This window comes from Microtus oregoni, unplaced genomic scaffold (genome assembly GCF_018167655.1).
Source record: "Microtus oregoni isolate MIOR12 unplaced genomic scaffold, Mior012 000000F_ref0000247, whole genome shotgun sequence".
In the NCBI taxonomy this organism is placed as follows: Eukaryota; Metazoa; Chordata; class Mammalia; order Rodentia; family Cricetidae; genus Microtus; species Microtus oregoni.
In genome coordinates this window covers 63652519-63724607 of record NW_024543059.1, presented here as the reverse complement: position 1 = coordinate 63724607, position 72089 = coordinate 63652519, and the positions used below count along the sequence as shown (strand labels likewise).

The 72089-nt window shown below is 40.2% G+C and overlaps 3 protein-coding genes and 1 pseudogene across 3 annotated transcripts in view; 2 read left to right on the top strand and 2 right to left on the bottom strand.

Annotated features, from left to right (window-relative positions):
* LOC121445993 (guanylate-binding protein 2-like) overlaps positions 1–701 on the top strand; it is a 16981-nt gene extending 16280 nt beyond the window's left edge. Inside the window, exon 12 of the mRNA XM_041648237.1 lies at positions 1–701. This exon is cut by the window's left edge and continues 37 nt beyond it. Within this exon, the coding sequence (XP_041504171.1) occupies positions 1–74 (74 nt within the window). The 3' untranslated portion in view covers positions 75–701.
* A 13277-nt stretch (positions 702–13978) lies between these two features.
* LOC121465711 (guanylate-binding protein 4-like) lies at positions 13979–28468 on the top strand. The gene is made up of 10 exons (XM_041679102.1): positions 13979–14156; positions 14811–14938; positions 15993–16102; positions 16339–16538; positions 16886–17128; positions 18943–19223; positions 20868–21080; positions 26897–26999; positions 27290–27471; positions 28283–28468. The coding sequence occupies exons 1-10, from the start codon at positions 13979–13981 to the stop codon at positions 28466–28468; spliced, it is 1824 nt and encodes a 607-aa protein (XP_041535036.1).
* On the bottom strand, positions 23703–25016 carry LOC121446873 (annotated as a pseudogene).
* Positions 28469–36708: 8240 nt separating the features above from the next.
* Positions 36709–64845, bottom strand: LOC121448948. The gene is given in 23 exon segments (XM_041653217.1): positions 36709–37365; positions 37368–37554; positions 38374–38567; positions 38854–38956; positions 40977–41189; positions 42920–43200; positions 44237–44482; positions 44828–45024; positions 45214–45323; positions 47977–48104; positions 49316–49508; positions 50966–51108; positions 52123–52216; positions 54375–54568; positions 54824–54926; positions 55692–55904; positions 56514–56794; positions 57351–57593; positions 57932–58128; positions 58852–58961; positions 59368–59495; positions 61763–61971; positions 64811–64845. Coding segments are annotated over 22 exon segments (3840 nt in total). The 5' UTR covers positions 61953–61971; positions 64811–64845; the 3' UTR covers positions 36709–37273.
* Between the last annotated feature and the right edge of the window lie 7244 nt (positions 64846–72089).

Genomic DNA, 72089 nt, shown 5'->3' with positions numbered 1-72089 from the left:
AGAGCAGGAAACTTCATCAAGAGATGGAGAGCCTCAAGAATAGCAAACCATCTGGGGGCTGCACCATACTCTGAAGATCTGAGTTTCGAACTGCTCTGCCAAGCAATCCTTTATAAAGGAGTACATTGACTGAGAATCCGCAGCATTTGAAACAACTGCTATTAAACTCAACTCACGTCAACTCAAAATCACCTGTAACTCCAGGCTATGGTCCCTGTATGACCCCTGGGCAATGTCAGAGGAAGTCTCCCTCTGTGCAGAATGCCTGTATGAACAGAGGCTCTGCCTTCTGTCTTTTAGAGGTCTTCTTGACCTGCACCATCCCAAGGTCACACATGTTTCTCCTTTACAATCTTATCTTTTCTTCTTTCCTACAGTATAGCATTTACAATCACAGAGCAGGCAACTTTTAATTAACTCTCAAAATGAAGTCCTTTTCAATTCTCTGAGGACTCTGATTTTTTTTCCTACAGTCCTTCAAGAACTAAACCCTACCTCTATTTCCCCTTTTATTTCCCTGCTGTGGCATCATGTCTTGAAGTTTCTCAGGATAAATGTCCTATAAAAGTTAATAAAAAGTATTAGCCCACTGTAATTGTTTCAGAATATGTATTTAATTTGTACTTTTTTGTAAGAAGGCTGATAGTTAATTCCTGGCTGCTCAGACCCAAAATAATCACCCAGAAACCATATTATTTGCAATACTGTTTGGTCAATAGCTTAACCGTATTTCTGGCTAACTCTTATATCTTAATTTAACTCATTTCTAGAAATCTGTGTATTGCCATGTGGCTGTGGCTTACCAGGTAAAGTTCTGTCTGGCTTCAGCTGGGCTACATGGCTTCTCTCTGACTCTGTCTCCTTTCTCCCAGTATTCACCAGCACATGCTAGTTATTTGTTCTGTAATGTTGATTCTAACTGGAAAGAGATAGAATTACATTATAGTATTAGTTGCATCTGTTCTGATGGCTAAATCAAGATTTTTTCATTTTTTTTTTTTTTTTTTTTTTTTTTTTTTTTTTTTTTTTTTACAGCTAACAGGTGGGCAATGCCTTTTGGGTAGCAGAACAGGAGAGTTTACTGTTTGACACTGGAAATCACATCTGGGTAATGAAATGTTCAGCTAATTAGAGTTCATAGGTTGACTCATACACCAAAACTTTCCTTTATTCAAAGTGTGTATTATAGTGCTGGTGATGTAGCTCAGTCGGTATAGTGCCTAATAAGCATGCACATGAGGATGAAAGCTATGAGCAGAAGCAATCTAAGCTTCTTGTCCATCATTCTGCAAGAGTAGCAGAACCAGTAGGCTCAGCTGCAGCTTGCTAAAATTCCTTTCAAAGCAGAGTAAGAAAGAATACAGGATGTATTCGGAATGTTTAAAATTTTTTACTGATAGTGATGAAGGGCATTGTGAGCCATGTATTCAGGCTAGAGTCTGAACTCAGAAATGTATCAAGCACTGAAGCTTAGGTCCATGGCGCCTCCCAGGAGGGAGTAATGGAACCAGGAGTTTCATGCTTGGGATGATATTGTCTTACCATACATCACATCCTGGACAAACTGAGCAGTAAGACAAGGTATTAGCAACTGCTTACAGACCAGGATGTATGGCAACAGAGTGCTAATTGCCTCAGTGGGACTTCTGAGGAAACTGCAACTAACTGAGGTCATACAGAGAAGAACAGGGGTGCTGGTTTGTTCAGAGATTCTGATAGGGAGGGATTGGCCACCACTGGGATCTCGTAGAGACTTAGAGGCAGGCAGAGGAATTAAAAAACCACACAGTGAAAGGAAACTTCATGTATTTTTCTTGTTAAAGGCTGCTGCTATGGAAATGCTGAGAGTGGGTTAACCATCAGCACAGCACCTAAGGCATTTGGCTAGTGAATATATGTGTCTGGTTCTAGTGGGCAGTGAGTTGAGAGGAAGTTTTCAGTTATTGATGACAATGATTTTCCATAATTTCCATAGACTGCCGTCAACTTTGTCTCTGCCTGGATATAATGGTTAGTATTGTTTGTCAACTTGGCAAAGTCTAGAATCCCCTGGGAGGCAAACCTCTGGGCACATCTGTGAAAGGATTTCAAGACTGGCTAATTGAGTTTCGAGCACTCACACTGAATGTGGGCAGTGTCATTACATTGGCGGGGATCTCAGAATGAATATGGGGGGAGGCTGGGCAGGACTCCAGCATCTGTCTCTGCTTCCTGGCTGCTGATGCAAGGTGCCAGGAGCCTCAGACTCCTGCCACCATGACATCTTCTCCGTGGTGGACTGTATCCTGTAATCAAGAGCCAAAGTAAACCTTCTATTCTCCAAGTTCCCTTTGTTAAATATTTTGTTGCAGCAGAAAGAAAAATAACTAATACAGAACATTGGTACCCACAGGGGCACCATTGCTGGGGTCCATCTGACCATGTGGTTTTTAGAGCATACCAATTATTTCGTGGCCTTTCACGGCATTCAGCTGCAGACTAAATTACACATCCATGAAAGACTGTGATAAGCAACATTAAGCCAGTGTGCAGTTATTCTGTCATTTCATACAGAGTAACAGGAAGTGTATATGCTCTGATAAAAACCTGAAAGGCATGTCTCAGGCCATCAGTTACTTCTCTCTGTTGTAGTTTTCTAGAACTAAACACAAGGATGTCAGTCCTTTGAAAATGTAAACAGAGAATGTGACCATTTTAGAGAAGCATTTGGGGCTTGCTCCAATCCATTTCCACATGTTAGTTTTGTCAAGGTTACCATAAACATAAAATAACATAACATAAAATATATCATTTAAAAAGTCTTAGCGATAAAATCTCTGGGCATGAAATACTGTATGATGTCACAGCCCTTTAGTTTTAATTTTTCCAACATTCTAAATAGAAATAAAGTAGAATAAGTTAGGAAAACCAATTAGTAGTTTATATTGCTCATTTCCGTGCATGACTTCTGTTGCTTCCTGGAACAGAACAACCTGGAGAAATTGTTGAAACAACAGGTCATTGGCCTTGGCACCCTGACCCATGCCTTTTAAGACAAAAGACTGACTGACACATGGGCTCCTGTGAAGTCGCACTAGCTTTCCTGCCTTACCTTGTCGTTTTAGAGTTACCGTGAGAATTCAAACCAGACCTGGCACAGAAGTCTTTCAGGAGTTTCCTGGATTCATCAGGGACATGTCCCTGTCCACTACTCCCAATGGTGTTGCCATGCTTACTAAAGAAATTTTTTTAAAGATTTTTGTACATTATTTTCTATTTATTTATTTATTTATTTATTTATTTATTTATTTATTTAAGATTTCTGCCTCCTCCCCGCCACCGCCTCCCATTTCCCTCCCCCTTCCCTAGTCAAGTCCCCCTCCCTCATCAGTCCAAAGAGCTATCAGGGTTCCCTGCCCTGTGGGAAGTGCAAGGACCACCCACCTCCATTTAGGTCTAGTAAGGTGAGCATTCAAACTGCCTAGGCTCCCCCAATGCCAGTATGTGCAGTAGGATCAAGAACCTATTGCCATTGTTCTTGAGTCCCTATACACTAAGGATAAGGAAGCAGAGAGGGAAATCAGAGAAGCATCACCTTTCACAATAGCCACAAATAGCATAAAATATCTTAGGGTAACTCTGACCAAGGAAGTGAAAGATCTATTTGACAAGAACTTTAAGTCTTTGAAGAAAGAAATTGAAGAGGACACCAGAAAATGGAAGGATCTCCCTTACTCTAGGATTGGGAGGATCAACATAGTAAAAATGGCAACTCTACCAAAAGCAATCTATAGATTCAATGCAATCCCCATCAAAATTCTTCACAGATCTGGAGAAGACAATAATTAACTTTATATTGAAAAACAAAAAACCCAGGATAGCCAAAACAATCCTATACAATAAAGGATCATCTGGAGGCATTACCATCCCTGACTTCAAACTCTATTACAGAGCTACAGTATTGAAAACAGCTTGGTATTGGCATAAAAACAGAGAAGTCGACCAATGGAATCGAAGACCGGACTTTAACCCACAAACCTATGAACACCTGATTTTCGATAAAGAAGCTAAAAGTATACAATGGAAAAAAGAGAGCATCTTCAACAAATTGTGCTGGCAAAACTGGATTTCAATCTGTAGAAGAATGAAAATAGATCCATATCTATCACCATGCACAAAACTCAAGTCCAAATGGATTAAACACCTCAATATTAGTCTGAACACACTGAACCTGATAGAAGAGAAAGTGGGAAGTACTCTACAACACATGGGCACAGGAGACCACTTCCTACGTATAACCCCAGCAGCACAGACATTAAGGATTTCTTTGTGATGCCATTTTCAGTTATACTCACTTTTTAAAAATGGTTTAATTTTTATTTTTTTTTTATTTTATTTTTATTTTATTTTTTTTTAATTTTTATTTTTAATTTTGTGTGTGTGTGTGTGTGTGTCTACATGTGGGCATGTGTTTGTGAATGCTGTTTGCAAATTATTTCTTTTTACCATTTATGAATAAAGAAATCTTGTGCACAAATATTAAAGGAAAAAGAAAACTTGAGGTGAATCACAGGTGATTTTGCACACTAGCCACAAATCTCTTGCAGGCTTGAAAAAGGGTGCCCTAGCGGAGTCAAGCATAGTTGTGACCTGCCTGCATGGGTGCTGAGAACAAAACAGGGTCTTCTCACTGCTGATCCCCCACTCCAACCCTCTCAGTTATCTTCATATTGTTTCTCTATGCATGCCATAGGCATCCTGCTTTATCAAAATTTACTTCATATCTGTACCAAGTTAATTTCAGTAATCAATAAAGGATACCAATGCTATTTTTCTTCCACTTTGTGATGCTATTTTATCAGATCAGAATCTGTAAGAGTCACAATGCAAGATTATAATTGTTTTTGAATCATATGATGTCTCAAAGCTTCAGAAACACATATATAAATAATAGTATACTGAATGAACAGGTTATATCTAGAAATATATGTATAAATATATACATAAATATATCTATCTACCTACATATCTATCTATCTATCTATCTATCTATTTTCATGTAACAACAGTCATTAAAAAAGAGGACTTGAATTTAAAAAAAGATCAAAAAGGAGTATATAGGAAGGTTTGGAGATAGGAAAGGGAAGAAATAAATAACATGATTTTATAATATTCTCCAGAATTAAAGGATGTTGTAAGGGCCTTATTTGTTGGTTGTTGAGGAGGAATAGCAAGAGTAAAGAATAATTGTTAGAGTCTAAGTCAACCTGTGAACCCCACCTGGCCAAGGACAAAGTAACTTCCTGGAATGCCGTGAGCTGTAGTTCTTGGGAAATAACAAGCCACATGTTTTCAATCACCTAAACAAGTTTATTTTAACCAACTACACCGGATGTGCTTCATCACATGTAGGCAGGAGATATGTCAGGACATATGCTTCTCCCTGATTTGACCTGATGAGAAATGCAATGAATTATGGATTTTGCTTTTTTAAACCCCCACAAACTATGACTCACGGCCATTCCCTGAAAACCCAGGGATGGTGGGCCTGTTCAGAGTCCATCTACCTGGCCAGTATTAATTAAATCTTGTTTCAAGTTTACCTCAAAATTATGGAACTGGCTTTTCTCTCATGGATTTGGGGATTAACAAAACATAAGAAAAAGTTCAAGGACTAAAACTAGAAGGAAAAGACCAAGAGAGCTAAAGAGTAAGGGATCAAAACATGTGCTTTTGATTCATGCACACTTTCATATTTTCCCCTTTTCTTCCTGCTTTTAAATTTGAAGAATAAAGAGAATGAGGAAAAGGAAGAGTTAGAGAATAAATAGAACAGAAACAGGAAGAGGGGAAGAGAGAAGGAAGGGAAGAGGAGAGACAGGTAGAGAAGGAAGGGAATTGAAAGGAAGGGGGAAAGAGAGGAAAGGAGGGGAGGAGATGAGGGGAGGGAGAGGAGAAGAAAGAAGTGGGGAAGAGGAGAGGAGAGGAGTGTAGACTTACTTGTCAGAGAACTGAGTGCCTAAAAATGATTTCCTGATTCAAAGAGAATGTATTTTTTTTCTTTCAGTGCTTGAGTTTCTGTGAAGAAATATTTGTTATGCATATGTTATGCAATCCATGTGATGCAGCCAGCATTAATCTGGAACATCTATATTCTACTAGGGGATTCTGCTAAGAAAATAGGAACGTAAGTGCCAGGTGCTGGGTTAGATGCTGTGTGTATAAAATGCCCTTTGGACATGCCTGCTGCATGTCTTATGGAATCACCCAAACAACTTAAGTGTATCTATTTTAACAATTCATAAAAATTATGGATTATGTCCATTTCTTGCTTTCTTAAACTACCCCAAATCTTCACTTTGTGGGGTCCCTCCCCAGACTAGAACTTTTGAGCCAAGATACCATGGCTGGATACTTAGTCTTCTGGCAATATTTTCTGAAATCTTTTTATAGCTATTAGATCAGGTGTTGCTCTCATAGTTTTGGTTTCACAGAGAGAAAACAGTGTTTCGTGTTTCCTTCTGTCATTTGGGTGTCTGAAGGGCATCAGAATCAAAGGAAGAGCAGGCAGAGACAGACGGTAGTGGAAATCCTACCTTTCAGTGGTGGACAAAAGCAGGTAAGAATTTTTCTTCTTTTGCTAATACTGGGTACCAGAGTCAGAAGAGAAGCTCATATTCCTGCAGGTAGGAATCACAGCACCAAGCAAAATTCACTCCTAAAGTCACATCCTGTGCTGACTTCTGATTCTTTGCTTGTTGATGACTGTAATTAGCCATTCCTCCCACTCTGTGATGGCCGGGCATGTGTGTTTCCTGATGTGAGAGTATGTATGATTATGGTTCTCATGTTTTAATACAAGCAAATATGTCAACCTTTTCTGGTGTGTTTTTTTCCCCTATGAAACAGAGAAACCCCATCCTGAAAGTGAATAAATACTTATTTATTTAATAAAACAAAAGAAATAATAAGTAGAGAAATCTACTTTCTCACCAAAGCAACTCTCTCTCCCACTCCAAAGAAACCTGTACTTTGAGAGGGAGGGAGGGTGATGAGATCTATGGAGGGAGTCACAAGGCTCAGTTCATTTCTTTGTTTTTTTTTTTTTTTTTTTTTTTCGAGACAGGGTTTCTCATTTCTTTAAAAAATGATAGAAACCATTGGAGACTGTGTGGGGAAAGGAGTTCCGAGCATACTGCAACATTTTCTGGCAGCAGCATGTCCCCAGAGTCTGGGTTTGTACCAAACTTCACTCTGACAGGTGTTCGGCTAAGCTAAAAGTCTGAAATGTCTCTGGATTGTCTTTTCTTAGAGCTTTCAGTGTTTTCAGAGACATGGATTTCATTGTCATTGTCATTGTCATTGAGGGAATGTGCTGAGGTCAGTCAAACTGCAGATAAGAAACTGAAAGGAACATGGATATATTCTTTTAAGGAGAAGAAAAAAATAGTAAGTTAGAAGCAGGATAAACAGTCCCCTGACTGAGAAAAGGAAAGTGAAACTCAGAGACAGGAGAGAGGGGTCAGGTGTCAGGTCCAAAAGAAACTAGGACAAAGGGCTAACTGAAGTAGCAATTAGCATAGCAAAGTGTCTGCTTTCCTCCTTTCTCACTCTGATTCCCTACCCTAAACTTCTCCAGCTCATGGGCTTCCCTTTCCCCAGTCTCTCCTTCCTACAGAACCCTGCCACTTCAGTCAAGAGCCCTTTGGGCTCCCTCTCTCTTGGCCTTGTCATTCTTGGTCCTATTTTCTTCCTCTCTCCTGATCTTCTCTCAGGAGAGAGGATTGGCAACCTCTCTCTTGGCCCATTCTCACTGTTCTCTGTCTCTCTTCTCTTCCTCTCTCACTCTGCCCAACCCCAAACCCTGGCATGGCCTGGTTCAGTCTACTGCACGTTTACTCTACTTTTCTCTCCCTTCTCTGGACACTTCCAGATGTCTCTGGCTGTTATTTTTGCCATCGCTACAAAAAAACCTTCCCCTCAACTGTGCCTTGGAGGCAGTCATGTTCTCATTTTCTACTCTGATGTCAAAATCCATTGAGTAGGGCATAAATGAGCCCCTTTCATTGGGCCCAGCCTCTTGACCAAACCAAGTTGCTGCTCTGGCCCTCCTAAGGTATTTATTCATCATTGGTTTCTGCTGGCTTCTGCTACCCATAATATTCTGCTCCAGATTCTAGAATCTAGCTCTTCTTCCCCTCTATCTGCTATGCTTCTCCACTGTGATTCAGGGCATCTGTTAGTCTCTCTGGCTCCTGGAATCTTCTACTGCGTCTTGTGCTCTCACCATGTGGGCATCTTTCTGATAAAAGCCACTGCCCTCTCCCTCTATGGAAACCCTCCATTCAGTGGCATTCTCTCTCTGGTCCTTTTCCTTTCCTTCTCAGACTCAAAAGATTTTATAAAGACCTGCTATCTTACTGCAAGCTGCTTGGCCTCAGTACAGTTCAATGAATGACCAAAAGTTGGTACACTTGATTTTCAAATTCTCTCATATTGTAACCACTCTGCCGCTACACAAACAAATGATCCCCAAATCTTTTATGTCTAAACTTTCTCTTCTCTTCATTTCCAAAATTCTATAATCTCTAAGCTTTTTGTACTTTTCACACTTGAAAACATTCACATCTATGATTTTTTTCCTCTGTGTTCTGAAAGAAATCTTTTAAGACTATGGTATAAACTCATTTACCCCAAGATTTTTTAAGTTCTTTGGGTATGTTTTAAAATCTGTGAAATCTATAATAAAAAGTTAACTTACAACTTATACCTTAAGACTGATAGTTTAAAAATCTATGCATATGCAATCTTAATTTATTACAGTATTATTATAATAAGTAACTTGGATTCAACTCTTGTTTGGAAAACCAAATCTGCTACAGCTTGGATTAGATCTATGGTTTATTTGCTTGGATTCAATTCTTGTTATGATTGAATAGATGTTTTAAAATAGCAACTATGTGACTTTCCTTCATCTTAGCTGATGACCTTTTCAGGACAGAAGCAACCATGTGACTGGTTAGTCAGCTGCAGGGTAAACAGGCCCCTGAGAGAGAAATGGAAAGTGAAACTTAGGGACAGGAGAGAGGTGTTAGGTATCAGATCCAAAAGAAACTGGGACAGATAGCTAACTGTGATAGTAATTAGCATAGCAAAGTGTCTGCTGGCCTTTACCTCACTCAATATCTGTGGCTCCAACCATATTCCAAGGTGTGGTTGAGGGGAAGGTTTTATTGTAGATATGATGGAGAGAACAGTCAGGGGCATCTGGAAGATCCATGGCTGGGAGAGGAAGTAGTAGACATTCAGTCCCAGAGACTGAACCAGGCCATGCCAGGAGTTTGGGGGAGGGGAAAGTAAGAGATGAAGAGAAGAGAAGAGAAGAGAAGAGAAGAGAAGGGAAGAGAGAGAGGGAGAGAAGGGAGAGAGCGAGTATAAAGTAAGTCACATGGTTGGATAAGCAATTTATTAGTAAAGCAACAATATTTACTAAGGTTAAAAAGAGTACTTGCCATGTAACTTCATCACCGACTTGATTGAGATGACCAACTACTATAAACCAACTAAGACAACACTCGTAAAACTTCTTAGTCCTACTGAGCCCTCAAATTATTGTTGTATATTCCTTTTAAACTAAGAAGGCAACAGCAAGTACCCAAAATATTTTGGATTAGGATGGAATCTTGGAGTTACTATTGTGGTGACAAAACACCATCAGCTTTTTTTTTTCAAATATTGCAGTTTTCAATATTTGCTTCCACATCCTCTCTGGTTTAGTTCATTTAGTTTATGTTTCAGGGTGCAACTCTTTTTATTTTAAATTTTCTTTCATTTTACATACCAACCACAGTTCCCCGTTCCTCCGCTCATCCTGCTCTGCCCACATCCCTTCATCCCACCCCATCCACTCCTCAGAGAGGGTAAGACCTCCCAAGGGGAGTCAACAAACCCTGGCAAATCTAGTTGAGGCAGGACCAAACTCCTCCCTACTGCATCAAGGCTGAGCAAGGTAATCTCCCCAAAGCCAGCTCTTGAACCAGGGATAAATCCTAGTCCCACTGCCAGGGGCTCAACAAACAGACCAAACAACACAAATGTCATCCACTTTCAGAGGGCCTAGTTTGAGCCAATGTAGGCTTCTCAGCTGTCAGTCCAGAGTTCATGAGCTACTCGCTTGGGTCAGCTCTCTCTGTGGGTTTCACCTTCATGATCTTGATCCCCACTTGCTCATATAATCCCTTCTCCTCCTCATTGATTGGACTCCAGGAGCTCAGTCCAGTTCTTGGCTGTGGATCTCTGCATCTGCTTCTGTCAGTTACTTGTTGAAGATTCTGTGATCCCCTCTGGTTTAAGTTCATTTAGTATATAGCTAATAAAGCTTATGTTTCATGGTGCAAAGTTTTTATTTTAAAGTATGTATCCTGACCTCAGTTTCCCCTTTATCCACTCCTCCTAGCCCCTATCCCCCACATCCCCAATCTCCCAGATCCACTCCTCTTCTGTTTCCCTTCAGATATCAACCCAAACATGGGTATCAACCAAACATGGCATAACAAATTACAATAAGACTAGACACACCCCTTCATATCAAGACTGGGCAAGGAAACTTAGTAGGAGGAAAAGGGCCCAAAGAGAGGCAAAAGAGTCAGAGACACCTCCTACTTCTACTGTTAGGAGTCCAGCAAGAACATCAAGCTACCCAACCATAATGTATATGTAGAGGACCTAGCTCAGATCCATAGAAGCTCCTTGATGTGGCTTCAGTTTCTGTGAGTCCCTCTGAGCCCTGCTTACTTGATATTTTGGGAGATGTTCTTGTAGTGTCTTTGACCACTCTGTGTCCTACAATCTTTCCTCCCCTCTTCCATGGCGTTTCTCCATTTGCTTCCATCAGTTACTGGATGAGTGGTCACAAGTTGCATGTTTTTCTTACAGGCCCACAAGTAGTTACACATTTTCCTTTGCATTAATTTTCTCACCATAACATCTTCACCCCCAAAGCAAGGATTATTTTATTATTGATTAACAAAGTTTTAACCAAGCCAAGTATATTTCAGCCGGTTCTTCTGTACTGGAAAACAACTGTTTTCAGTTTCAGCATAGCAAATTTCTTAAATAACTTAAATTTAAATTTCTTAAAACCTCAAATAAGTGGTCTAGTTAACCATCTAATTTTCTTTTTTTCTTTACACACAGTAGGATCATTCAATTTCCTTTCACAAACCTTGTTTTTCAAGGTACCTGTGATTAATTCTGTATGCTACATGACCAAAGACCTCAGACCTAACAATGGGTATAGGTCCATAATTTTTTTGATCATCATCCTGTTTTTCAACAGGCAGAATTCATGGGTCTGTAATGCACGAAAGTCCCTTGTTATTGTTTTCTATCCTCAGCAAGTCTCACATTTAGTAAATTGGAATGTGATGTTTTTGCCCCCCCCCCCTTTTTGGTATCTTTTATTGAAGCAATTGGCAGAGTAACCTAAACCATTTCCTGAATCATCTTTACTAACTGTCCTAACCACCAGTATCTTTAATCATTGATCCAACTAAGCATTTTTTTAAATAATAAAAAAGATAAAAAAATCATCTTCATTATTATCTGCAAATAAATTGTCCAATAAAGAGTAGGATTTTCCCATGAAACAATCACATTATACTAAGCACAGTGGGATTCTTTCACATAGTAATAACCCCATGCCAAATACTGTAAGAACATGACAGCGACAAACAGGAGACGGTACAGAAGTGAGGAGTATTTTGGAAACAACCGCTATGGGACTTTGCTTCTCTGGGGTGCACTCATCATAGCTGTGCTATCTGGTGGGTTGTGCTTCATAAGCTCCACTGCAGACTGCAGCTCCTCTGACATGGCCTTGCTACCTAAAGTCTCCAAAGAAGACAATGGGGGCACAGACAACTCCACCTGGATTGTGGAACTACCCAATGCTGTACCCTCTACCAGGGTCCTGCCCAAACTCTTGACACAGTTCTGTTGACTTCCCTACTCTTCCTTGCTAAGGTTTTCTTAAGCTTTTCCTCCATGGAAAAAAATCTCTCAGACCTTCTTAGTTTGGTAGCTGTAGGTTAATGCTGTCACAAGTGACAGCTGAAGACCAACAAACTTTCCCCTCAAAAGATTACAACAGGTAAGTCTGGGGTAACCAAAGAAGTATGTCTGTCATTTTAATTGATACAGAGGACATTTGGATTATACTTCCTTTTAATTTATCCTTCTCAGATCTCTGATGATGTTGATGGCTAACAGCATCTTTATCAATTTTATAGCAGCAAGCACCCAACTCCTCCCACAAGGCTTCAGCTTCCTGGTCAGATCATTTCATAAGGAAAAATCTGGCAGAGAGTTACCTTGCTGGTAGAGTTCCCTCTAAAAGAGATAAACTCACAAAATAAGTTTCAGCATAACTTAACTATTCCTTTATTTGAAGGAATTTGCTTTACAATGGCTGTTCTCATAATCAATTACTTGTGTCTAATGGTAAATGATTGAATGGAAAAGGAAAATGGTTGAAGTTTATGCAAGTTGTAAGGCTTGAAGAAAGTAATTCATGGTATGTGAATACAAGTTATAAATGTTTGAAGAAGTGGTTTATGGTAAATAAAACTTGAGAAAAGTTTCGAATTTCTTTTTCTCTCACTATGTTATTATTGCATTAATACTTCAAAAGTTCAGTTACAATATTATCAATTCTAATGTGCCAATTACTAATATCATATCACAAGTTCAAAAATTTGAATTTCCTTTGGTTGTCTTCTAAGTATAGATGTAAAAGTGCTTCTCTAAATAAGTATTTCTGTCATTAACAACCTAAGCTTCCCTGCCTAGTGTCTATTCTTGAGGATGGGGTCTCTCTCTCTTTCCCTCCCTCCCTCCCTCCCTCCCTCCCTCCCTCCTTCCCTTCCTCTCTTTTCTTCCCATAGTCACAGGCCTCGAAGTTTCAAGTATTCACTCAAGATAAAAATGTTTTCTTCTGGTGACCTTCCTTTACTTTACCCTCTATCCATAGTCTATACTTATCCTGGCAAATTTCAAGCCAATTGAAGGCTGCAAACTTTTGTAAATCAGAACCAGTGAGCCTTGGACTTACTGGAAGTACTAGATGCTTCTGAGGGAATTTTCAACCAGTCTGTACCCGTGCATCCCATACTGCTCCAAAGCACCCTGCACTTTTCTAGCCTCAGGCTGTACTGCAGATCCTGGGTAGAGAGCTAGCAAACAGCAAACTAGATGTTTCTTGTCATTGCCTGACTCCCTCCTTTCCTGGTCTTTGACTGGTGTTCCAGACTCCTGGGCCCTGACAATGACATCCTAATTTCAGTAGGAAGCAGTTACAGAAGGGATACACTTCCCCTTTTCAGAAGGAATTGTAGAAATACTACTAGTGTCTGCTGGCATCAGGCAACCAAGTGGTATACAGGCAAACATTCAGGAAAAACACTCAAACATTCAGAATTAAAATTAAAAACAAAAAAATTAGTTAAATGAATACAGAAACATATATATCTTATATATATATACATACATATATATAATAGATGATAGATGGAGAGATAATACATAGAAGATAGAAGATAGATTATAGATAGATAGATAGATAGATAGATAGATGATGAGGATTTCACTAAAAGATATTCTACTTTCTGCTTATAACTTAAACTGTTCAACGAGAAAACTCAAAGAAAAATTTTATTTGTTTTACTGTAAGATGCCTAAATATGTTTGGTCATCAGAATTCTTTAATGCAGACAAAATATTTCCATTAAATTATTTAGCTTTTGACTACTTTTGAAGAAGTATACTATGACATTATGAAATTATACAAGTATTCATTTCATTTCTTTCCCTGGTGCACAGCTTGGAGTATGGTGAATCTTAACATTCTGAAGGCAGACAAACTGGTGCTCTCTCAGCTGAAAACCTAGAATTCTCATTAATCCCTCGTCTTTTCCTCTGCAGTCAAGAAACCCCAGTGAACATGGCATCAGAAGCACCTGTGTGTCTCATTGAAAATGCGGAAGGACAACTGAGGCCAAATCAGCAGGCCCTTGAAATCCTATCGGCCATCACACAGCCTGTGGTGGTGGTGGCCATCGTGGGTTTCTACCGCACAGGGAAATCCTACCTGATGAACAAGCTGGCTGGGAGGAACACAGGTGAGTGCCTCCAACACAGCTGTGCTGGGGCCCCTGGGTCTACCCACACTGTCTTATTGCAGCATAGGGTATTAGAACAGAAAGTTCAAGGCAAAGATAAATACTGAAAGGTAATTGTTAATCCATAGGGGAGGCAAGCGAGAAATTATGCTTAAGATTAATTTATCTTAAAGAGCTTTATGTGCTGGCTATATCTGAAAATCCAGATCAGTTTTGTGCACTTTACTATAATCAGAAAAAGAAGAGTCAGGTGTTGTTTCCTCAATTTATCTTAATTTCGTGTTTAAAAAGTGTAATGTTCTTGCTGCTTAGTAGAATAAGCCAGTAGATAATACAGACTATTACTATACATGCATTTCAATGTCACAAAAATAGTAAGATATTCATGTGTCAACAGTAAGCAATCACCATCTGTGGAGGAAACACAAAAACTTTCAATGTAAATGGAATATTCCATTTTCACTTTTTCTTAACTTTTTTTCTTTTTAGTGATTAATATTTTTATGCATTTTTTTTACAACTTTACCTGTTTACACCAACTCTGGCCATGATGTCACTTTTTTTTAAAACCTTGATTGACATTAACTCTTGTTTCTATTTCCAGAAGCACCAGCTAGGAAATCTCTACCCTTGTCCCTCCTTTGCCCTTTGCAGGCTTCTCTATGGGCTCCACGATACAGTCTCACACCAAGGGGATCTGGATGTGGTGTGTGCCTCATCCCCAGAAGCCAGGCCACACCTTAGTTCTGCTTGACACAGAAGGCCTGGGAGATGTGGAAAAAGTAAGGAAGAGGAACAGTAAATTGGATTAAGCTCCTTAACTCTCATTGGCCTCTGGAGTACCTAGATTTTCCTTATATGAGAACTCCCTCTTAATCACAATGTATCTTTTCATTCTGTTTACTGGTGAGAAGTTTGATAACTAATGTGGAAGAAGATATTCAGATGTGGGACAGGACTGTCATCATTAAGGGAGCTAATCCAGTTAATGCAGATATGTAAAGATGCTGTGAGTGTTTCCCCACAGAGAATGCTGGTTAAGGATAACTGAGGTTCTGAAGTACCAAGACTTTATTTTCAGCAAATAGTTTGCCCCTTACAAATTCTGTGGTTTCAGCCATGCGTATGAGTTATGTATACCTTCCACTTTTGAGTAAAATGATTGTGATAGGTCTCTATCACAATTACAGCACTGTTCATTTAGTAAGACTAGCAATATTTAGTAATATAGTGAAGTCGGTAGTAAGGTTGCCATGCACTGCTAAATAACCCTGTAGGTTATTATATAGGATTACAAATGAGCCTAATTAAGCAGTGAAAAACACACATTCATGTACCCCATCAAATAAAGAGGGCTAATCAGGAAGAGGAAGGTTGGTGAGATAGGGACAAGAGAGGGTAAGGGGGACAAGTAGGTTCCAAACCTATTTGTGGATGAAAAAATGAGTTAAATTTAAAGGCTTAAATATGTAATAATTTCTCAGAACTTTAAGATTATTACTCTTACATGGGGCAGTTAAACCTTATGTGAAGGGAAGCTTTTAAGATTCTGTGAGATTTTGAAATCCTCACCACTCTGGACTGTTAATCAAAACTATTCACTATGGACAGAAAAGGCCTATTAAGCTGGCAAAATATGAGTGAGTTCTACCAGTGACCCTGAGTAGAAACGACACATCCTCTGAGTTCTACTAACAGGAACATAGCTTCATAGTTTGCTTTTTTCTTACAGTTCATAGCACTAGTTCACTCTAAAAAAAAAATCAAACAAACAAAAACAAGAATCAAAAAACATTTTGGATCACTTCATCTAGAAAGGAATGTTCTGACTTACAGGGCGACAACCAGAATGACTGCTGGATCTTTGCCCTGGCTGTACTTCTAAGCAGCACCTTTGTGTACAACAGCATGGGAGCCATCAACCAGCAGGCTATGGACCAGCTGCAGTATCCTTTCTGTGATGGAGAACATCCCAGCCTGGGAATGCTGTAAAGCCAGTGTTGACAGATAGGAGACAGAATAATCCTAGCACAAGCGGAAATCTCATATACCAACTAATGAGTTCACGCTTGAGTCAGAATATGGTATATGGCAAAAGCATGCGTGGGGATGGATGAGACCAGTGTGAGGTAAGAAGACTGGGGACCCTGCTCATTCATCACTTCTCCTTAGCCACCCCCAGCTATGTGACTGAGCTGACAGATAGGATCAGATCAAGGGCCTCACCTGACCAGGAGGATGAGGTGGAAGACTCAGCTGAGTTTGTGAGCTTCTTCCCTGACTTCATGTGGGTTCTGAGGGATATGACCCTAAGACTTGAGGCAGATGGACAAAGCCTCACAGCAGATGAGTACCTGGAGAATTCCCTGAAGCTCAAGCAAGGTACAGAGAACGGTGATTGGAGAACAGAGGGGAAAAGTTCCGTGAATTTGCATTTTATGCAGGTTCTTAGATTTGACTTTCTCTTGGATTTTTAGGCTGTTTGTGAAGTGATTTGATTCCTGTTTAGTATCTGTCTCAATATGTCAACTTTGATTGAAATGTTCCCTAGTAATGGAGACACATTCACCCTGTACTGTGATTGGAATGTTTTAATCTCCCTTTTAGGTTCTGTAGAGATGTACACCGCCAAAAACATAGAGCAGAGAGAACATCTATTAGGAAATATTCATAAGTTACACATTTACACCCTGCTAGCTGTGTGACTATATTTTCTTTACTTTCTCCAGGAACCAGCGAAGAAGATAAAAATTACTACCTGCCCCGATTCTGTATTCGAAAGTTCTTCCCCAGGAGGAAATGCTTTGTTTTCTGTCCACCCACTGATTGGAGGAGGCTTTCTGAGCTTGAGAGCCTACACAATGATGAGCTGGATTCTGACTTTGTGCAGCAGGTGGCAGAGTTCTGTTCCTTCGTCTTCAGCTCTTCCAAGGCTAAAGCTCTCCCAGGAGGCGCTGAGGTCAATGGAGCTCGTGAGTCTCCTGTCAGTCCTTCTTGATAGCTTTAGAGAGTACACATTTGGGAAATGATATAACATCTACCTAACTCGAGTTTTAACAATTTTTTTTTCAAATTCCAGATGATCTCAGAGTGTACTTAATGCCTTTGTAAGTTAGATCTCTGGCTGGAACATTTATACTGATAGGGAAAGAGAGATTTTTACCTTCAATATTTCTATGCTTACTTGTAGTAAGTATTGGGTGTTTAAACTATCCAATTGGATATCAAAAGACATGCATGTCTACTTAGCTTAAATTTCATTTAATTAAAATAGATTTAAAAATTCAGATCATGTGCCCACTTTGAATGTTCAGTAACTATCTAAGACTGTGCCAATAATAAAGGGAATCCTAGACATAAAATAGATTCTCCAATCCCAGGCTCTGTTTGACAATGCTGAGCTTAATCAAACCAAATAACACCCTTCATTTGACTCAGATTGCAACAGCTCACACAATGACTGAACCCTACCAGAAACAATGTTCAAAAAAAAATGAATGATACACACATTAATGATGAGAGAATGATCTTCTTTTAAGGGTCCTAAGTCTAACTGGATATATATTCAATAAACCCAGGCATATTTTATATTAAGGAGGGATTTTGGCCATTTTGGGGTCACAAATCACCTGAGTAGCTTGATAAAGGGAAGGTTCTGAGGCAGAGCAGTTGCTTAGATTTGACAAGAACCTGATTCAACACCCAGAAACACAGACACCAAATAATTAACAAGAAAAATAATGAAATTAGCAGATAAATACAAAACAGAGCTAGGGTGCATTTCAATTGATGATCACTTGCCTCGCATGCATGTGAGAACCTGGTGTTGGTCACCGGTAACACAGTCAATACAGATATTTTGCATCAGTCAGAAATTAGACAGCAGGCCATGAGTGCCCCGCAAATTCAGTTCATGTTTGAGAGTCAAATTAGAGTCACTCTTCTGTGCAGTGTTGGCTTTGCAGGCATTACACCCTGTGGAATCACAGTGACTATAGTGAAGTTGGTCTTGATAGAGTGCCTCGGTGATAGAACAGGATTCCTATGAAATTGCTGGTGGCCTTGCCCAGTATTAGTGGTTAGCACAGAAAGGAATGTTGGTAGATACAACCCGTCTCCCAAGACATTCCACCTCACCTTGGGAAAATAATTAATTTCAGGAAGGAGACTGAAGTAGAGAAATATAGGCTATGGGTGCAATAATTTCCTCACTCCCAAGCCCTCCACTGCACCCCTATAAAGGGTCCTAGGAAGCTCTTTCCCCTGGAAGACTCCTTAGTTTCCCCTGAGAGAGAAAAGTTACCTTACTATGTATGGTAATAACAATAATGCTGTATGTAGTAGGTTAGATTATGGTCTCTGTCTGCCCTCTGTCACTTTATGCTGCCTCATGACGCTAACAAGCTCATTGTACATTCACTATTGTCTCATTGCCTTGTAATTAAAGACATTTTTGACAGGGGCTTGACTTCGAAAGAGGGTTCACAAATTAAAGTATTTAATAAGCCACATCATTTAGTTTCTGTGGTAAAATGTTCTTCCAAAAGACATCTTTACATAATGTTTGAATCATTAATTTAACTTTATAATGTAATGAATTAAAGAACAATATAATACACAATGAACAAGAAAATGGTTATGATATTTCATAAAAGATGATTCATAGAATGACATGGGTTCAAAGAGGAAGAAAAACGAAAAAGGTATCTTTAGTATAATGTACCATTTAAGCATGTAGACCATAAAACAAAACACAAATGGGAATTTACCTGTCATGTCTCATCAGAACTGGGGATTCTAGTGCAGACCTACTTAGATTCCATCAACAGTGGGACTCTGCCTTGTTTGGAGAATGCAGTGATGATCTTGGCTAAGCATAAGAACCAAGAAGCTGTCCAGAAGGCAACTGAATGCTACACTGTGAAGATAGCCCAGAAACTCAGGCTTCCAACAGACACACTCCAGGAGCTGCTGGATGTGCATGCAGCCTGTGAGAAGGAAGCCATCGCCGTCTTCATGAAGCACTCCCTCAAGGATGACAAACGGGAGTTCCAGGAGAAACTTGTGGTAATAGACCTAAACATTTCTCCTTGCTGTTGCCTGCCCTTCTTCAATGTGAAGACCTTTGACCCTGCATTAAAAAATTAATAATTAATTTTTTCCAGTCCTATCACATTTTCCTCTCCCTCCTTTGTCTCCTCTTAGTCCCTCCCTTGACCTCTCTCTCACCACTCCTCCTCCTTTTTCTTCAGAGGTCAGTCTTCCCATGTGTAACAGCCACTCATGCTATATCAAGTGGAAACTCCTTACTAGACTAACACTACTGCTTACTAGACTAAGCACCTCCTCTCCTGCTAAGACTGAATGGGGGATGAGACAAACCAGTAGGAAGAAGGGGTGCCAAAAGCAGGTAACAGAGTTGGAGACAGCCCCTGCTCCCACTGTTAGGAGTCCCACAAGAAGATCAAGCTACACAACTGTAACATGTGTAGAGGAAAAGGTTAAGTGGCTAAGGAGTTAAAATGTGACACTTAATTTTCATCAGCAGCTGGAAACAATGCGCATCTATTGGGTCATGCTGTTGAGATACAGCACAGGGCATTGCTGTACACCAAGCTAAAGCAAGGGACAAAAGGGGCTTTCACCTAGAGCCTCTAAGAACTCCTTCAATATTCAAAATAGAAAAATGTATTCTACCTTCCCCTGTTTCTTATCCCTCTGAATTCCCTTGTCTACAGTCAGGTATAGACAACTGATTTTCGAGAACTAATATAATTAAATAAGCTCTTTGTCTTCAGATCACCCAAAGTTTATAAAACAATGAGTATCATTTATGTTAGTGCTTCTCAATCTGTAGACTGCAAACCCTTTTGGGTTGAATAATGTATTCACAGGGGGTCACATATCAGATATCCTGTATAACAGTTATTTACATTACCATTCATAAGAGTAGCAAAATCAGTTATGAAGTAGCAACCAAAAACAAATTTACGTTTCGGGCTCACAACAACCTGAGGAGTGGTACAAAAAGACTGCAGCATTAGTAAGGTTGAGAATCACTGTTTATGGCATGTTATGATAAAGACACCAAGGAAAGGAAAAGAACTCCAAGACTTCCTCTTAATTTTAATGACCAGAGACACTGCCACACACAGTTTGTCTTTCAGTCTTTATTTGAATATCTTACAAGTAACAAAAATATATTAATTCATCCTGAAGAAGAGAGTCTAATTGCAGTTTATAAGGATCCACTTTAGCATCTTCATTCTTTACCTTCATCCCTTTCACTCTCCCTGAAGGAAGGTGTGAAGCACTCACTACTCTGTTCAGAATGAACCTACTCACAACTGACAGGTGGATTTGCTATGCAGATATTTTCACCCACACCAAAGCACATTCTCCGAAGAAGCTGTGTCTCCTCCTGGTTGAACTTTGTGTTCGTTATTGGTGTGTGGAAACCTCTTCTTCTGAAGGACACAGAGTTCATGACCACCCAGCTCACTCTCATAGCTCTTGAGCTTGAGGCCAAGGAAATTAGGAAGGTCTCTGGAAGTCACTTAGAGCTGACCAAACCAGGAATAAAGCAAGTCTCACAATCTTCCTTCTGTCCAAGTCTGCTTTGGGACTATCACATTCCTTCATCCAGAAATATCACAGTGGTATTTTTCTTCTAAAAGGTTCTTTGTTTTTTCTTTTCTACTTTACTGGCAGGCCACCATAGAAGAATATAAGGAAAATTTCATGCAACAGAATGAAGCAGCATCTCGCAGTTATTGCCTGGCTACACTGGAGAAGCTTGCAGAGCCCCTGAGGGAGAGCATCTCACGTAGAGATTTCTCTGTTCCTGATGGGCACAGACTCTACTTAGAGGCCAGAAAGAAAGTTGAACAGGACTATGAGCAAGTGTCCAGGAAGGGAGTGAAGGTGAGGAATGAGGGCAGGTATGATCACACAGCATGAGTACCACAAGAGCAGTAGCTGCTGCTCCTGGAATCTAAGAACATTCTCTGGAAAGAAATCAGAATAACTTTTATCTTGGCCATTATAGTCTTTACAGCCACAAAATACTGCATGAATTAATAAATATTCATTTTCTCAGAAGAGATTTATAACATAAATCCAAATGAAAAAGAAAATTAATTATGAATGATTGAGAAGCAGCCTCCAGCCAGTACCCAGGATATAAAAAAGCATCCACAAATCTGGTAAGGACTCAGGAAAAATTCTTACCTATCTGAGGGCTAGACTTCTTCTATCTGAGGAGAAAAAAATAAGGAAACACATACGCTTTCTGATGGTAGGTTTCTCTTTTATTTCATCTTAAAAAATGCTCCCTGAGAATCTCTCTGTCTTTACACAGCTATTCTTTACATATGGGTATATATCTCTCTTTACATATATACATCTGCTTCTTCTTCATCTCTCACTCAGCACACACATGCACACACAACACACACACACACACTTCACTCACGTTCTGCACAGCTTTTTCCAGCTATTCTCTATATAGCTCAACATGACTTCCTTTGTACACTGCCAATGCTCCTCTCACAGCCAAACTCTGGACAAGCATATTTTACATTTTCAGGGCCTGACCTATTCTCATAACACAAGATATGTCACAGTTTTTCTTAGGCTAGGGATGTCACATTGACTGGCCAGTGAGTAACACTTGGTCATGCACATAACCTAAAAAATTAGGGCTCCCAGACAGAAAAAGACATTGAAGTTCAAGACTTAATATCAGTAAGCTAAAGGAACCTTGAGTGTAGGGAATATGTGCATAAAAAGTGCATTACTTCGTGAGGTTTATGTCTACCAAAGTTACTTGGTTTCTGACCTTGTTTCAGTAATAAGCAACACCTGGGAGTTTGTCCTTGCGTATTTCTCTCCAGGGGCAACCACTTTATTGTGAGTATGTTCTGAAGTCCAAAATTAGATGTCTTTGTGACTGAGGAAACTATTACTTTTCTATGTCAGTCTGAATAATGAAAAATATCCTAGTATTATTTCTACTCATCAAAATTATACAGATTAAGCAGAAATCATCTTCTGTCTGTTCACAGTTATATGTATGCCCAAAAGATAGAATATTTACTTGAGACAAACAGACAAGCAATGAGCAAAATGCCCATAGCAGTTCTTGGGGAAGAAATAAAGTGGCACACAAGAGAAATAAAGACAGGAGTAGCTGGTCATTTACAGTCAGTAACCTCATGGCCTTTCAGGTAGGGCTCCCCACCGGAGAGCCGTTCGTCTGGTAAGTCAACCTGTGAACACTAAATGTCATCTGCTGTACACCCCTTACAGTCTTCTATAATTAACTCATTTTATAATGTGATATTTGTTTCTTGGTTTTGAGTTTTTAATTACCTTTTATTTAAAACTGTTCTGAATGATAAATGTCTTCCTTTATGATAAACAAACACAGAAATGGTAACCTACTATAAAACAAAATGCACTTCTGATAGTCATTATTTTTCTGCTTTGGACAGCTTATTGTTTTTCTTTTGTCACAAAAAAATGGAAATGTACCTATAGAAAGGCTCAATATAAGCTATCTTTAGAAACAAAAAGGCATTGATTCACAAAAGTCTATGAATAGAACATGTAACGAGCCCATAAAAATATAATAGATTTGTTAAAAATATTCACAACTAATAGAACATCTGAAGTGTTCTTGTACGAAATATCACATGAGGAAAAGGAGTCATCAATGTCTAAAAAAGTGGGTTTGTTCATAGTCAATCTGATAAGTTACAATTAGAAGTGACTGCTGAGATGTAAGAAACTTCGACATTATTCTTCTACAACCCCTTTAGTTCAAGTCTTTCACTCAATAACAGAGCTGAGGATCTGAAACAAAGTATATTTGAGTACAAAGCACTTGAGAAGCGATACTTCTTTTCTTTTTGTTCTTCCTTTCCCTTCTTTGTTTCGGTTTGTGTCATCAGGTTTGTGTCATCATCAGAGGGTTTTCCTGAACTTACAAACAACTTGCCTGCTCAGCAGTGAACAGGAATTTCTAAGTGCAGGAGCTTTTACTTCTTCAGACCTGTGTGTGTGGATATCTGCATAGGCAACTAATGTATTCTCATCTTTTCAGAATTTAATCTTCCTTTTAGCAAAAGGGGATACCAACTACTGTATGCCAAAGAGATTATTAGTCTTGGTGTGAATTCCCTTTCAATTTTTTAAAAGTTTTGATATTCTGAGCTTTTAATATAATATTCTAGAGTAGGTTACTCAGGACATGCTGTGGCCAAGGGACTGTTAAATAGAAAGCTCAATTTATTCTTTGTGACTTGATGCATAGATGAAATATTTAACATGCAATAACAAAAACTGATCATTTATAAATTACATCCTAGTCTTTTCACACTTTTGGATGCAGACACCATCTTCAGTTTTCTAGCGTTAACCCTGCAACATCCATGATGTCCAGGATCAGTTTAAAAGATCATCAAATTCCTTTTGTTAGTTCTTCCATTTTCTACTGTCTCTTGCTCCAAGTTTATCTGAATAATTACTTTCTAGTATTCTTTGCTATTGCTCTTTAGGACATTCTTGATTGTCTCTGTGTTTTATGGGCTAGTTGGGAGAGGGCTTGAGAAGGGTGTAATACTGTGAGAAGGTTGTGAGTCACCGGGATGCCTCTAGGAATGATCCCTTCCATGGCTGCAGGAAGCCCTCCTGAACTAAACCTGGTATGTCTGGTAATACCTACATGTGACACCTTGGAGTTTGGGATGAGTTGCTTGCTGATTAATGACTGACCAAGGAGCTGAAGTAATGAAGATTTATTTATTGACACAGTAAGCTTTCTGGGATGCAACCTGCACTGTTCAGTGGATCTCAGTGGCAGCTGTCTCCCTCATTTCTAGTGATGCTTGTTCACTATACCAGGCCTTGTGTGGTGTGATGATACTTGGTGCATTTACCATGGACCCTAAGAGAAGCTAGAGGGCTCACTCATACACACTGAGGGATGCTTCTCATACCCTTCCCTCTTTGACAGCCTGAGGTAAGGCTTTCTCATCTACCAGGCCACTTGAGCTGCATTCACGAGGAGTGAGCCTTGCCTCATCTGCTGATAGTGAAGTCATTGGTGACGTGTTGGTTATGCTAGTCCAGACACCTTACAGGGAGGTGTAGTTTCTCTGATAGAGCAAGTCCTGTAGGGTGTAGACCTTTGACACTCACAGAAATCACCTTATCACATCTTGTAAGTAGTGATCAAAAAATAAGATTCTGAATCCAAAGCCTTGGTTTTAACACCAAACACCTTCCCTAAGCAACTAAAGCCAAAGAGGGCCAGGGTCTCCCCCTGGATCCTCGCCACTCCTGAGGCAACCGGGAATCTGCTTTATGCTCTATGGCCATGTGCCCTCTCCTAAAGTGTAGTACAGACACATGTTAAACTGATAAGGATTGGTGATGTGGCTAACAGCAAAATCACTGTCTTTCCCACTGTGACAGATGGATGTTGCACATGTGACCCCAAGTTCAACAGCAGCCTTGATGTCCCTGTCATAGCCAATGCCAATTTTCATTATCACTCTCAGAGCCTCGAAATTCTCCAGATCTTCTCTTGTGAGGGTGATAGCGGGATATATTATGGCATCCATGAGGGCCTCATTCAACACCTTCTCATGAATTTCCTGAGTGGACTGTGAATTGTATAAGCCTACAATGGCCAAGTTCTTCAGGATGGGCATTTTCACAGTGCAGTCTTTGCTGGTGCCCCAGTACTACCAAGGAGCTGAAGTACAAGGGGTCATTCATGATCTGGGGGCAAATACCTTCACAAATTCTGTCCAGTCTCTGTTGCTTGCATTTATACTCATCCATAAGAGCCATTTTTTTTATTTTTTGCAGAGGTTTAATTTCATGAGTCTTTTTTTAAAAAAATATTTATTTATTTATTATGTATACAATATTCTGTCTGTGTGTATGCTTGCAGTCCAGAAGAGGGCACTAGACCTCATTACAGATGGTTTGTGAGCCACCATGTGGTTGCTGGGAATTGAACTCAGGACATTTGGAAGAGCAGACAATGCTCTTAACTGCTAAGCCAACTCTATAGCCCCTCACAAGAGTCATTCTTTATGTAACTTTGCAACTCTCTGATTAAAAAAGCAAATCAGTCCACTAAGAACTTAGAAGAAATCTCAAGAAGGTATACATTTTGTGCCACTTTGAACTCAATGTGAATGTGTTCACAAACTCTACAGTTAATGGAATGGGTTGGCTGTCTTTACCAGTTAACAAACATTTACTGTGATGAAACGCTCATCCTCAGCAGCTAGAGTCCATGAAGAAGGGATCCCAGCCAGCAGGCAGCAGCAGTAGATCCAGCTCCCACTTCTCCCATCATTCTCTGCGGCAGCTAGATATGCTGATATGCTTCACCTCAGGGTAACGAGGCTCCCAACTTGGTCTCTCAATAATGTGATTTTTTTTTTGTTCAGAGTATAGATGTTATTACAGAAAGAACTTTTATTCTCAAGAAGTTTATGGTTTTAGCTGACATGGACAAATAGAATTTGTTTGATAAGTTGGGAATACCTATCATATTTAAATGACCTTAACGAACCTAGACGTATCAGTAGAGATGAAGATTATAATAACATATTGAGTATTTGTTTTCTAAATTGAGTTAGTGTTATTTTTCTCATTGAAATATCAGTTTAATACTCAGGCCAGAAGGATTTAGGTTTAAACAGTATCTCCATTGTACTGTTGAGGGGTATGCTAAACAGAGAAACTCCCACAGACTTGCAAAGAAGCAGAACAACTTCATTCAGAGTGAAGATCATACAGATAAAAGAGGAGTCATAAAAGTGAGGATATACAAATGACCCAAGTTCCACTCTTTGGTGTACACAGTACACAAAGGGCCACTTTGAATGGATTGAAAAGAAGGCAGAAGCAGTTACTATGGTCATAGTTTGAGTTGTTCTCTATATTGGAGGATATGTTGGGCCATACATTCAATTTCCCCATGCACATACCTTTTCTCTCAAACAGTGCATTTGATTTTAATCATGTGAGTGCTCAGTTGTGCATAGGCATGAAATGCTAAGTATAAATATTCTTTGTAAAATTTTACTTGAAGGACAAAATTTGCTTATTGCACTGTGCATGCACTTAAAGCAACTTGAGACCAGATCTATTCTATAGGATGTATATTTGAATAAAACCTGTCTTGACTCGATTTAGGGATGGATATACTTATGCTTTTGCTCACAGAGGAATGTATATGTAGCCAGTGCAGGGTTGTAACAGGAGTGTCGGTGTTAGGAGTGTTGTGTGGAGAGGGGTTATGTGTGCATAGTACCCACAGGTAACGGAACCAGGCTGGCAAGTGCATCATTACAAGAAGGGGAGGGATGTATAGCCTAAATCAAATAAGGCCACAGACTATTTTTTCCCTAAGCCTGCCTGCCTTATATGTGTTTGTGGAAGTGCACACAAATCTGGCTGGGGTTATTAGCTGGAGTGGCTAGTGGGTGACATTCCTGGGAAACAATGCTGGAGAGCTAGCAGGGGGCTGTTACAGAGGGCTTTTTAATCTCAGCAAAGATTATAGACTTTTTACAACCACAGAATTAAAGGACTCGTGGGAGCTAAAGCAGGATTCAAATATTGCAGTCAGGTTAGTAATCTCATTGAATGATAACTCTTTTATCATAAGAAAATATCTTGCCACTTAACATTTTCTCTCTTTTGGTACCCAGGCAAATGAGGTGTTACAGGACTTTCTGAAGTCACAGATAACTATAGAAGATTCCATCTTGCAGTCAGATAAAGCCCTCACTGATGGGCAGAAAGCCATGGCAGGTACTGAGAGTTCCTGTAAGGCCCTCTGATTTATAATCAGAAACGTACCCCCCCCACACACACAAACAAGGATATCTCTCCTGTATCTTCTTCTCTATCTGAAGCCATAATTGGGACTGGTGCTGCATGGCTAGCCTGTCAGTACATTTCCATCATGTATGAAATCAGTGCCTACCGATGGGAAGATGCAGAGAGTTTCTATGGGGAAATAAGCTTGGTGTATGAGATCAGGAGGGGAGCTCTCCATTCTGATTATCCTTACTTCCTTCTGCAAAACCCTTGTGTGACAGCTGAGCAGGCCAAGAAGGAGGTGGATGAGAAGGAAGTGGAGCTAAGGAGGCAGCAACAGAAGGAGCAAAAGCAAGTGAAGGAGGCTCAGAAGATAACCTTGTCAGAAAACATGGCCCAGCTGGAGAAGAAGTTGGAGAGGGAAAAGGAGAACCTTCTGAGAGAGAAGACTCACGAACTGAAGGTGAGGATAGATGGGGATGGAAGTACCTGGAAGATGATGACCCCATAGGAAGGAGAAGTGTGACACTGTTAAGAAAATCATGATCCCACAGAGAACCCCAAAGACATGTGACCATGAAAAACTCAAATCCACTTAGATCCTGGTGAAGCTCTTAAATCTAAAAATGCATCGCTTTTTGTAGCACTAGAAATCTAAAGAATGATAAAAAAAATACACAGGGGATTCTCTTGTATGTTTTAGAAGAGTTTCATTTTACTCCAAATGACAATACCTCAACGCACCACCACTCCTAAGAACTGTCCAGGATACCCGTTTGAAATTATCAGATTAGTCAGCATAAGAACCCGAAGTTCTGAACCCGGCAGTGTCTGTTTCCAGATCTGGTTGGTATATTCTACAGAACTAGAGTAAAGTGCAGTCTTTCTCCCCACCCAGAGCTTGACAGCTCTGCTTTCAGGACAACAGATAGTTACCATCATGTGTTACACAGATGGGGTCAGCTCAGCTCAATGATACTGAGACTGAATGAGAGGTAAAGTCACAGACCTCCAAAATGGAACTGTGCTTTACCCCATGGTTCTCAGGGCTGTCCTAGCACCAAATCCCATTAATCCCAGAAAGAGAACTGTAAACATTTATCACCTATAGTTACTCTCACTCTTCAGCTCAAAAGTGTGAGGTTCTGGAAAAACTGGTCAAATACTGATTTTTGTAAACAGAGGAAACATGTATAATAAGCTTACCTGCTGATGTTATTAATTATGAAATACTACTAATTTGTATTCTTAAAAGTTGATTCTCTTTTTGGTAGGCACTAAAAGAACTACTTCCTGAAGGAGTTGGGAAGCAATATGATGACTTAAGAAGGGAAGCAGAGAAAAGAAAAAAAGAGATTGAAACCATTTCTAAGATTGTTGAATGGGGTGTTTCTGTACTGCATGACACACTGGTGAACGTACTCAGCTCAACTGTTAGAAGGTTTATAAGGCATTTGTAGCATACATAGTGACTCACAATTTTAGTGTGTATGTCAACAGATTCATTCAAGGGCAGTTTTAATTTAAGGGTTATCAAAGAATGTCAGATACTGAAAGCTAAGGAAGCCTATCAAAGTAATCTCTTCATAAAAAGCTAACTATACAGTGACAGATGTTCATATGCCTCATTATGATGATTATTTTACAATACATATATACATCAGTTATGGAACTGTAAACCTTACATGTATACAATAAAAGCAAATGCCCAGCATACTGTGTGGTCGTCTCATGAGAACCACTACCGTCTGATACCAAGGTCGAGCACCTGACAGCAGCTTACTGGTGACATCTCTGAACAGTGGACAACTCATTTGCCCAAACACTCACCCAGAGAGAAGTTGCAGTTTGGTTTACTCACATCCTCATTGATATTTCAGAGAGGTAGATGTACTTACAATTGGAATCTCTGCACAGAATAGTTCAGAAAATCATCAAAATAAAAATATTCCATTTACAAACTGGAGCGCGTGTGTGTGTGTGTGAGAGAGAGAGAGACAGAGACAGAGAAAGAGAGAGAGAAGAATTTTACTTGTCTAATGTGTTGGTGTGTTTTGTTAATTTTATAAAACTATAGACATATTTTGGAAATGGAATCTTCCTTGAGAAAATGACTCACTAAGATTGGCCTGTGGGCTAATCTGTGAGGTTATTGTATTGGCTGACTGATGAATGATGTGGATGGGCCCAGCCCATTGTGAGTGATGCCACCCCTGGGCAGATGGTCCTGAATGGTAAACTGAGCAAGCCATGATAAAGTTAGACTGTAAGCAGCACTCCTCCATAGCCTCTGCATCAGCTCCTGCCTCGAGGTTCCAGCCTTGCGTTCCTGCCCTGACTTCATTAATGGAGTGGGACCTAAGAGTTGTAGCATGATATAATCCCTTTTCCTTCCCCACAGCAATAGAAGTACTAACACAGATGCCTCCTTTTCTCTGCCCTGGAACTTCCATGCTACCTTATGGATCCTCTTCAGAACAGTTTGGACTCTAGAGTTTATGTTCTCAGTTCTTCACACATGTTTTAATCACTCCACTGGCTTTCTTGGTTTCTTGGGTTTAAAATGGCCTATCTTCTCCACCACTTGCATGGTTCATTTGAGACCTTTGCTGTTCATTAGATGTGAGCAGTTCTGTGCTCTCTCATTCATCTTCTGACATTCTATCCTACATTCTCCTTCTCTCACTCAGTCCTTCCTTTTCCCTAACTAGTAACTACACTTCCCTCACAATTGCAGTAATGAGTGTCCCAGGAATCAGGCCCTTTCACATGCTTATAGGTGTCATGACATCAAATATCAATGCCCAGACCTCATCCTATCAATGGTTTCGTATTTAGTATAGTGTTAGTGTAGTATATCATGAAACATTCTTCTCAACATGGAGTAAGTGTAGCGTATGCTAGTTCTCCTTGGATGCTCCTTATGAAATAAGCAATGGAATTTCATTTTTCAAAGCAAGTTCCTGTTTTGATCTAACAAGAAAAAAGCAGATTTTCCAGAAGTGAGTCCACTCTTTTTACCTGAGTAATTCTTCTTTACTTTCACTTTCTGGATGCAGGAGCAACAGATGAAGGGCTTTACATTTCCAGCAACCTTTAGTTGACCTGCAGGGATTTCCAGCCCTTATTATCTAAAGCCACCCCCCTCCTTTTTCTTATCTATAATGGCAGATATTAAAAAAATGCACAAACCCCTTTCTCTCTTCAGCTTGCATTAGTGTTTGTATATTTAATGTAGAGGCCCGAAACAGTTCTATTTTGTCCAGGTTGGCTCAGAAAAGCCGAAAGTTGGAAACCAAAAAGGGATTTTTTTTTTTAAGCTGGAAAACTTTTGTACACGCACATTTTAAACACAATGCCTGGAAGTAGCAGGAACCACCCACCCTGAGACCTATAACAATACCCTCCTTTCTCTGCTACTTCCTCGAGCTTTGTGCAAGGACATTTATCTTTTACACCACTGAAATCATGACTAACCCTTATTTTTTTATACCACTGAAAAATGCTGAATGGACATGTGGTTTTGGATAGGTGAAAGGTCCTGTCATGTATCTTTCTAAGCAGCTTCATATAGCAGTTAGGTGACAGCAACTTTGTATTCGTGTCCTAGAAACAGCTTCCTCATTGTCACAGGAGGCCTCTAAACTCACTTTTGACCTCTTTCTGTGTGTCCTCCTAACGCATCAATTCAAAGATCCCTTTTCACACAAAGGCCTCTATTTTTCCCCCTTTAAGCTTCAATTTTTCCACATCGCCTGCTTACGAAATCCTGGTATCTCACCTGATTCTTGCCCTCCTCTCAATCCTGTTTCACTCCTCCCCAAGGTCACTACCCTCACTCATTCCTGCCTAAAATCCCTTGCCTACAAAACTCTACAATTTACTATTGGACCTCTGCTGTAGGAGGAGGCTGCTTGTTTGTCCCAGTTGCCCTGAACAGAAATAACCACACAGAAACTATATTAATTTAAACACTGCTTGGCCCATTAGCTCTAGCTTCTTACTGGCTAACTCTTAATTAATTTAACACATTTCTATTAATCTGTGTATCACCACATGGCAGTGGCTTACAGGGAAAAATTGAGCATGTCTGACTCTGTCTAAACAACAGAATGTTTTTTTCTTATTCCAGTCCCTCCTACCTAACTTCTCTAATCCTCATGCCCCTACACTGGAATAAGAAAAAAGTCACAGGCATAGGATAGTGTCAGGAAGGCCACTCAGTGTCTCATACGTACAAAGTTCTCAGTTCTGAGTTCAGCCGTGTTTAACTTTTCATACTTTTATTCCCAATACCAAAGGGGAGAAGAAGACAAAAGACTGGTTTAACATGATACAAAGAACAACTAAAACAGATTTTGCTTCAATGCTTTGAGTGCTTAACTCATGTGAAAAGCATTCTGTTGTTTAGACAGTGAAGCTACCCTAGATTAAGTATCCTGAAGGAAGCCACTCCCTAGGTCGAACCTCCTAATTCAAAAGGAGCAGAAGTGTGCTTAAATTATCTGATGTTTGGTCTCCTGGTGGAGAGGATACACCTCTATAGGCTGTCTTAACCTCCAAAACACCAAGTAACTCCACCCTAGGTCAGGGTTTGTAGTCACAGTTGTTGTCAACAACTTTGAACAAGCTAAAACTCTCTGAAAAGGTGGAATAGGTTCACATTTTTGGGCCTCCACAAGGCCCTTGACCACATGGGATGGGTCCACATTTGGTAATCCTTAACATACCAAGAGCAGCTGAGTTTCAAAGAGTTGAGATATGGATCTATCTATGAAAATTCAAATAAACTCTTGACCCCTCGCCTGATAAGTGCTCCTTTGGGTTGATGTGACTACTAATGTTTATGGTCTCCTGACCTCTGCCTATCTCTGAGTATGAGATCTTTTCTCATTCTTACCTATATTTTTGATAATCATGACTGCTCCAGTCTTTTCAGGTTTTTCCAAGAGACAGTTAATACAACAGACTCTTCTGGTAGAATTTCCTCAAGTCTCCTACCATTACATGCAGGCTTGAACCCCTACTTTGGACAAGGATTAGAGACCCCTCATCCACCTATCCGCTGTGATGTCCTCTCAGAGCTGAGGGTAGACAGAGGCCTATCATCACCCTTATCAATGGATGGCTGGAATGGTAGGTCACAAAGCAGGCTCCAAAACTGTAGTGCCACTCACTTACAGCTTTCTCAGAGGACACCTAGACCCAAAACAGGTTAGGGTCTTACAGGCGAAGAGAAGGACTGTACAATGAGGTAAAGAGAAATCTAAAGTAGGCTTTCCTCAGTATTTTCTAGGGCAGCAGTTCTTTTTTTTTATTTCTTTTTTTTTTATTATTATTTTTTTATTGAGAAAAGGAGAAAAAAAAACAAACAAGTTTCCACCTCCTCCCAGCCTCCCATTTCCCTCCCCCTCCTCCCACCCTTCTCCCCCTCCTCCCACCTTTCTCCCCCTCCCCCCACTCCTCTCCCCATCCCTCTCCAGTCCAAAGAGCAGTCAGGGTTCCCTGCCCTGTGGTAAGTCTTAGGTCCTCCCCTCTCCGTCCATTTCTGGGAAGGTGAACATCCAAACTGGCTAGGCTCCCACAAAGCCAGCACATTATGTAGGTTCAAAACCCCGTGCCATTGTCCTTGGCTTCTCATCAGCCCTCATTGTTCTCCATGTTCAGAGAGTCCAATTTTATCCCATGCTTTTTCAGTCACAGTCCAGCTGGCCTTGGTGAGCTCCCAATAGATCAGCTCCACTGTCTCAGTGGGTGGGTGCACCCCTCGTGGTCCCGACTTCTTTGCTCATGTTCTCCCTCCTTCTGCTCCTCATTGGGACCTTGGGAGCTCAGTCCAGTGCTCCAGTGTGGGTCTCTGTCTCTATCTCCATCCATCACCAGATGAAGGTTCTATGATGATATGCAAGATATTCGTCAGTATTGCTATAGGATAGGGTCATTTCATGTTCCCTATCCTCAGCTGCCCAAGGAACTGACTGGGGACCTTGGCTTGGGCATCTGGGAGCCACTCTAGGTTCAAGTCTCTTGCCAACTCTAAGGTGGCTCCCTTAACTAAGAATTGTGCTTCTATCCTGAGTGAGGTAACCCAGACCCAAAAAGATGAATATGGGATGTACTCACTCATAATTGGTTTCTAGCCATAAACAAGGGTCACGGAGTCTACAATTGGTGATCCCAAAGAAGCTAAGTAAGAAGGTGAACCAAAGGAAAAACATATAGTTGTCCTCTTGGCTATGGGAAGTAGACAAAATTGCCGGAGAGAAAATTGGGATCTTGGGGGTGGGGTGGGATGGTGGTAAGGGGAGATGGGGAGAGTAAAGGGAGAAGGGGAGAATGGGGGGAACTTGGGGAAAAAGGAGGACTGGGATAAAGGAAGGTTGGATAGGGGAGTAGGGCAGCAGTTCTTAACCTTCCTAATGCTGCAACTCCTGTTCCACATGTTGTGGTGACCCCCAAACAAAAAATTAGTTTTGTTGCTACTTCATAACAGTAATTTTGCTACTATTATGAATCTTAATGTAAATATCTGATATGCAGATATTCTTAGGTGACCCCAGTAAAGTGTGGTTTGACCCTCAAAAAGGTTGCGACATAGAGGTTAAGAATCATGGCTCTAAGTCAAGTTTCTGTTTATGAGAAAAGCATCTACTTCCTTTCTCCATCACCAACAGCAATGTATATCTATTTCCTAATTATCCCCAAAATTAGGTATGAGTTCAAATTCTCACACTAAAGCCACAGTTGTTCTGACCCCTACTCTCCTCTCATGCTACCTGCCCAGGTAAATCTGACAGGACTTTCCTCACCAAGATGCCGTTCTCTAATCTCTGAGGAAGCTTGGCAGTTTTCCCAAAAAGTGTTCTTTCTATCCTTGGAGTGGTCTAGTTTTGTGATTTCACTACACCTTGCTGACGTTTGCAAGCATGAAGACCTGAGTTTGGATTCTTAGAACCCGTGTCAACCCAGATCTGGAACACTTGTCTGTAATTCCCATGTTCCTACAGAGATATGCAAAACAGAGACAAAAATCCCTGGAGGATTGAAGATCAGCTACCTGGTACATGCAACAGCAAAATGGGAGCCTGTTTAGTCAAGGTGAAAGACAGACTGGAACCCACGGTTTTCCTCTATCTTCTAAGAATACACCATGGCACCCGCACCCGAGTTGTCAGAGGAACACACACACACACACACACACACACACACACACACCATCACCCCTACCAACACATACACACACACAGACTCCTCCTCCCACACACTCACCCACACATCCATACACATGCAACCACATTTACATGCGCAGGCATGATGATGAATATGATCACCACTTGAAAACAAGAAACAGCAGGGAAAAAACTGACACAGATTGCTTTGCTTTTCAATGCCATAGAAGTAGATAATTTTATAATTGTGACAAGCTGGCACAATGGCAACACAGAGGTAGGCCACTTCACTTTGTCTCTAGAAATCAGGAAATGAAAGGCTTTAAAGAAAAGCAAACTCAAATTAAGGGCATAGGATGGAGAAGCTTGGTTGTTCCAAGGTGTGTGTGTGCAGCTGCATTCAGTTGCTCACAGTCAAGAGAAAGCTTCCAAGAGTGGAAATTACTTGACTTTTATCCTCCTACAGCAGTCTCGACCACTATGTCCCTGAAAAGATTCTCAACATGTTGAGTTGATACAAAAGAAAACAATGTTTTTTGTGATTCATCATCTTTACATATGGTGTAGACGTGGATTTAAAGATCACTACAGCAATAATTCAGGGTGTCATATATTGTAAAGTATAGGAATTAGAATTTCAAGTTCCCACTGACAGGCCTGAAACAGAATGAGACATGGCACAGGCTTTCTGTGTCCTACAGGCAGACTCAAGCTGTCTGGAGTCACATTCAAGACATCCATATTGTCCTGAATGCTCTCACTCTGTACATCTGTTTGCATTTTAATGTTTGTCATTTTTAAGTATTTGAGTGAATGAGTAATAAATTCATGAGAAATGTGAAATTCAAAGAATAGCTAACAATGTTAGTGGTTCTCTTCTATCCTACTCAACTATCTCCACTCATGTGGTAGATGTAAACACTAATTTATTTTGCATTTTACTATACACTGATAATGATACATTTCAAATCCTCATTATTTTCTTAGCTCAGTGCAGAAATTACAAACTGTGTGTATCATTTCCCAATGATAGTAAATCCTGAAGATTTTCTCATATCAATACAGAGAGTGGTTCCCTTTAGCTTGGGTAGATTTAGAGTATCTCTTTCCATTTATGTTCATCACCAAGAGCTAGCAGATGAGCACTAAATTTGTTCCAGAGTCTTGACAATAATTCTGTAACACATCTCTGTACTGGCTGATTTTGTGTCAACTTGATACAAGCAAGCTAGAGTCATGAGAGAAAACAGCCTCAGTTCAGGAATGCCTCCATGAGATCCAGCTGTAAGGCACTTTCCCAATTAGTGATCAACAGGGGAGGGCTCAGCCCACTGAAGGTGGTGCTATCCTGTCGCTGGTGGCCCTAGGTTCTGTAAGAAAACAATCTGAGTAAGCCATGAGCAGCAAGGTGGTAAGCAGCATCTCTTCATGACTTTTGCATCAGCTCCTGCCTCCAGGTCCCTGCCCTGTTTGAACTGGTGTCCTCACTTCCTTCAATGATGAACAGCAGTATAGAAGGGTCAATCAATTAGCCCTTTTCTTCCCAACTTGTAGTAATATGAGCGGCAGGGCTGCATCCCCAGGACCCCGGCAGCCTGACTAGCTTATGCTCCAAAATAACAACACACAAACTGTATTCATTTAAACACTGCTAGGCCCTTTAGCCCTAGCCCTTACTGGCTAATTCTGTTATCCCGATCAACCCATCTCTAATAATCTGTGAGCACCGGTCTTACCGGGAAAGGTTCAGCATGTCTAACCTGGCGGCTTGCTTCATGGCGTGTGTCTGCCCGGGAGTGGGGCATGGCGTCTCTCTCTGAGGCGTCTGCTCCCGAGAGGAGAGATGTGGAGTCTGAGCTCACTTCCTCTTCCTCCCAGCGTTCTGTTCTGTTTACTCCTCCCACCTATCTTCTAACCAATAAAATGGGCCAAGGCAGTTCCTTTATTAGCCAATGACCTTCCTCCATCACCAACTTGCTTTTTGTTCATGGTGTTTCATCGCAGCAATAGAAATCCTAACTAAGGCACCCATCTATCACTGCATGTGCCATTTACACCTGGAGAAATGACCTATGAAACTCATGAATGTGGATTTTACAGGTCACAACTATATGCATATTAAATTTTGAAGTATAATTTCAATATGTCCCTCCTTTCCACCTAACATGAGAGTCTGTCAATTCCATAAAGCCCTAACTCATGCTGTGCCAACATGCTTCTTTCTTGCTCAAAATACAAGTAAAATGTGAACCTCTCAATTATATTTTGTGGATTTTATTTCATCAAAACATGTATTTTCCTCATATTTATGCATATTAAAAATGTAGTTGATAGTCTCTTCTCACAAAGGTTAATAATAAATAATGCACAGGATTGAAACAGGCATTGCAAATATTTACTTTTTTGACCTTTTTAATTTTTGAAATTAAAATTATAGAAATTACATTAAAAGTAATTACTTAATTTGAAATTACAACATTTCTCCCTTTACTTTCCTCCCTCCCACCCCTCCCAATATACATCTTCTTCCTCTCTTTCAAATTCATGGCCTCTCTTTTCATTAATTGTTATTGCATGCATATATGTATATACATGTATATTCTTAAATACAAGCTGTTCAGTCTGTACAGTGTTATTTGCGTGTATATTTTCAGTGTTAGCCATTTGATATTGGATAAGCAATTGGCGTACTCTTTTCTGAAGAAGAGTATTTGTCTTGCTCTCAACAGTTTTTAGTTATATGTAGCTCTTTGCATAGGGTAGAGCGCTTGGGTTTTTTCCTGTCTACTTTGGCAAGTTTATTATACTTGTTCAGCTCCTGGTTGGGCAGTCATGTTGGTGAGAATTTATAGATAGACTATTTTCCTTCGTGCCTTAACTACATCTTTTTCATGAATGATTTCTATTTACCCAACAAAATTTTAGTTGAGTTTCTACTTTTTGGTGGAAAAGCTGTCAGCTTCTGATCTTCTTTGGTAATTATTTACTTTGAAATATCTGCTGAATAAACTCATTATGATGCACACTAAAAACATGTGTATAGGGTTGAAGTGGGGCGGGGATAGGCAGGGAGGGGAGCAGAGAAAAATGTAGAGTTCAATAAAAATCAATAATAAAAAATACTTTTACTATCACATAAGAGGCCTTCATGCCATACTTCATAGGAAACCTTAACCTAGGACATAGGAGCTGAGAATCTGCATCCCTATATTACATAACACAGGAAGTGATTCAGTTAATATATTGCTAGCAATATCAAGGATATTTTGAATGGAGCTGTGTTTAATGTCTTCAATCTCTTCTTCTTTTAGCTTTATTTCTCTTCTTAAATCATCATATTTTTCCTCAACTCCATCAAGAATTAGTTCTTTTAGAGCCTACAAAAAGAGAGTCCATTTTTAAAAATATACACTACTAAAATTTCATAATTAACAACATCAGCAGCTGAGCATATGTGCACATGTTTCCTCCATTTATAAAAAATAGTATTTGACACGTTTGCCTAACACCTCACAGTTTTGGAACCAAAGAGTGAGAGTAGCTATGGCTGATATTTGCTTACAATTCTCTTTCTGGGATGAAGGAGACTTGGTGCTAGGACAGCTCTGAGAACTATGGGGTAAAGCACAGTGCCATTTTGGAGGTCTGTGACTTTAACTCTCATTCAGTCTCAGCTTCATCGAGCTAAGCTGACCCCATCTGTGTAACCATGATGGTAACTAACCGCTGCCCTGAAAGCAGAGGTGTCAAGCTCTGGGTGGGAAGGAAGACTGAAACTTTACTCTAGTTCTGTAGAATATACCAACCAGATCTGGAAACAGACACTGCTCGGCTCAGAGCTTCAGGTTCTTATGCTGACTAATCTGATAATTTCAGACTGGTATCCTGGACAGTTCTGCAAGAATTCTTAGAAATGGTGGTGTGATGAGATTTTGTCATTTGAATTAAAATGAAACTATTCTAAAACATACAAGAAAAAATCCTGTGGATTTTTTCTTATCACTCTTCAGATTTCTAATGCTACAGAAAGTGATGCATTTTTAGAATTTAGAGCTTCACCAGGATCTAGATGGATTTGAGATTTTCATGATCATGTGCCCTTGGGGATTCTCTCTGGGATCATGGTTTCCATGACACACTTTTCCTTCCTGGGGTGCCATGGTCTATCAGGTACTTCCATCCCCATCTATCCTCACCTTGATCTTGTGATCCAGTATCCTCTCCTGCTCTCTCAGTAGGTTCTCCCTTTCATTTTCCATCTTCTTCTGCAGCTGAGCCATGTTTTCTGACAAAGTTCTCATTTGAGCCTCCTTTGCTTGCTCTTGCTCTGTCTGTTGCTGCCTCATTAGCTCCAGTTCCGTCTCAGCTGCCTCCTTCTTGGCCTGCTCAGCTGTCATACAAGGGTTTTGCAGAGGGAAGAAAGGATAATTAGAATTGAGAACTACCCTCCTGATGTCAAAGACCAAGATGATTTTCCCATAGAAACTCTCTGCATCTTCCCATCAGTAGGCACTGATTCCATACATGATGGAAATGTACTGACCGGTTAGCCATGCAACACCAGTATCAATTATGGTTTTAGATAGAGAAGATACAGGAGAGATATCCTTGTTTGTGTGTATGGGAAATCAGAGGGCTTTATAGGAACTCTTTGAGGGTTGAGCCCATCTCTGTACCTGCCATGGCTTTCTGCCCATCAGTGAGGGCTTTATCTGATTGCAAGATGGAATCTTCTATAGTTATCTGTGACTTCAGGAAGTTCTGGAACACTTCATTTGCCTGGGTACCAACAGAAAGAAAATGTTAAGTGGCAAGATGTATTCTTGTGATGAAAGAGTTATCATTCAATCAGATTACAAACCTGACTGCAATATTTGAATCCTGTTTTAGTTCCCATGAATCCTTTAATTCTGTGGTTGTAAAAAGTCTATGCTCTTTTTTTGAGATTAAGAAGCTCTCTGTAACAGCCCCCTGCTAGCTCTCCAGCCTTTCCCCCCAGGAATGTCACCCACTAGCCAGTCCAGGTACAAGCCCCAACCAGAATTGTGTGCAGTTCTCCTGTAGAATATTTTAAGATGTTTTACATTTGTTTACACTGTGGAACATTTGTCTAATGATGCAAAAATGTGTTGTATTCCTTTATGTTACATTTACTTAACTCTGTGAAGTTGTGTTACTTTGCCTGTCTAACATGTGGTTGGTCTAATAAGGAGCTGAACAGCCAATAGCAAAGCAGGAGAAAGGATAGACAGGGCTGACAGGCAGAGATAATAATTTAAGGGAGGAAAAGAAAGAAAACAGGATCAGGGTGCAAGAGAACAGGAGAGGAGGATGCTAGAAGCCAGCCACACAGCCAGTCATGGAGTAAGTGTGAAAGTCATATATACAGAAGAAAAGAAATAGACTCAGAGACAGAAGGTAGATGGGATAATTTAAGAAAAGTTTGCAAGAAATAAGCCAAGCTAAGGCTGAACATTTATAAATAATAATAAGCCTCTGTGTATTTACTTGGAGCTTGGTGACAGATCCCCAAAGGAGCAAAGAATTAAAAGAATAAAGAATATGAAAAACCTACACAATCCCACAAAAACATATGAGGCAGGCAGGGTTAGGGAATATATTAATAATCTTAGACCTTATTTGGTTTACAACTTTCCCTGTCATGTAATAATGCACTCTGAAAGCTTATTTCTTTACCTGTGTGTCCTATGCACACATATCCCTCTCCAAACAATTCACCTAATCCCTCAGTCCCTCCAGCATTCCAGCATGGGCTACACATACACTTCCCTATGAACAATAGTATAAGTATCCACCCCTAAATCAATCAAGCCTTGACAGATTAGATTCAAGTATTTTGCCAATGCATCCTATAGAATAGATCTGGTCTCCAGTAGCTTTCAGTGCATGCACAGGGCTATCAGGCCCATGCACTACTGAGCATTCACATAATTAAAATCAGATGCACTATCTGTGAGAACAGGCATGTGCATTAGGGAAATTGAACGTATGGCCTAATCTATCCTTCAATGTACAGAACAACTCAAAGTATGACCACAGTAACTGCCTCTGCCTTCAGAAGTATTCAGAGTGACCCAAGGTGGAACTTTGGTCATTTAAATACCCTCACTTATATGACCTCTGTCAATCTGAACAGTGTACTCCTCTCTTATCTGTATGATTGCTTCGCTCTGAATGAAGTTGTCTTGCTTCTTTTGCAAATCTGTGGGAGTTTCTCTGTTCACCACACCTTCAACTGTACAGTGGAGATATTGTTAAAAACTGATTCATTCTTTCATTTGTAATAAACTGATTTTCCCAAGAAAAATAATACTAACTTAATTTAGGAAATGAGTCCTCAACATTGTAGTATCAGCATCACTGCCGGCACCACCACCATCTCCACTTCTACCACCACCTCTTTACCTTTAATGATTAGTTCCTAATTAATAAGCAAGCTCTATTTGTCCATGGTAGCTAAAATCATAAGCTTCCTGAGAAAATGAAAGTTCTTTCTGTAATAACATATGTGATCTCATCAAAATTAAGTAAATTATTAAGTAAATTAATGTTCTCTTTCATTTGGAATTATGCTATAAATATGTTCTGAGGAAATGAATATTTATTAGTTATTTAGTATCACACAGTATTTTGTGGACGTAAAGACTAGAATGTCCAAGATACAAGATACTCTAATTTCTCTCCAGAGAAGATGATTAGATTCCGGGAGCAGCAGTTACTGCTCTAGCTGTGCCCTGGCTGTAGGACCATACCCACCCTCCCCACCCTCTTTCCTCACCTTCACTCCCTTCCTAGGCACTTGTTTGTAGGTCTGCTCAACCTTTTTCCTGACTTCTAAGTAGAGGCTGTGCCCACCAGGAACAGAAAAAGATCCACACGAGATGTGCTCCGTCAGTGACTCTGAAAGCCTCTCCAGTTCGGCCTGGCAGTAACTGAGAGATGCTGCTTCATTCTGCAGCATGAATGCTTCCTTCCTTTTCTCTACGGTAGCCTGCACATGAGTAGGGAAGGCAGAAGAAAGAAACTGTTAGAAGGAAAGTGTCACTGTGATAGTCTTGGATGAAGCATGTGACAGCCCCAGAATAGACTAGGACAGGAAGAAGATCTTTAGCCCTGATTTTGTGAACTCTGAGTGACTTCTAGAAACCTTCCTAATTTTCTTAGCCTCAAGCTCAAAAACTATAAAAGTGAGGTGAATAGGCATAGCATCTCTGTTCTTTGTGGGCTGGGATAAAGAGTGTTTATGCATCAACAATATAAATAAGAGTGATAATGGAGCAGGAAAGGCTGTAGATCTATTAGTATACTACTTGCCTAGCATACACAATGCTCTTAAAATCCCAGCCTTACAAATAATAAAATTCTGATAAAACAAGGTTATGCAAAGTTGAACCAGGAGGGGACACAGCTTCCTCAGAGAATGTGCTTTGGTTGGGCAAAAATATCTGCACAACAAATCCACCTGCCAGTTCTGGATAGGTTCATTCTGAACTGAGCAGTGAGTGCTTCAAGAGTTCCTTTAACGAGGGTGAGGAGTATAAAGTTAAAAGAACTCAAGGTTTAATATTTATCCTTTTACGTTATAACCATGCTGCTGTTCTCATTTATGAATGATATTTGTCATGTTCTGAATGGTCAAAGACAGAGTGAAAGAAAAACATCATGACAGCATCTCTGGTTATCAGAATGATGCTACTTCCCCAAGAGTTTCCTAACTTGACATCTACATCCTTCATTGTCCCAGAATAAGATGGACATTAATCCTGTGACTGCATCTTTATACAGCACAGCCCAACTTCAAGAAATTGAATTTACTGACCAAAAAGTGCAGCCATAACCTAAAGAGCTTGTATGTCAATTCCCTGAATTATACATGAACTTGTTAATTTATAGAGATACTTTAAAGAGAAATAACAGTTGGTCAGCTCTGATTGACAGATATCACATTATTGTCTGATAAACTGCTTAGGAAGCATTTAACATATTTTTTATTATTTAAACTTTGTCAAAGGTGAAAAAAAGAAATGTTTACTTGACCATAGGAACCTGTCAAAATCACTTTTCTACTATTGATTATAGACAAGAAAACAGAGAGATGAGAAGTGAGGAAAGGACAGATGCCCCACTGACACACCAAAGGCAGAAGGGGTTCTCAGAGCCTCTAGACATGGGCTAAGACTACTTGACACCTGAATTTAAGATTGGGATATACTGAGCAGAGACGCATATACCCCATCCTGCACCTGACTTGAAGAACTGTGCCATATAAATATACTTTTAAAGACACTAAGCACAAACAACCTATTTTATAGCAATAAAAACGAAGTTGGACTAGAGAGATGGCACAGCAGTCAAGAACAATGACTGTTTCTCTAAAGGACCAAGGATCAATTCCTAGCATCTTCATGAAAGCGCAAACCGTCTTTAATACAGATACAGGAGATCCAATGTACCATTCAAGACTTCATGAATGCTGCATACATTTAATACACAGGTGTGCAATAGGCAAAACACCCTTACACATATTTGTTTTAATTTTTTAAAGAACTATTAAAAACTAAAAACATCTAATAGAGAAAAGGATAGAGTTGTGCTAAAGAACTCTGTTACCCATAAGAACCCTGTCTCCTGCATGAAAGGAAAGACGGAGCATAGGATCAAAGCGTAGAGCCTTATGGCAGATGGACAGGCACCAGTTAGGCAAATGCTAAGGCATATCACCACAAGCTTCTTCTGGAACTCCCACTGCTCATCCAAGAAGGAGTGCTCCATGAAGACAGTGATGGCTTCCTTCTCACAGGCTGCATGCACATCCAGCAGCTCCTGGAGCGTGTCTGTTGGAAGCCTCACTCGCTGGGCCATCTGCTCGCTGTAGTGGTCAACTGCCCTCTGCACAGCTATGGAGTTCTCACGCTCGGCCAGTGTTTTTACTGCATTCTCCAAGCAAGGAACTGTCCCGCTGTTGATGGCATCCACATATGTCTCCACTAAAGTCCCCAGTCCTAAGGAGACGTGATATTTAGGGCACACTAGAAAGTTTTCATTCCCTATTTTACAAGATCTCAAAACCCCATTATACTAAACAAAAAGTTTTCTTTTCTTCCTTTTATTTTCCTCCTTGTCCCCATCTTCATCCTCCTTCTATGAAATCATTTTCATGTAAAAATTTGAACTGTATTTCTTATTTATTTGGTTTCATTGTCCTTCACCATACAACAAAATTAAAATGATTAAAGCACTATGATTAATGGTTTCTTAGAATACTTTCCCATAGAAACAAATGGAGTGTCTTATTACACAGAAAAAAAATCTTTAATTTGTGAGCCCCATTTTCAAATAAAAATGTAGAGCCTTTAGTCTGAAAAGGTCGGGAGTTTCAGGGCAGTAGACAGAGATTAATGAAACATGGACCCAACTTGGCATGGTCTATTGCAGAGGTCTCATGTCTACAAAGTCAGCTCTGTAAAGACGATTAAGTTAAAATTTGTTTCACAATCATTCATTAACTGTGCACAGCATTCAAGGTATGCTGTTTCTTCTCCTGACACATGTAATCAACTAAACTCTTTTGTTGGTTGGCTAATGGACTGTGAAGCTGGGCATTGAACCTATGATCCTATATGCAGGCTACTATGTCAACATTCTTCCACTGAGCTACATCCACAGCTTAGCTTAATATTTATTAATTTACCTATTTATTAATTATTATGTTTTATGATTCTGGCATTATAGTACTGGTATACTTACTGCATGTTGGTTAAGAATCCTTCCATTGAACTATGTCTACATCCCTATTTTATATCTATTTGTTGATTTAAATAATTGACCCACTCATTATTTTTTTTCTGATTCTGGTAATTGAGCCAGGGCCTTGACCACTGTAAGCACTTTTTGCACAACTGAGCTCAGCTCTACCTTCTTTTGTCTATTATCTTGAGACAATTTGCTAAATTGACTGGGTTGATAATCCTACCAAAGAATCCAGACTTCACTCTGGACTGACCCCAAGAAGACATAAGCCTTTCAAAAGTGACTCACGATTCCCAGTGACTAGGACTCCCTCTCTGAGTTTCTTGGTACTTGCATGGGTGAAGATATAAGAACAGAAAGCTTTCGATTGCTTCTGGAATTTAGGATTCAATTGACTTTCTGGTATGCTCTCAATCTTGGCTAAGAGCTGTGGGTCGCTCACTGGCCAGTCAAAGACAAAACATTTCCGCCTGGGAAAAAATTGTCTGATGCATTCCCTGGACCAGTTGGATGTCTGGATTTGGGGATTCTGCCCTGAGGAAGAGGAAAAAAAAACAGATAGTTATATGGACATATCTGATGGATTTTTAAAAAATGTCACAGCTTTTTAAAAGATTTTTGGTTTCTTTTTTCTTGGTTTGGTTTTGGTTTTTAAACAAGGATTTAAATATTCCAGTCTAGGCTGACCTAGGATTCACTCTATGAATTCACAGATGATTCTTCTTCTTTCACCTGCTGAATGTGAGATCACAGGAGTGTGCTAGCACACCTAGAGTAGAAGGTGCTAGTAGTAATGCCAGTTACTACGTAAATCATGGGTATTGTTCAATGGATCCTACCCCATCCCAAGATACCCTGCATTAGTTCAAGCTTTGATACCAGGAATTAGCTTCAAAGCTTTCTCCAGGTAGTCATCTTCTGTGATGCAGTGACCATCCAACTTCAGCTCCAGGGTGAAGTCCCGTACAGTCCAGATAAAGTCCGGAAAGAAACTCACAAACTCTCCAGCATCTTCTATAGCATTAGATCGTGGAGAGGACTTTGCTCTAATGAGCTCTGTGAGCTTTGTCACATAACTAGAATTCAACTAAGGAAAGGCATCCAAAATCACAATCCCCACAATTCCTTCATTTAAAAAGTAAGTATAAACATTTTTGCTTTATTTTCTATAGTATCTGACCCTCCAATAGCAACCCATTCACACCCAAGTCTCATTCTTAAAAGTTCTTCAATAGAAGATAGTACATTGGCTCTTTAAAGGATACTGCAACTTCTCCAGGGCATCATTGTTGATGGTGCTCATGCTGTTGTAGACAAAAGTGCTGCTCAGAAGGACAGCCAGGGCGAAGATCCAGGCATCATTTGTAGGGTCACCCTAGGAGGCACATGGGTAACAGTCTTTGGATCTAACTCTTTTCTTAACTCTCATTTAAAGCTCATCCGATCTTTGTATTCTTGAGCTTTCATTTATTAGTTCTGCAGAGGAACGAGCTCTAAATATATCATCATACATTTCAGCTTTAACTATTGCATTGGGAATTTATTTGATCACATTTTCTTGATAAAAGAATTTAAATGATGTGTTTCTTTCCAGTGTTTCCTTCCTTCCTTCCTTCCTTCCTTCCTTCCTTCCTTCCTTCCTTTCTCTTTTTGTTTCATAAACAATAAGATGGAGTAATATATTATCCATAGAAAAACCCAACATGGTATGTGTAGTAAAATTAGATGTTCAATGGAGGGTACTCACACTTATTCCTTCAGAATACATTTGAGTTTTGTACCATACACTTGACACCATTGAGACCTCTACTTATATCCAATTAAAAACAACAAGGAGTTATCTATGTCAATTAAATGTTTCATGCCATCCATAGACTCCATGAACAAAAATTGAAAGTAATGGTAAATTTAAATGGTAAATTTAGAGAATAAATTCAACAAAATTGAAGTTTTTATTAATAATACACAAGGATTATAAGACCTTTATACACTAAATTGAATGTGAGACATCCCTACAGGGTTCCTACTTCATGAAAGAGCCTGCCAGACATTCTACAAGAAACAAAAGAAAGTGCTTGACAAACTACCAGTTTTTAGGTGAAACAGTCTTTTAAATTTTCTGCTTCATGGAAAACTTTGATTGATAGTATGGGCCTGTAGATTGAAGATGTCTCCCCCAATGTTATAGAGGAACTTTGGGTGACTGTCCAGGTAGCAAGATGTCTCTGACAATTCTAGAGTTTTGGAAGTGGCTTACAATGCATTTCCTGTTTACTTAGGTAATATTATATCCTTCTGGAGTCTTTGATGGAGTTGAAGACAGATAGTTATAGTTTTCCTTAGTTATGATAAAAGATAAATTATATATGAAACTTTAGCCTCACAAAGAAATATTGTAAGTATAATTTTGGCTTTATACCTGTTTTGTTATATGTAATTTTACTGTGTTAAAGTTAAAACTTTCCTTTTATTTAGACAAAAAAGGGGAGATGATATGGGATTCTCCTCTGTATGCTATGAATATGTTTTATTATCATTGGTTAATAAAGAAGCTGTCTTGGCCTATGGCAGGGCAGAAATTAGCCAGGCTGCAAGAGAGAGAGAAAGAGAGTAGGTGGAGTAAGAGAGATGCCATGTATCTGCTAAAGAAGAAAGGCGCCAGGAACCTTTCTGGTAAGCCACAGCCTCATGTCTATGGGGCTGACTTATGGAGGCCCATATTCCACATTGTCTGGTGGTCAGAGAATATGCACAAATTACAAGGCACAATTTGTACCTCCACATAAGTGATTGCCTAGCTCTTTTAACGTAAAACAACCAGACACAAACCTAACAAGTGGTCAAGATATGCTAATGTCATTCTGTTCCTTTCATTATAAATTAGGTCACCTGTGGAAGAGGTGTTTTCAGGACATGACAAAACATACATAGGTAGGACATTACCTAAGTCATTCCCCCACTACCTAGGAAAGAATGCTAAGGAAGTTTGTATTACCTGCCCCCTTCAGTTTACCTTGATATGAAAGCTGTTTAGAAAATAAAGATGAGTGATTTTTAGGATGTAGTTTCAGATTTTCGGGATCTGAATGATCCCTGAACTCCCTCCTGACACTCTCATGTGAATAATGTTTTGATTCCCACACTTCCACTCTGGTACAAGAAATAATTTATGTTTGTCCTGGACCCTGATACATGGTGATGCACAGATTATTAGAAATGGGGTTACTTTAAGATATAAGAGCAAGGTAAGAATATACCTAAGCCATTGGCAAAGCAGTATGGTAATTAATATAACTTCTGTGTGATTATTTGGGTCTGGGCAGCTGATAACAAAAGTGCAATTATCATGCAAGCTCTGATGAATGGTGATGAACGACTGACACCTTGCAGGTGTTAGGCAGGTGATGAGAAATGTCTCCATGGCAAACTTACAATTACGAACTGTTGTTCCATTTCAAGGCAGAGGCATCATTTTTGGAACATGATTTCCATGGAATTGAGTAAGTTTTGAGAATGTGCCCATTTACCTCTACCTTACTCCTCTCCTACTGCTCACTTTCCTACAGGTTTTTGCCAAGGGGTTTATGCCAATAAAGCACCACCATGTGTATCCTCTCTTTGGAGCATATCTTTTTTTAAATATTGGTGCATCAATAGAATCAGTTTAAGACCACCAGATACACATGATGAGGAGAACTGCATCAGGGCAGAGCCTTTTCCTCTTTTCACCAGTGTTTCCAGAGCTGGTACCAAAGGACTAACACTGAGCCTCTAAAAGACTTTTAGTTCAATGAAATCTAATTATTCCCTTCTTTGAAAAGATATAAATGCCTTATCTAATGGTATACAATACTCGGTGTTTTTTTTTTTTTCCCTCGATGTGTGGCTGAAAGAATTAAGTTCAACTCATCTTCTATAGCTTTGTTTCTAGGCAGAGGTTACATTCTATATGTTAAATTTCAGGAGGTTATTAAAACCCCATAGAGAAATCAAGAGTAACTTCATCTACCACTCACTTTCTGACTCACCTTTTCTATGTCCCCAAGGCCCTCGGTGTCTAGAAGGATGAGGGTGTGATTTGGCTTGGTGGGGTGGGGCACACACCACATCCAGATGCCCTTGGTTTGAGACTGTACTGTGGAGCCCAGAGGGAAGCCTGCAAGGAAGAGTGGAATATAGATAACATATCAGCAGATAGACCAGAGAGCTAAGGACCTGTTTTATTTCTACATGGCAGAACATCCCAGGAAATAAAATGTTGTCTCTATGTCATCATAAGCATCTGACTTCATTTACCATCTATTTCAAAAAGAAAGAGGAAGTCTGTTATGTGGACAATGCCAAGTAAGGGTCCAAGAAGGAAATGAAAGAGGATCTTCTGGATTAAGTGAAGGGAAGGGTGTTAATGAAAAAAGGTCTAAACAAATAGGCTTTAAAGTCGGAGTGGAGACAGGAAGATCAATTTAACATCATCTCCAGATACACAGTGAATTTAAGGCCAGTATGCTACACCTGAAATAATCAGACTCAAAAAAGAAATGTATATGTAAATAAATGTTTAAATTAAATTTTTTTTTATTGAGAAAAGGAGAGAAAAAAAAAGTTTCCACCTCCTCCCAGCCTCCCATTTCCCTCCCCCTCCTCCCACCCTTCTCCCCCTCCTCCCACCCTTCTCCCCCTCTCCCCACTCCTTAAAACTGGACTCTCTGAACATGGCGAACAATGAGGGCTGATGAGACGCCAAGGACAATGGCACGGGGTTTTGATCCTACTTAATGTGCTGGCTTTGTGGGAGCCTAGCCAGTTTGGATGTTCACCTTCCTAGATATGGACGGAGGGGGGAGGACCTAGGACTTACCACAGGGCAGGGAACCCTGACTGCTCTTTAAATTAAATTTTTAAGTAAAATAGAAGACTGGTGACTTGGAAGATATAGAGGTTATGGGGGAGCGGAAAAGAAATTGAAAGAAGATAATTTTACTTTAAAAATTGGTAAATGAGGTAAGGAGTACTCATGGTGGAATGTGGAGCCCAGAAGGGTTTTTCCATGTTAGCTACCAAAGTCACCTTAATGTGATGGGCATATTCCACAAAGAAAGCAAAGCATTTTTCTAAAAAGAGGAGAAACATCTACAACTGTCGAGTAAAGAAGGTTAAACAAATTAATTGGATCCTGAGGAGTGGCATGAGTTATTTCATTGATAGAAGTCAAACGAGGAAAAGGAATGGGTGCCTATAATTAACTCAACATTAAGGTTTATTTTCCTTCTTCAGCTAGATTGGCATTTCTACATGTAACTCTACCACAGTAAGAACCTTAGCTGTAAGGAGTTCAAACAATTGGCTGTTGTCCCAGACAACACGTACCATTGTTCTGTCCAGCCAGGCAGTTCATCAGGTATGATTTTCCTGTGCGGTACATGCCCACAATGCCCACCACTACCACAGGATGGGAAATACTGTTAAGAATCTCGATGGCTCTTCGATTCACCGACAGCTTCTTGTTCTTATTTTCCACCAGACATATGGGGGCCTTCATGGTTTCTGATGCCATGACAACCTGTCCCATCCAAAAAGGCTGTCAGTACAATATTGCATCCTGAAGGCACTCAATGCATGTCCATCAGAGCTTCCTGCTTGTGAAGCTGGACTGGTTTCCTGGGCCTCTCTCTATTAAACCATGATGCTACAAACTGCACATGAAAACCACACCAATGTTTTCTTGTCCCATGTTTGTGCCAAATGTCAAAATGTTTGGTAAGTGGGCACGGCAGTGTGCTCTGTGGGTAAGATTTGGGGGTGAATGCTCATCTCTGAGTGCCAGCTGACTCAGGCTTCTCATGGTATTTGTCATTTCATTGATATTTCATTTTCTCATTCGTTTGTCTCTTCCCTCTGCCTCTCTCTTTATAGTTCTTAAGTCAATTAGACCAAGTGCCCACCAGAAAGGAAACCAATGGGCCATTAAAAATAAGTTTGCAGGTGAAATTCTGGAGAACCTGGTTCTGGTGGCTAGGATGTGGACACTAACTTGGAGGACTGAAAGGCAACCATTCCTTTCTTTCTTGAAGAGTAGCCTTTGTTGGAATGAGTAATCCTATGGCCGTGTTTTAGACTTGCTGAATTGAATGAGGCAGCAGGATTTCTGTTAAATGCCTTCTGGATCTATGAGGTTCCTAATTGCCTCAAATGTAAACTGTATCCATTACATTCTTATACCATGAATAATAAAAACCCAGAGACAGATATTGGGGTTCACCCTGAAGATCAAAAAAGCAGACTAGCCAGCCACTGACTTTAACCTCTACCTCAGTCCAAAATGGTGATCGTGCCTCCAGGAATCTTCAAAATGAAACTGAGATGAGACCTGTCTCCTCCCATTTTATATTCCTCTCCTGTTCTGGGATTAAAGGTGTGTGCCACTACCGCCCGGCTTCTGTGACAAACTAGTGTACCTACTGGAATTCTGGGTGTGGGCTGCCATTGCCTGCTCTGTGTGGCTGACCCCTGTGGCTGTTTAACTTTTGGATCTTCAGGCAAGCTTTATTTATTAAAACACAAATGAAATATCACTACACATTCTAACTTCTGTGAAAGTCTTTAACTAATATAGTATGAGCTCTATTTCTAAACATAGACATGAAGGCATCAATTATAAGTATGAATCTATTTAAACCGTTGTCGAAAGTGCTGCTGATTCAACTTTCCCAGAGCTGCCTGCCTCCAGGTTCCTAATTCAAGTCCCGCCCTAACTTCCCTTCAAAATCGAGTGTGACCTAAAAGTTTTAAAATGAAATAATCCCATTCTCTCCAAGCTGTTTCTGGCCATGGTGTTTATTACAGAAGTAGAAACCAGAAGACAATGATATAATGCAATAATCACCCTTCTATCAATTTGAGACACTTCACAGATTATTAAACATCAAACCAGCCCACCTCCCAAACATGAAGTAAGCACATTTTTGTAAATTTTTATGTGTTCTCTACCTATTTTGTGGATATTGTGGGATAGAATACCTGACATCCAAGATCCTCTTTCTTTTTCTCAGTGAATTGTTTCATGTGTTCCTGATGACTCTCTCCTTTCTCGGCCATTACATACTGTTCCATCTTGTGCATATCCTCCAACATTTTTATGGTAGCTTGGGCATATTCAGCTTCTTCATGTGTGGTTGAGAAGGAAAATGAATGAGAAAATTATTGTAGCATTTCTGTGACAGCTTCTTCTTTTCGCTATTGTTGCTGCTAGACAGAAGAATTCTGTCACCTTCAGTTTTCACTGGAAAAAAAAATCCCATTTTTCTTGACTGCATTTAATCCTTACTCATGAATAGTTTTAGAAACTGAAGAACACATTTGCTATATAAACACTAGTGTGTCTGTGTGTTTGAGACCACTGTAGTAGAATGATTATATGTGTAAGAGAAGGAAAAGCTGTGGTAGTTAATCAAAGGTAGTTAACCAGCTGATGTCTTTTATATAGACATCAGATGCTAAACCTCGATGACTAAAAATTTTAGTGATGCACAGATGTGAACATTCTTCTGACAGTGCCTGGAATGCAGATCACTGGCTACATACCATGTTGTCTTGACCCAGCTAAGAACTTATAGTCTACACACCAAAGCCAGACTACTTTCGTAACTTGGGTACTTTCTTCTCATGATCATTGGTCACAAAGCAGGTTAGATCCCGAACTGCACCCAAAGACATTTTTCAGTCACATCTGATTCATTCTATAATCCATAACACTCCAGGTGCATACCAAGGTACAGGTAAACTCTGAACAAGTGCTCTGGATTGAAGACATCTAGAAGCATGGTGATAATAAGGAAGTAATGCAGATTATCCAGGGAACTCCCTATTTTAAATAGCATCTTGATTATATAATTGAAAGTGTACCTCTACTTATGATGGAATTTTCACAAAGGATTCTGTTAAGGTTGTATTAGCCAGTACTCTGTGGCTAGTGGCTAACATGTTTTCTTCCTACTTAGGCTTCATCTTTATAAACTTGAAGGAAAAATATATATGCAAGCATCAAGAGTAAACGTTCATTAGTGATAATCATTCGATGCCTTGGAGTTGCTCTTAAATTTGTGTCCTGGAAAGTGTGTACAGGAGAAAACTCTGTTTTTGAGTTCATAGAATATAACAACATGTAGGCAAAATACCTTTTTCTTTGTTTCTCTTTTCCATAACCTGAATCTCATTCTGAAGCCTTCTACTCTCTTCTTTCATCCCTTCCTTGAGCAGTCGTTCCTGTTCCTAAGAAGAAAATTGAGTAAAAAAAGTACAAGAATAACAAGATGGATTAATTTATTCTTAACTGCCAAAGTAACCCCTTTTTACAATCAGCTTACAATACTTTTTCTTTGTTGCTATAGTTAGTTATTTTTGACAATGTCATGCATGTGTAAAATGAATTCTAGTTATTTTCATCACCCATTATCCTCTTCATCCCCTTCTGAGATAGTTTGGATCCATTGTGAACTTGGAGGGTTCTCTAGAACTCAAGGTAAGGGATGTATACCTTGGGAGAGAGAAACAGAGAGAGAGAGAGAGAGAGAGAGAGAGAGAGAGAGAGAGAGAGAAAGAGAGAGACAGACAGAGACAGACAGAGAGAGAGAGGAGAAAGAGCACCCTATGGTTGACAAAACCCATTCTTGAATTTGGTGATCTAAATACTGACAAATCCAGTATTACAATGAGCAGGATTGCATTGGTTCATTAAGAGGTTTACTTTTACCTGAGGGGACATTAATATGAGAAAGGTCAACCCAATAGATATAGAAAGACATTGAAGAAGATGTCAGAAAATGGAAAGATCTCCCATGTTCTTGAATAGGTAGGATTAACATAGTAAAAATGACAATCTTATCAAAATCAACCTACAGATTCAATGTAATCTTCATCAGAATCCTAACATAATTCTCACAGACCTTGAAAAAACAATACTCAACTTCGTATGGAAAAACAAAAAAACCCACAATAGTGAAAACAATTTTATACAATAAAGGAACTATACTATAGAGCTATAGTAATAAAAACAACTTGGTATTGGCATAAAACAGACACATGGATCAAATAATAGAATTGAAGACCCTGATATTAATCCACACACCTACAAACACCTGATTTTTGACAAAATTTATACAATGGAAAATAGAAAGCATCTTCAACAAATGGTGCTGACATAACTGGAGGTCAGCATGTAGAAGAATGTAAATAGATCCATATCTATCCCCATGCACAAAACTCAAGTCCAAGTGGATCAAAAACCTCAACATAAATCCAGTTACACTGACCCTGACAGAAGAGGAAGTGGAAAGTGGCCTTGAAGGAAATTGGCACAGGAGACCACTTCCTGAATAGAACACCAGTAGCACAGACACTGAGATTGACAATTAATAAATGGTACCTCATGAAATTGAAAAGCTTTTGTAAGGCAATAGACATAGTTAATATGTCTACATACATAGTGGGAAAAGATTTTCACCAACCCCTCATTGGATCTAAATAGAAAAATCTCAAATGACTGAAAGACATTTAAGGAATTGTTCAACATTCTTAGTTATCATGAAAATGCAAATCAAAATGACTCTGAGATACCATCTTACATCTGTCAGAATTGCTAAGTTAAAAACACTGAAGACAGCTTATGTTGGAGAGGATATGGAGTAAGGGGAACACTCCTGCATTGCTAGTAGGAGTGTAAACTGGTAAGACACTTTGGAAATCAATATGGCGGCTTCTCAGAAAAATATGGAAACCACTCTACCTCAAAAACTAGCTAAACCAATATTAGGCATATATACAAAGGCTTCTCATTCCTACCACAAAGATCTTGCCCAACTATGTTCATAGAAGCATTATTCATAATAGCCAAAGTCTGGAAACAACCCAATTGCACCTCAACTGAAGAATGGATAAGGAAAATGTGCTACATTACACAATGGAGACCACACAGCTGTAAAAAAAAAAAAAAAAAAAAAAAAAAAAAAAACAATGACCTCTTGAATTTTGCAGGCAAATGGATAGAACTAGAAAGAAATAATTTTGCATGTGGTAACCCAGTTCCAGAAAGACAAAAATGATATGTGCTCACTCCTAAGTGAGTATTAGCAGCAAAATACAGCATAACAAAATCCACAGCCCCAGGAAGGCTAGATGACAAAGAGGGATCAAAGAGGGATATATGGATTTCCCTGGGAAGGGGACATAGAAGAGAACTCCTGGGTAAATTGGGGCAGAATGGTGGGACGTAGGAGGGGTTTCTTCAGTGCTTAATGAAATTAATTGCATTTGGATTAATAATTCATGCAAATTAAAGGGGAAGATTAAGGCAGACTGTGATATTTAGCCTTCTGTTGTGCTTTTGACTGAGGACAGTGGATGATGAAGCTGAAATGACTCAGCTCAATACCTGCAGTTTAAGGGCCAGAATCCTCTCTTGCTCCTTCACTATCTGAGCTCTTTCAACATCCATCTTCTCAGTCAACTGCCTCACTCGTTCCTGATGACGTCTTTCTCTCTCCTTCATCATCTGCACATGTTTCTTTTCCATTTCCTCCAGCAAGGCTACACTGGCCTGTGCAGAGTCAGCTTTAACCCGTTCCGCTAGAGAAAAAGAAAAGAAGAGTAAGTACCTCTTCATTATTATCTCTTTCCTTGTTCTCCACTTCTAAAGAGCAAGCTATGTGACTTTTACAAGGGAACTACATAGAAGGGTTTGTCCTTTGAAGTAACACAGCAACGACTCCAGAAGCCAACACAATCTTGCTGTTCTTGTTGTGGTTTTAATAGCAACAGATTTAGTGAAGATTGCAGGAACTTTTATGAGATAGGACATAAAGTTCTTGGGTCAATTCTCACCTTCAATCTCCTTTTGCTTTACTGTGAGAGCCTGGTCTCTCTGTAGAATTGTCTCAGCCATAACCACACTGGACTGCAAGTATGCCTGCAGAATCTCTTCAGCCTTGGAGTTCCCAAGAACACATGTTAACAGAAGGAAATCGTACAAGTGTTTGTTTCTGTCTGTTTGTGCCATCATTTCATCAAGGAACTATGCTTCTTGTATTAGGGAATTCTGGAGCTCATGTCTCCTTATCACATGCTGCCACAAAGAAAATTGTGAAACCTTCTAGAAAGAGTCTTGTAATAAGTTATAGGGACATCGAAACAAATTTGCTACCCTTCAAATGGAAAGTCATGTCCATTACTGGAAACACTAGAACTATGGCTCGATGTAGGCCGAAGATGCTCAAGAATGAGGCCTTATGGGGAAAGCAAATTGGAGGAATTGAAATAGACCAAGACAGGAGGGAATTGAAGGCAGGGGTAACACCTGACAGGTAGAATAGTTGACCCTCATTGTGCTCATAGGTCCTGCTTCCCTTAAAGCCAGCTTGAAGGCTAAACTTATAAAAGTATCATCTCTACTTAAGCAACTACCATTGTATCTCTGTCCTCTATACCATCACACGTCTGGCAGTAACTGTGAGTTACCTCATAAAACATGTTATTTGAATGCACTGATTTGTGACCACTTGGAACTCGTTTTATGTCATTAATTGACTCCCTTGGGTTTTTTTGTTTTGTTTTGTTTTGTTTGACTGGTTTAGAAACTAAGTACTATGCATACAAAACCTCAGATCCATGTGCAATCACATCTGGTCACACTGGCGTTCCATGCAGGCATGTCAGTAGCATCCCGCTGTTAATGGATAAAGCTCTTGATTACCTGTATACCCTTTCTGGGTTCCTTAAGATACCTTTTCTTCAACTCTTCTCTCTTCTCAATGAAGAGAAGATATCCACCTGGCTGAGAATAAGCACCCTTTGTCACTGCTTCTTCTAGAGGGCTGAAGATGTTCCGAAGTAACTCTGAGCACAGGTCCGATGATAGTTTTACGTTCTTGTTACAGGTGACCTCCCACCTTTTTTCTAGCTGAGTCTTTAATCCAAAAATAAAAAGCAAAACAGGAGTAACAGGAAAACTTTAGTTTACCCACAGAACTTGAGGCAATTCCCCATGAAGACACTTTTTACCTATGGCAGGGTCTCATCTTTTGCTCTTAGCCTGGACTTCCTCTTGCAGCCCATCTAAAGGGTGTTTAGTACAATTCCATCTACTTTTACAACACTTGGTTGAAATAGTTCCATCTTAAAGCAGATCAGTCATCACCATAAATGGGATACATGTGCAACATGATGCAACTTCAGCCTGGTCAAGTTTCTTTACTTTTGCTTAGTTTTGACCTTATATCAGTATGATGACAGGAGATATCTTATCAAATTGGAGACTCCACACATCTCTTATATGTGTACAATTAGGATGAATGTTGTAAATAATACAATTTTTATACAAATCCAAATGTAAAATTTATTCAAAAGCTTCAAAATTTGAGTCCATAAGTCATAATTGAGCCCATTCTTTTTAATAATTATAAAAAAATACAGTCACCATCTAGTAACAAGTGCCTCTCAAAATAAATGCCTGATATTTCCTTATAGTTTTCTAAATTTCACAATCCCTATCCATTTAAACATGACATAAAATTACCAATAATTCCTTTTGAAATGCATGGTCTTCATCTTTAAAGGAAGTCCTGAGGAAGATTTCTATGGCCTCCCTCTCACAGGTCCTGTGCAGATCCAGCAGCTCCTGGAGGGTCTCTGTGGGCAGCTGCACCCCCTGGCTCATCTGCTGGTCATAGTGGGCAATGGCCTTTTGCATTGCTGCCAAGTTCTCTATCTTTGCCAAGGCCAGGACAGCATTCTCCATGCAGGGGAGATCCCCAGTGCTGATGGCATCGATGTAGGAGAGCATCAGTTTCTCTAGTCCTGCATTTAGAAAACAGATGATGATGTTTGTTTTAGCGTGAAGTAGTCTCCATATTTTCTGAGAACGTCCATGCATAATCACTACACTCTTCAAAAGCATGAATAATAAACAGAAGCCTGATAGCAAATGAACACTTCCAATTTAGCCAAGCTCAGTATTGTACAACAGAACATCAAGGTAAACAAAATGTTTTGTATCTGTGGCTCCCATTATCACCAGCCCTATAAAGCTATTTTGCTCTCAAGAAGAGGTGGACATGTACATTGAATCTGTACTCTTTAAAATCAACTTACATTTAAACTAAATGTAGACATATATGTCTTTGGATGCCAGTGCAAGTTCATGTTAGCAGAGAAATGATATGTATCGAGTCTCTTTGCTTTAACCTACAGATATTTTTCAAAGACAGGTTATTTTCTAACCTGAAAATTTATGAATTAGCTTTAGGATATCTAAAATTTGGAAAACCTGTCAAAATGAAGTGTGTGGGTGTTAATTTACCACCAAAGAGTGAACTCTCTCAAGCTATCAAGCAGGACTGGACAGGAGACTCACGAGCTCCATTGACCTTGACACCTCCTGGGAGAGCTTTAGCCTTGGAAGAGCTGAAGATGAAGGAACGGAACTCTGTTGCCTGTTGGACAAAGTCAGAATCCAACTCATCGTCACGCAGGTTCTCAAGCTCAGAGAGCTTCTTCCACTCAGTGGGTGGATAGAACACAAAGCATTTCTTCCTGGGGAAGAACTTTCGAATACAGAGTCGGGGCAGGTTGTAATTTTTATCTTCTTTGCTGGCACCTGCAGAAATTAAAGAACATGTAGCCACACAGCTAGTAGGGTATTAATGTGTTTCCTTGGGGATTCTTCTAATAAATGTTCCTTCTGTTCCATGTTTTTGGCAGTGCGAATCTCTATACAACTTGAAAGGATTATTAAAATAATCTGATCAAATAACAAAGTCAATGTGCCTCCATTGCCAGGGAACACTATCATTAAAATTGACATATTGAGAGAGATACATAAGCCGCTTCTTAGAAAAAAAGTAGAAAAGTGAAATAGTAAATATTGACATCTGCAACAAAAAGCAGTTTCTGGTACTCTTCTCCCCATTTTCCAGTAACAATTCAGGTAGGTACCTTGTTTAAGCTTCAGGGAATTCTCCAGGTACTCATCAGCTGTGAGGCTTTGTCCATCTGCTTCAAGCCTTACAGTCACGTCCCTGAGAGTCCACACGAAGTCAGGGAAGAAGCTCACAAACTCAGATGAGTCCTCGGTCCCATTGCTATGAGGTGAAGATGTGGTTCTGATCCGGTCGGTCAGCTCTGTCACATATCTAAGAAGCTAAGGAGGAGGGGTGGACAAACAGGGTCCAAACCCTCACATCACTCTCCATCCCCACGCTTTGCATTGCCTTTCTCCGACCCAATTTGCAACCGATTAATAGGTGTGTGGCATTGATGTCGGATTCCCCTCTGTATGCTATGAATATGTTTTATTACCATTGGTTATTAAAGAAGCTCTTTCAGCCAATCGCTTAATAGAGTAAAGCCAGGAGGGAAATCTGAAAAGAGATATAGAGACAAAGTTGGCAAAGTCAGGGAGATGCCATGTAGCCGCTAAAGGAGAAAGATGCCATACCTTACTGGTAGGCCACAACCTCGTGGTGATACAGAGATTAATAGAAATGGGTTAATTCAAGATGTAAGGGCTAGTTATAAATATGCCTGAGTCATTGGCCAAACAGTGTTGTAATTAATAGAGTTACTGTGTGATTATTTGGGTCTAAGCAGTCAGGAAACAAACAGTCTCCGTTTACATGACATTGTCACTATCATGCTCTTCTGCACTTGGATAAGTGTGTGTGTGTGTGTGTGTGTGCTCGCGTGTGTGCATGCATTCATACATATATTATTTAACTGTACAAACACATAGGCCACTGTCCTGTGAACAGAAGAGATTCAGTCATTTACTCTCCCCACCCCGTCATGTGTTTGCGTGTGTGTGTGTGTGTGTTTGTGTGTGTGTGTATTTCTGCTCTGTGCTACAACAAGGATACTGCAGCTGGTCCATGGCCTGCTGGTTGATGGCTCCCATGCTGTTGTACACGAAGGTGCTGCTTAGAAGTATAGCCAGGGCAAAGATCCAGCAGTCATTGTCACTGTCACCCTGCAAGTCAGAACACATGTGGGTGAGGATTATGTTTTGGTTCTGCCACTTTCCAGACCAAGTGTAACAAGAGTATGATCACCTTGAGTGTTTCTAAAAGAATTAGAAAAACCTATATGATGCTTATTATCTATACAAGGCATCCAAATTCAAGCACAAATGTCCAAAGAAAATGATGAGTTTTTTGCATTTTTGTTTGTAATGATTCTCACTAATGCTGTGTACCTGTTGTTAGTCCCATGAACACTGTGTATTAACTACATTGCTCTTCTAGGATTCTTGTAAACATTTTTCCTCTACTCTGATAGCTGAACTTAGACACATGTTAGATAAATGAAATGTCATTAAAAGCCATCTAACATAGGAAATGAGGGTATAAATTGTAAACTGAGCCCTCAATTCTTACTTTCTCAATATCTCCCAGGCCCTCAGTGTCAAGCAGAACTAGAGTGTGGTCTGCCTTCTGGGGATGAGGCACACACCACATCCAGATTCCTTTGGTGTGAGACTGCACTGTGGAGCCCAGAGAGAAGCCTGGAAAGCAGAGAAGAAAGAAGAAAGTAATATAGTTAGTAGAAGTATTTCAAGAACTTGATATAAATTAGTATATTAAAGGCCAGGACAGCTAACTAACACTAAAGTTTCAGCAGAAAAATAACTAGTTTCCAGTCATTCAGTGTGCAAGTGGCACACATCCATCTAGACTTGCACCAAGATTGCAGAAAAAATTTGAATTCCTGAGTACACTGAATAAAGCTGTGAAGGTGAAGTGTCAGTTGCTATGGATACCCCAGGAAGCAGGAGATGCCAAGACTGTGTGACATCCACTGAGAAAAGCTAGGAGGACTGAGTATAGCCAGTCTGAGATGGAGGATATGGTTAGGAGGAGAACTAAACACCCTATTGGAACCTACCTGAAGCCTCTACTTGCTCTGACTGCTGAGTATGAAGCTTGGTTTGGTCTTTGTCAGGTCTTTATTCTTGTTTTGGTATGATCTTTCCAACTATCCTGTTTATCTTTGGAATGGGAATTTTTATTCTATACTGTCATATACTGGAAACGTATAAATGGCATTTTAATTTTCCATGAGATCACAGAGAAAAATTTTCCTTGAATCTCAGAAGAGACAGTGGAATTTTATATGCCATTAGAATGTCATGACTATGAGGATTTTGGAAATGGAATCCAATGAATTTTGCATTCTGAGATGGCCAAGAGCCAATAGGGTCCAAAGGCAGAATGTTCTGGCTTGTGTGTGAACCATCACTCTGAGATTCATATGCTTTAGTACTTGGTCCCTAGTGGGTAGTGCTAATTTTTGGAGATGTCGACATTTGGCAGGTGAACATTGACTGGCAGAGGAAGACTAGTAGAAGACCCTTGGTGGTTAACAGTGACTGTAACTTGGGTCTTGTAAATCTTGTTGTGTAGGTGTGAACAATCCATAAGCTTCCACTGCAATGGATGAAACTACTGTGTAAAGTCTTCACTGCCATAATGAACTGATAGTCCTTAACTGTGAGTCAGAGTAGATCCTTCTTCTTAAAGTTGTTTCACTCAGGTGTTTGATCAGAACAACAAGAAGAATACAACCTAAAATAATTGCACAAACTGAGACAGAGTTTTATACCATTCATATTAGCATTTATCATAGCAGCCAATGTTTCTATGTACAGATGAATAGATAACAAAATTGTTATGCACATACAATTATTGAACTCTAAAAAGGTAGGAAAATTGCTACATGCCCTAGTAATGGTAAGTTTTGATACTATCATGTTAAATAAGTTACAACGACAATTCTAATGAGTCCACTTTTGTGACTTTCCCACTGCTGTCAAATTTAGAAAAAGAATGTTAGATAATGTGAGGATATTGGTTCCAGATGGATTTCATTTCTCTAGGGAAAAATGAAATAGTACTAGAGCCAGATGGGTGTTGTCTGAGTTTTCTATCCTACCCCGTTCTTACAATCATTAAGTCCCCCCCAAAAAATCACACAGAGGTCTACGGTAGTTATAAAATGATTGGCCCATTAGCTCAGGTTTCTTTTTAACTCTTATAACTTATATTAGCCCATTATTCATGTCTAAACTAGCCACATGGTTCTGTACCTTTTTTGGTGAGGCGGTCACATCTTGCTTCTTCTGTGGCTGGGCCAGAACTATAGAATCTGCTTCCTTCTTCCCACAATTCTCCTGTTCTCATTGATCCTCCTCTACTTCCTGTCTGGCTACTTGCCAATCAGCATTTATTTAAAATATAATTGACAGAATACAGACCATTGTGCCACTCCAGATGGGGGTGATGGATACACAAAAATATAAATATACCTACTGCCACAAAACTGTATGTTTAACAATAGTTGTAAATTTTATGTTAGTTATTTTATAACAATGCAAAAAATCTAAAGAAGACAATATGAATTGCAACTTTTCAAAATTTAGACACCAGTGGCAACTTCTTGTTATAGAAAGAAACATAGTAATATGTTAAAGTTATTAATACATAAATTAGTCATTTTTTACTGTTGGTTTCATCTAGGAAAAGGAATGATTTTTAAAAGGAAAATTAGGAACTACTTGTGATGGTGCATGGGCAATAGTCCCAGCACTCTGGAGCCTAAGGCAAGAGAATCATAAGTTGAAAGATAGCTTGAGTTGCATAGCAAGACCCTGTCTCAAAGACAAATAACTAAACAATCAACTCAACTGTTGCTGAAATATTAAATTCTTCACACTTGTATGTTGGATACTGACACTGATGATGTACACAGCACAGCTGTGTTGGAGGCACTCACCTGTGTTCTTCCCAGCCAGCTTGTTCATCAGGTAGGATTTTCCTGTGCGGTAGAGACCCACAATGGCCACCACCACCACTGGCTGTGTGATGGCCGACAGAATCTCCAGTGCTTTCTGATTAGGTCTCAGTTGCCCTTTCACATTCTCAATCAAGCATATGGGTTCTGGCATGCAGGTCTCTGAGGCCATTTTCAGGGTTGTCTCCTTTCTTCAAGCGGGATGGATCTGAATTAGTCTGTAGCAGCCCGAAGGCAAAGAACTAAAATTCTTCAGTTTTGTATGTATCAGTGAGCTAGTGAGTGAAAATTTGTATTCATTTAGAAAGTTATAAAACTATTAAGAATTTTATGTAAAATGTCAAAGAAATGATTTAACATTCTACAGCTCCCATACTCAAATATTCCTTTGGCTGACTGTTTTGCTTTTCTGACCTTCACGTTGAACCCTAATTCAGGTCTCTGGGTTTTTATTAATATTGCCACACCTCTGCCTCTATGTTATGGTTATGTAACTTGATGTTCTTGTTGGACTCCTGAGAGTGGGAGTCAGGGGGGAGGATACCTCTGACTCTTTTGCCTGCTCTTGGAACCCTTTTCCTCCTCCTAGGTTTCTTCACCCCACCCTGATCTGAGGATTTGTGCCTAGTCTTATTGTAACTTTCTATGCCATGTTCAGCTAATAGGGAGGCCTGTTTTTTTTTTTTTTCTGAAGGGAAACAGAAGAGAAGTGGATCTGGGAAGGAAGGAATATGGGGGAGGGGGTTGAGAGGAGTGGGTACAGGGGAAATTGTGGTCAGGATATATATTTTAAACTAAAAAAAAGTTACACCCTGAAACATAAGCTTTATTAGCTATATGCTAAATGTACTTAAACCAGAGGATCAAAGAACCTTCAACCAGTAACTGATGGAAACAGATGCAGAGATTCACAGCCAAGCCCTGGGTTGAGCTTCTGGAGCCCAGTCACAGAGGGAGGAGGGATAATATGAGCAAGGGAGCAGGGTCAAGACCATGATGGGGAAGCCCACAGAGACAGCCCCCAAGCTAGTGGAAGCTCATGGACTATAGACTGACAGCTGGACGGAAGTAGGCTCTCTGAATGTGAATGACAGTTGTGTGTCTTATTCTGTTTGTTGGGCCCCTGGCAGTGGGACTAAGATTTACCCCTGGTGCATGAACTGACTTTTTGGAGCCCATTCCCTATTGTGGAATACCTTGCTCAGCCATGATGCAATGGGGAGTAGCTTGGTCCTACCTCAGCTTGATATGCCAGGGTTTGTTGACTCCCCATGCCTTACTTTCTCTGAGGAATGGAGGTGGGGAGGGGGAAAATGGAAGGAGAGAAGTTAGGGAAAACCGTGGTTGGTATGTAAAATGAAAGGAAATTTAAAATAAAAAACCATAAGTTTTATTAACTATATGCTAAATGAACTTGAACCAGGGAGGATGAGAAAGTAAATATTGAAAATACTGCAATATTTGCAAAAGAAATTTTAAACACTGGATATTGCTGAAAGCACCAGTGATGTAGCTAGCAAGAGAGCAGGGAGCAAGTCAAGAGTGCCAGAGAGGCCAGGGTCGTAGGAAATCCATTACTTCCTGCTATACAACTTTAGATGTTTCTGTTTCAATTTCCTGCTTATTAGAGAAGAGAGAAATCAATGGGAAGAAAAGGAAGAGAAGGAGTGGGGAAATGGAAGATGGGAGCCAACAACAATGGTGACAATTGTTAAATAAGGAAGGGAGGCTGGTGGCCAGAAACTTAGAGGGGGGTCTTCGGAAATGTCAGAATAATTGACTGAGAGATGAGCAGGTGGCAGATAAAGCAAACAGAGACACCATCTTTAGGAACTCTTCAAGGAAACCCTTTGGTCTGATTCCCACAGGAGTAGGCGAGGGGTAAGGCCTGAGTGGGTTGTAGGAGTGGGGGACTCTGCACTACTGAAAGAGCAGATCTGCTGGGAAGTCAGGTCAGCTGTGTGATAGAAAGCCTGTCACAGCCCTGATTGTCTTTCACTCAGGTTCCAGCTGTGATCGGAAATTCCCAGAAAATAACTCCATTTGTGTTAATGAGCCCACAAGGTTGACTGACTTACATGGAATGATGTAAGTCTGGACCCAGATTTTCCTAGTTTATCTTTATCTGTCTCCATGGCCATTTCTTGCAAATATCTGTGCTTGGCTTAACCTCCTGTGATTATCAAGTCAAATTCTTTCTGCAATGTACAAAGAGACCCCTAATCCTCACTCCCCAAAGGGCTAGATTTGATAGCATCTGAGGCTCTCTAACTTTATTATAACCTGATGTTCCAGTACATTTAAAATAGGCAAGTGCCAAAGTTTTCTTTGCTCTGCAGCTATAAAAATTGGAGGAGACTCACCAAGGTATAACATGTTGTCTGGGATGACAGGAATCTATGTTCCTGGGTCATCATAACTCACATTTGACTCCAGAAAAACATGCTATTCTCTTTAAGTTGGAACTGTGTTTTTCCACCAACACAGTGTTTCCTCTCTTTGTCCTTCACTATGGCAATGGCTCTTACTCTGTATATCATTCTGTTTCCCCATATGAATCAGCTGCAGGCAGCCCTTTCTGTAGGAGTGGGACTAAGTAAGGTCCATCACTGACCATAGTCATTTAACCATGTCCCTGTCTGCAGAGACAAGGTGAACACACACACACACACACACACACACACACACACACACACACAGAGAGAGAGAGAGAGAGAGAGAGAGAGAGAGAGAGAGAGAGAGAGACAGTCCTGATGCATACCCTGCCCTGTTTCAGCCACACGTCTGCTGGTCTCAACTCAAAGCAAGCCCAGTAGTGACATTTAGAGACTGGCTGCCTCGATAATGCCACACAGGATTTATCTGATGCCTTGCTCCAGCCCATGCCCAGGAGCAGCCTTTCCTAGTTCAGTAGTTTTTAAGAAAATAATTAACCCTCATAAATGCCCTCTCACCGCTGCCCAGCTTATGACCCTAGAGCTCTTCAGAGCTGGAGAGAACATTGAAAAGAGAAGTAACTCAGTCTCTTACCTGCTGTTGATCCCACTGTGGGTGGAAAGGTTCCTTCTTTTCTCTGTTATTTCCTCCTGCAATGATTGAAGACTTTCTGTATTTCCCCAAGTAATAGGATATTGGAAATCCCGGCAACCTTTGCAATGGATCAGAGAGCTATGAAACTGAAACCACCCAGTCTAGGCAGTGAGTCAACAGGCACACAAAGAATTTTCAATGCAGAATCTTCAAATATTTATCTTGAAGAGATCTTTGAACTGTATTCATTTTCAGAAGCACTCCCATAAGACCTAGAATATATATGATTCTCATGTATGCTGCCATTTGGAGAGCACAAATCACGAGATAGCATATTGTTTCCAGAACCAGAGACTCACTCAGTGGACTGAGTATGTTGTTAGAGATGAAGCGATGGAGGGAAACAGCGGCTTCCAGCCTCCTCAACACTCAGCACCTGGTATTCGTGCTCACTGCAGTCCACTTGAGCCTCTTATTGCTCCTTAGGGAAGTGACAATTACAGAATCAGGGCAGGACGCTTGTTGATTTCCTAGGATCCAACCTAGAGAACCTCCCGACCCTTTCTGGGGAACTGAGGATAGCAGAGAACCACAGAATCTCAATAAGATACCTGCTGTTGCCTTTATAGCACTGTGAGGATTCAGAGAGAAGAAGCCTGCTGCAGATGTGGATGACTAAATTAGACCCTTCCTCAAGGTTAAAGAAACACTAAAGGTCTATAATACAATGCTTTGCCCCTAAAGGTGCCTGTGCCACTAACAGCCCAGAATTCTCTAGACCAAGGGTTCTCAAATGTGTATTGCAACTGCTTTCTGGGTCAAATGACTCTTTCACAAGGGTCACATATCAGATATCCTGTATTTAATATATTTCCATTGTAATACATAACAGTATCAAAATGACAGTTATGAAGTAGCAATGAAAATAATTTTATGGTTGGGGTCACCACATCATGAGGAACTATAGCTGCGTGACAGAAAATTCTGAAAATGGGGAAATTCCTAAGACATAATGATGCTCCGCCCTGAGTTGAAAGTTTTCTTCTCTCTTCTTTAATGACGACTGCGATTTTTGTCACTGAGTTCTGTGTTCTCCCCACACCCTGCTCACCTTAACAACTTACTGTAACATAGCTGAAATGCACTGGCCTTTGCCCAGTGAATTCCCAATTCCCAGGCTATAGGAGTGGTCATAATAAAAGAAAGCTTCCAGGAAGATATAGAGAATGCCTATGAGGAGGGAAAACCACATTGACGTTTAAGTGAGCCTCTCAGGGATGCTTTCTCAGATTCACAGATCCAGGAAGATCAATGACCTCCCAACACAGATGAGATTATCACAACCACCATTGTAGAGCTGGCCATCTCTTAAGACTAGGGATATAACTTGGTACCTATCTGCCTGGGTTTGAAATAACATACCTCTGAAAGAAAATGAACCACCCCCCTTATTTCAGACAAGGCAAGGTGGCTGCAAAGGTGGGTTCTCATCTTCTGGAACATGGCTCCTTGCTAGGCTGTCTCCTCCTTCCCTCTGTTTCTGAAGTAACTGGCGGCATCTCTCAGATGACTTCAGAACAGGATACTCTGCGGTTAAAATAAAAAGCTATCTCAGAAATTGGAATCAGACCACTCCTTCCCCTAGAGCCTCTCTCACCAAGGCCCACTCTCCCATAGGCACCCCCTCCCATAAGGGGCCATTCCCCTATTCCTCCCCTAGGCTCCCTCTCCTCTAGACCATCTCTCCCCTAGGTTCCCTCTCCCCTAGGTCCTCTCTCCTCTAGACCATATCTCTCCCTTAGGCCCTCTCCACCCTAGGCTTCCTCTCTCCTAGGCACTCCCCTCCTAGGACCTCTATCCCTAGGTCCCTCTCTCCCTTTGTCACTCTCCCCTAGCTTTGCCTATTTGTTTCAGAACTCTTGAGAATTGGAAAGCAGAGGTAGTCTGCTAGTGACTGAGCCCACAATCAGAAAAAAAGGCAATTTTCTTTGGGAGGAAAATAAATTTAATGTGTTCTTGGATTTGATGTAATCTCTTGTTTAGTATTGCTAAACTAATTTTGAGAGAATCTCTGCTTGGCTTTTCTTGATCTTCGCTGGTCATTGCCTCAGTATGTGGTTCTTAAAATCATTTGGTGATCTTTTGTATTGAAGAAGATTGAACACTGTGTGTAGGATGGAAGTTATTTTCTCTTAGTAAATGATTTCATCTGAACAAAGAAAGAAAGGAGGAAAGAAAATGAGGCATTCTCAAGCTCCAAATGATCCATTCGATCCTGCCTATAGAACAGAAATTTCTCACAATGGGGGATAGGGGTATTGAAAGCACTGCCTTGTGCCAAATCAGCCCAGGAGACATTTTTGCCCTTTCTCTCTATTGGCATCCTATCTGCAGAATGGCGTATTTAGAATGACTCTGTGTGTGTGTGTGTGTGTGTGTGTGTGTGTGTGTGTGTGTTTTCAACACCCTTATTCCCATCCTTCTACTTTTCTCAAATTGATTGCCTCCTATTCTTTGGTTTTTTTTTTTCACACACACATACACACGTGAGTGAATTTCAACAAGGAACTTGGGCTAGCCTGGGATTCTTTATGTAGTTCAGGCTGATCCTGAATTCATCTGCCTCTCTCTCTTGACAGCTGTAATTAAAGATTTGGACCATCACACCCAGCCCTGATGTTACTGAATTTCAATTAAAAATATTTTAAAATCTGCTTCATTTTTACTAGTCTCTTGAATTGGTTATTATCTTATTTCCAACAATGAGTAGTCAAGGAAGAAATGCTATGTCAGCCTCAAGTCTCCATACACATGCACACACAAGTACATGTATATCCTCACATGAATTCAAACACACACACATACATATACATGACACAGACATATACCTGCACAAAAATATGCAATATAAACATAAATACAGAGGACAATTTCTAGCAAAGAAAGAAATATCTGTCTGAAATGAATTGGAACCCTATCTAGCATGTAGGCTATCTGGCCTGTGTCCTGGGCTGTTTTTAATAGATATGAGAATAGCAGCTCGCAATTTTACAGGTAGAAATCTTTATGACAGCATTGGCCTCTCTTCAGGGAGACCAGTTATGGTGAGGCCCTGGAGGTAATGACAGATAAGATTGCACTTGTCTATAAAATTTATCACACGTATCAGTGTTCTGTGATTTTTCCTGGCAGACATGAACAAAAATTTACTCATTAAGATAGGACACTGGCAATAGACCAAGAAAATGATATCATCAAGATGAGTTTAGTTGAACCAGTGAGTTTATTAGAGCTATTTCCAAGAGTTTGCAAGGAAGCCACCTTACGGGAATGTGTGTGACAAAAGGCAGCAGCATTACTGAAAAATCCAACAAACGTTCTCAATAAAGAAAACCTCAGCCCTTCTCCAGTTCACTAAATAGTACTTTTAAAAGGCCACTGGGCAGGGCAGCATGGTGGAATTCCACCCTCGAGGAGGCCCTTTCCCTGATTTCAGAAGTTCTTTTTCATTTTCCTCTACTAAATTGAGTTCAGTTCTCACTGTTTGTTTTAGTCCATGTTGTTTTATTCCTCTTGGGCATGAGGCAGTGAACTCAAGTGGAAAGCCACTGGCTGGGAATGACTTGAGTGAATATCTTCCATCATCTGTCATAGAAAAGGTTCACATCCTAATGTAACCATTGGTGATGCCACCCCTCCCCCAGCCTCCCACAAAGATTCTAGTACTGAGATGCAGAGAGCTGGAAAGAAGTTTATTAGTCAGTTCCAGATTGAATTTTGAGTGTCCTGCAGCCAAAGTGTAAGGTGTCTTCAGCAATAGTATACTGCCATATAATTCTGATAGACAACCAAGAGCATTAGCAATGGCCTGCTTGTTTTAGGGGCCTCTGGGTCCTTCTTGACCAACAAAATTTAACAGTTTGATTATAGATTGTCAGACAGTGTCTGAGGAATATGGTCGTGTCTAAGGCAATAAACACACAAGCCTTAATTGTGGTTCCTTATTGCTTTAACATAAACCACCTACACAGAAACAGAATATTAACTCTGTGTCAGGAACCTTTACAACTAATGTTAATTGTACTGGAATTCTACTTCCTCAGCTGGTGAGGAACTTCAATCAGGCTGTGGACTGAAGGTTTACCTTCCCTTCTCAGGATGCCAAATTGCTCTTGTCTTTTTGTCTTGTTATGGTCACAGCTGGCCAAAACTCACACTGCTTGAGGTTTATCATTTCTTCTATGACTTTAAGTCAGTTCTGATAACTGAACCTCTCCCATGTTTGACGGTTTTGATATTAAGACACTCTGTAGTTTAGTTTTGACTGTCACACATTGCCATAATTATGTTCTGCCTCTATTTTTTGGGTGAGTTTGTTTGATGTGATCCCATGCTACAGAGGAAGTCAGTGACAATGGGACCCACTAGGACCGATTTCATCAGCCGAGAGGAGTAGAAGTTGGGGCTTTAATGCTGCATTTAGCTGGAGTCTATTCACCTTTTTTTTTTTAAAAAAAAAAAACATTGTGTCTCAGGATTTTATATAGATGATCATAGAAAATACCCACTCTGTTTAGTTCATTACCCCATTTTTTCAAATGGCCAAAAGATACTTAAGGACATGTTCAACTTCCTTAGCTATCAAGGAAATGCAAATCAAGACAACTTTGAGATACCATCATACACCTGTCAGAATGGCTAAAATCAAAAACACCAGTGATAACTTATGCTGGAGATAATGTGGAGTAAGGGAAACACTCATCTGTTGCTGGTGGGAATGCAAACTTGTGCAACTACTTTGGAAATCAGTGTGGCGGTTTCTCAGAAAATTGGGAGGTAACCTACCTCAGGATCCAGCAATACCACTCTTGGGAAAATACCCAAAAGATGCCCAATCATACTACAAAAGTATTTGTTCAACTATGTTCATAGCAGCATTATTTGTAATAGTCAGAACCTGGAAACAACCTAGATGGCCCTCAATGGAAGAATGGATAAAGAAAGTGTGGCACATCTACACATTAGAGTACTACTCAGTGGTAAAAGACAATGACATCTTGAATTTTGCATGCAAATAAATGGAAGTAGAAAACACTATCCTGAGTGAGATAACCCAGACCCAAAAATATAAATATGGTATATACTCACTCATTAGTGGATTCTAGCCATAAACAAAGGACATTGAGCCTATAGTTCATGATCCTAGAGAAGCTAAGTAACAAGGTGAACTGAAAGAGAAACATATAGATTCACCTGGAAATTGTGGGAACCATTTTGGGGTTGGCAAGAGGCTTGGCCCTGGAGGGGTTCCCAGGAGTCCATGGGGATGACCCCATCTAGGACCCTGGGTAGCGGAAAGAGGGTGCATGAACTAGCCTTGTCCCATAGTCAGACTAATGACTATCTTGAATATCACCATTTGGTGATGGATGGAGACAGAGACAAAGACCCACATCGGATCACTGAACAGAGCTCCCAAGGTCCAGTTGAAGAGCAGAATGGGAGAATATGAGCAAGGAAGTCAGGACCTCGAGGAATCCACCCACTGAGACAGTGTGCCTGAGCTAATGGGAGCACACCAATTCCAGCTGGACTGGGAATGAATGAACATGAGATCAAACTGGTCCCTCTGAATGTGGCTGACAATTGAGGCAGACTGAGGGGCCAATAACAATGGCACTGGGATTTGTCTCTACTGCATGTACTAGCTTTTTGTGATCCTATTCTCCTTGGATGCATGCCTTGCTCAGCCTGGATGTAGTGGGGAGGGCCTTGGACTCCCACAGGGCAGGGTGCCTTGCCCTCTCTTAGGACTAGAGGGGGTAGGATATATGGGGGGAGCAGGAGAGAAGTGGGAGCAGGGGAGGAAGTGGGAATTTTACTTGGTATTATTTTTCAAGCAATAAAAAACCTATAAAAAGAAAGTAAATACCCATTCATTTCCTGGGAGGGTGCTTTGTTGGCCTCACCACACCTTTTCTTTGACAGGGTGCAGGGCAAAGTGTCTATCTCTTCCCTTGGAAGTCTGCTTCAAGTCTTACCTCCTGTGTGGTCTATTAAAGACTGATTTTGCAAGTGGAAAAGATGGTGAGCAAACTGAGGGAGAAGCCAGGGGGAGGAAGACAGAGGCAACAGGTCTATATCCATAGTGCATACCACATCTCACCAATCATTATCTCCCAAAAAGTCTTCATTTATTTATGACAACGATGTGGCTTCTTTGAATGTGATAAAGTCAAGAATTTGGTCCTTTCACTTCTGGAGGAAAGTTACAGTGTGATGGAAATTATTCACCCAAGTGACTCACAGCCAATAGCTTCAGACTTTGAATTCAGTGACTTATGCCCAGGAACAGAAAACAGGAACAAGGAGTGGGGCACATGAATGTGGATTTATTAGGGGAAAATGAGAAAGAACTTCCTTGATTTGAAAGGGAGGTGTTCTCAGGATGACTTCCACATGCTGGTCTGTGTACTGGCCTCCTATGAGTAAAGTTTGAGGAACTAGATAAGAACTGAAGTTATCAAAACTGAGGCTGTTCATGGAGCTGCTCAGGGATACATTTCCTTTTGTCTCAGTCAAACATATTCCAGTAAGAAAACCAGCATCCATACTCTTGTAAGTAACTCCAATAAAATCAATGGTTCACTAAAATAGACTTAGCTGGAATCACTTGAGGAGAAACCCCCTAAGTGGAAAGGGGTTCCAAGAGGGGGCATCATTGAACAATTTAAAATTGTTATAGAGTAAGAAAAAAGGATGAGTGGGGGTCAGTGACTTATCTTCTCCTGGTGATGAATCTCTGCCTAGCACAAGCATGAACTAGTATGATTATTTAATGGTCACCAGGCAAAGAGACCTTGATCCATGAAGTGCCTGTAAGCAGAGGGGCTTTGATCTGTAGCATATCTGTGATTGGGGTTGGGGGATTTGTCTAGAAGGCTGGGCTCAAAGACTTAATGGGACTGGTCCCCAGTTCTCTACTTTCTTGCAGTCTCTTGACCTTGGTTGGGTTGGTGAGATTCAGAGAATCAGTAAGAAAACCCAGAGTGTTAAAAAGAACATGCTTAGATTTTTGACCTGTATACTAAAGAAAAAGGGAGAGAGAGAGAGAGAGAGAGAGAGAGAGAGAGAGAGAGAATATGAATAAGGGGGAAGTTCCCCTATCAATACTTACTGAGCTTCCATCACTGTCTAGTAAGAGTCTGTCTGGTAGACAACAGAAACATACTATGGTTCCCTTCTTTGGATTAGGCCAAATGATCCTGTCAATCACACT

Coding starts and splice junctions, on each gene's coding strand:
- LOC121465711 (XM_041679102.1), top strand. CDS start 13,979: ATGGCATCAGAAGCACCTGTGTGTCTCATTGAAAATGCGGAAGGACAA. Junction 19,224..20,867: donor AGTTCCAGGAGAAACTTGTG/GTAATAGACCTA, acceptor CTTTACTGGCAG/GCCACCATAGAAGAATATAA. Junction 21,081..26,896: donor TGTCCAGGAAGGGAGTGAAG/GTGAGGAATGAG, acceptor TTTGGTACCCAG/GCAAATGAGGTGTTACAGGA.